The 72,089-nt window shown below is 45.3% G+C and overlaps 1 protein-coding gene and 1 pseudogene across 1 annotated transcript; both read left to right on the forward strand.

Moving 5' to 3' along the window:
- The first annotated feature begins 33,902 nt into the window (after positions 1-33,902).
- LOC136455088 (uncharacterized) lies at positions 33,903-36,191 on the forward strand (annotated as a pseudogene).
- Positions 36,192-42,634: 6,443 nt separating this feature from the next.
- Positions 42,635-53,497, forward strand: LOC136450420 (respiratory burst oxidase homolog protein A-like). Its single transcript, XM_066450843.1, has 14 exons — positions 42,635-43,505; positions 43,594-43,753; positions 43,862-43,910; positions 44,754-44,867; positions 49,129-49,551; positions 50,302-50,685; positions 50,773-50,868; positions 50,950-51,065; positions 51,202-51,369; positions 51,460-51,619; positions 51,767-51,964; positions 52,073-52,201; positions 52,356-52,434; positions 52,829-53,497. The coding sequence occupies exons 1-14, from the start codon at positions 42,857-42,859 to the stop codon at positions 52,936-52,938; spliced, it is 2,835 nt and encodes a 944-aa protein (XP_066306940.1). The 5' UTR covers positions 42,635-42,856; the 3' UTR covers positions 52,939-53,497.
- Positions 53,498-72,089: the final 18,592 nt, after the last annotated feature.

A 72,089-nucleotide genomic window follows, 5' to 3' on the forward strand; every position in this document is an offset into this window, starting at 1 on the left:
AAAACATCCAGTAAATTGTTGTTTCATTCTCAAACATAATGTGTTGTTGTTACCTCGGCCTGGGCGCAGTAGGTTCCAAGTGAGGAGGTAGCGGCTGGAGCCCGTCTGCGGCAGCGGTGCCTCAGGCACGTTCACGAGCTCATGCTGGTTGGCCTCGTAGTCCACCACTCTGCGCTCGGGGATGTAGCCCGCAATGTGAAGAGCCCGGTAGGCCGCAGCTGTGAAGAGCCGGTGCAGTGTGAAGAGCCCGTAGCTGGGCGCCGTAGCCGGCGCGCGCGCCGAGAACCGCGGCCGGGCGGGTTGCGGCGGCGAGAGCGTCCGCCGTGGTCGGTAGGCGGGCGGGGGAGGAGGATGATAAGGGGAGGGGTCGGGGATCTAGGCCGCTACGTCGGGAGAGGTCCGGCGATGGTGCGGAGCGGGGGCGTGGACGTCGGGACAGGTTCGGGAGGAGGCGTCGGCGGGGCGGCGGGGAAAAAAAGGGCAGCCTGACGGCGTCGGAGGAAGAAGAGAGTGCCCTACATTAGGTTTTCACCCGTGCGCCCATATTTATACTGAGGACTATTTCTAGGGGCGGTTCCTGATCCAGCCGCCCCGACAAATATTTTCTGTTTTTTAAAATTATTAATTCTGTATTTTTTATATCACAAAAACACAAAGTAATATAAAAACAATTATATATATATGCACAAATATAATATTTTGTATTATTATATATATGCAGAAATATATATAAAAACAATTGTAGTCAAAACAATATAGAAAACAAAAAAATAAAAATTAAAAATTTGAATTTTAAAACTTCGACTATAATTTTATGATATTAAATGAAATAAAATGAAAATGTTGTAAACATAAAAGTTGTATAACTCATCAACATGTATAACTTTTATTTTCGTCATCTTGTCATGTGACTTTGTTTGAACGATTCAAAATTTGAAATTCAAATAATTTCAACTTGAAATAATATTTTGAAAGTGAAAATAATTTTAGATGAAAACTCATGAATGATAAAGTTGTAGAACTCATCAATATATACAACTTTTATTTTAATCATATTTTCATTTGACCAAATTTGAACAGTTGAAATTTTGAATTTCAATAAATGGCAACTTCAAACAAGATTTTAAAACCTTAAATGATTTCAACAATAAAAGTCGTGAACATAAAAGTTGTTGAACTCATCACTATCTATAACTTTTATTTTGGTTACTTCTTCATATGACAAAGTATTAGTAAACATTGTTCACAAATTCACATATGACTCATAGTTTCGTGAACTATACGAGAAATATGTTGATTTGTAAACAATGTTTACTATCACTTTGTCAGATGAAGAAATGATCAAAATAAAAGTTGTAGATCTTGATGAGTTATACAACTTTGGTATTCATCACTTTTTTAGCTGAAATCATTTAATGGTTGAAAATCTTGTTCGAACTTGTTATTTTTTTAAATTTGAAAATTTGAAATGTTCAAACTTTGTCAAATAAAAAGAATGACCAAATCAACACACTAACTTGATAGGGCAAGATTTTAGAAAATTTTAGAAAAAAAATCATCATATTTGGAGTTAGTATGAGGAAGAAAGACTAGTTACAAATTTTACCCAGAGATTAAAAAGAAAAATCACAACTAATAATCAACGATGAACAAATATAATTTCTCTTTTTAATCTGTGGCTGAAACTTGTAATTAGTTTTTCTTTCTCATACTAACTCCAAATGTGATGGTTTTTTTTCCTAAAATTTTCTAAAATAATGCTCTATCATTTTAGTCTAGTCATCTATCTTTGTCACTAATTTTGAACAATTCAAATTTTAAATTTTAGAAAAATGACAGCTTAAAACCTGATTTTCAAACACTAAATGATTTTAGCCGTAAAGGTGATGAATACCAAAGTTGTATAACTCATCAAGATCTTCTATTTTTATTTTGGTCATTTCTTCATTTCATAAAGTGTTAAGTGATTTCATAAAGTTTTAGTAGTAATAGAGTGGATGTTCAAATAGAGTCATCTAGATGTTGCAAAGGGTAATCTCACACATATGCATAAAATGTAGTCTCATACACATACAAAAATATACAAAAATATATAGTCTTACACACGTACATAAATATATAGTCGCACACGTATGCATAAATAAAGTCTTACAAACACACACTTACACAAACACTCCACGTTCAACAATTAGCTAGCCCGCTATAACGACTTTCTCTTTGACACATTTTCGTTCCCATGGCATTATATCTTTGGGGAGGTTCTTTTTCACAACACTAATCTTCTTAGGAAAGTCTGTGAACAGCGGCATCTCATCGTAGTTATTGTAAGCTTCAACATCATCCACGCCATCAACTCCAATAATGTGTTATTTTCCGGAGGCAACCACGTGCTTTGTCTTCTTCTTCGGGGGATGTTACTTTATGGGTCAGACATATAGAAAACTTATGCGACACGTGAAGCGAGCACCCAAGGGTCATCTTGGTAGCCTAGATTCTCGAGGTCCAGGACTCTCAATCCAATCTCGTTCAGTTGGTGTTGTTTGATCCAGCGGCATCAAAACAGGGCCACCGTTATATCCCTTCCATAGTCAAGTTCCCATATCTCTTCAATGATGCCAAAGTATTAGATCTTTCGCCCTAATCCATCGAGAGCCTCTATTCGAACGTCGTTGTTTTGGTTCACATATTTACTATCCTTTGCGTGGGTATAGTACGTGTACCCATTGATGTCATAAGCATTCCAAGATGTCACTTATCTCGATGGCTCCTCCGTCAACCTACTGATGGTAATAGAGTCTATGGTTTCTCCAAGCGGTATGTTTTGGTCCTTCAACCATGTAGTTAGTTGTTGCTTGTGCTGTTTCATGACCCAATCATCCGAACGGCTATTTCTCTCCGCCATAATGATAGCCAAGTGTTCATCAATATACGGTTGCATCAGTTGTGTACTCTATAAGACACTGTAATGCGCCTGACTCACCTCTTTGTAATCATGGTCGATGAACACTTTTCTACCACTGGTGCCCTTCCCAGCCAGCCTACCCTTGTGACGAGAATCAGGTTTACCAATCCCTTTCTGTACTTTTAGGTACTCTTGACAGCACTCGACGACTTCTTTAGTATAGTAACCCTCTATCATAGAGCCCTCTGGGTATGCTTGATTATGCACGTATCGACTTAAAACCAACATGAACCGCTCATAGGACCACATTTCATGCAAGTAGCAAGGGCCAAGCGCCTGTATCTGATGAACCATGTGAATCATGAGATATGGTATTATATCAAAAAAGCAGGAGGTAAACACATCTCGAGTTGGTTTTGTGTCTCCACCACAAATTCATGTAGGTCACTTAGCTCTTCCTTGCCAATCGTCTTCTATGAGATCTTCGAAAAGAAGTAGCACATGTGGGTGATGGCCATTTTCAAGAACTCTGGCTTTATAGCCCTGATTGCAATAGGTAGAAACACTGTTAGCATCACATGGCAATCGTGAGCCTTACAGTGTGTTATTGATAAGTCCTTCATCGACACTAGCTTCTTCACATTTGCTGAAAACCCAGTCGGGACTTTGATCCCCCTCAGGAAAGTGCATATAGCTCTCTTCTCGTCTGGTGTTAGGTTGAAGCATGCCGCGGGCAAAGTGTATTTTCCATTAGCCTCAGGTACCGGGTGAAGCTATGGCATTACATTTAGCTGCACCATGTCTTTCCGTGCTTTCAGACCATCCTTTGACTTGCCTATGTCCATCAAGGTAGCAGTGAGACTCTCAAAGACATTCTTCTGCACGTGCATAGCATTAATGGCATGGGGGACCTCTAAGTCTAGCCAATAAGGCAGATACTGAAAGAAGATCGATTGTTTCTTGAAAGGTACGCTTTCGATAGGAGGTGTGCTTCTATCTCTGTTCGTCTCATCTGAATTCTTCTTTCCATAGACGACGCGTATATTTTCACCATTCTGTACACATGTTCTCCGTTATGACGTCTCTCTAGAGGGGGTTCAATCTCTGGGGCGTTGTCATAAAATCTAAAGAACAATTTGCTATGGTACTTGTGACTTGTCTTTAAAAAGCATCAGTTCCTTAGGTAAACTATCTTCTTGGATACATCCAGGTACACCCATGTAGTACCATCCAAGCAAACCAAGCATCATGTCTTCCCTTTGATCTGTCCAGACAAAGCAAACAGCGCGGGGTAATCATTGGTAGTAACAAATATTATTGCTCTATATATGAAGTCCTCCTTTCAGAATGCATCGTACATCTGCTCCCCATGCCTCCATAGCCTCTCCATTTCTTGCATCAAGGGCTCGAGGAACATGTCTATATCAATGCCTGGTTGTTTAGGGCCAGAAATAAGAATAGTGAGGAGAAGGAACTTTCTCTTCTGACACAACCATGTTGGGATGTTGTACATGGTCAAGATCACTGGCCATGTGCTGTGGTTGCTCATCCTCTCATTGAAGAGATTCATTCCATCGGTGCTCAGGCCAAACCGTACATTCCTTGGGTCATCGCTGAATTCTTTGTGCTTCTCATCAAACCTTTGCCACTGACTACAATCAACCGGGTGTGCAATCTTATCATCATCCACCTTGCGCTCATCATCCCACCATGTCATAAGTGCGACTTCTTTAGGGTTTAGGAACATACGTCTCAAGCGGTCGGTCACTGGTAGGTACCACATTACCAGGGTAGGAATTCTTCTCTGCTTTGCATCATTGCCTAATGGAGTGTCCTCTGGGGGCTGAGATTCTTGTACCACCTTTTTTATACCCTTCTTATTCCTCTTTTTCCCCATGGAGGGTTCATCCCCACCGTAAAGGTCATTGTTCTTATACCTGCTGGTCCCACACCGGGGACATTTATCTAGTGACTTGAATGTTTCACCACGAAAAAGTATACAATGGTTGGGGCATGCATGTATTTTTTTCAACCCCCATTGTTAATGGACTTATGACCTTCTTCGCTTGGTATGTGTTGGCGGGAACTGAGTTTGGTATTGGCAGCACCCATGACAGGAGATGCAATAGATTATTGAAACTACAGTCTGACCAGCCGTACTTAGCCTTCAGGATGAGCAGCTCAAGCACGAAATGTAGCAATGTCCAATATGTCGGACAACCCTTTTCAACACCATACACAGTCTCCTTCGATGCTTTTGTCACTCTTTCCAAATTTTCTAGACCTTTTGGGCTATTTAGTAAAATCTTTGGTCCAAGGGTTTGAATTATGTCCTCTAAATCATCTTCATCTCCGACACATGCTCCACCATCATTATTGGCACCACCTTCGTCGTTACCATCCAAACCACCAGCATCACCACCTTGTTCATTACCAAACTCGAAATCCATTCGTGCATCAAGCTCTGCTAAATATTGGGACAGGGATTCTATGGTTTCGTCGTCGTATTCCTCCTCATCCTCGTCGTTAACAATAACCGTTTCACTATGATGAATCCACACTGTATAGTCCTCAACAAATCCTTGCATAATCAAATGTGATCTGATGATAGTCACATCTGTCCATACCATACGATTCTTGCAATCTTTACAGGAGCAAATAATTGTATCCTTATTCTCTTTCAATGTCATTGCATGCTTTGTTGCGGCTTCAATAAATTTATCCACCTCTTCACGGAAACCTGCCTTGAACCTTAACGAACCATACATCCAAGAGTTCCTGTACTCCATCTTTTACAACAACAACAAAACAAACATTAAAGGACTACTTATTCAGATATATATAAAAATGAATCAAAGTAATAATTATTTGAGAATAATTGTATATACCTCAGATATATATGAATATAAATCTAATATAATTATATGAAGCATACAAACACACCATGGTAGAGGAAAATTAATTAATGGCCTATTTATCCATAAATAATTAAAATACATATTTATTGATTACAATAAACAATTTCAAAGACAACAATTAGCAATAATTATACTTTACCCAATATCTTTCATACAAACCCTAGTCCAATTTTATCAAACATAAATTTATAAAAATGAAATTAATAAAAAAAACCAAACCCTAGATCTAGATCACATGCACATGAAACATCCATAAAACTAACTAATTGTTCACTAAAATCAAGAAGCATGGACCAAATAAGGGTATGATCTTGTTCTCCTCCCTAATTTACCCTAGTACATTTAAAAATTGGGTCTAATTTGCTCATAAATAGCTCAAGCACCATAGAAGAGAGAGAAAAATAAAACTCTAATTACTCACTAACCAACCATTAAAACTTCAAAAAAGTGTGGAATAGCATTTTCTTACCTTTTACAACCTCTCCACCAAAGGATTTGAGACCAAAATCTTCACCCCTTAGTAGAGCAATTTTTGGGAGGTGCCCAAGGCCTCCCTACCTTTTTTTCACGAGTTGGAGTGAGTGATCCGAGGAGGAAGAAGGTGCTGCTTCTGTTTTATATGAGGGCATTTGTAGGGGCGGCTGGTGATTGAGCCGCCCCTACAAATCGGAGCTATAAATACGGGGCCATTTTTAGGGAGCGGCTCAATCACCAGCCGCCCCTACAAATACCATTTCCAGGGACGGCTGGTGATTGAGCCGCCCCTACAAATCAGACCCCATTTGTAGGGGCGGCTCGTAACACCAATCGCCCATGCTGTTTTATTTGTAGGGGCGGCTGGTGTCTGAGAACCCGAGCACGCCGCTGTAGGGGCGGCTCCATCACCGGCCGCCCCTACAAAAAAATTGAACCGTTGCTAAAAATTGTTTTCTACGTAGTGTTGTATCGGAAGTGACTTTCAGAATGATTCTGCTAAGGTGCTTCTGAAAGCTCGATATTTCATCAGTATATAGATAATAACACCTCTTGCTTTTGCTACAAAAAAATTGTTGGGTTTAATTGTACCGATTAGGTCACAATCACAAAGTTTTGACCGGGACAACATCAGGAGATTAGGTGAATTCCTTGTTAGGATTTAGTCGCATATCGTGTAGCGATGGTGGGGAAGCACAGCATATAAGACGAGAGAACTCTCACCTATCAGGCTAGTCTTTTGGGTTGAGTAAGCCCAAAGCCTTATATGTTGTAGCTCCGGTGGACCTGCTGTGAGAGCGCAGGCTCGTGGTAACGAGCCGAGCCGGCTGTAAGCCAGCTTCAAGATCGTGAACTCGGTGATCACCACCGGTTTCAACAATTGGTATCAAAGGCCATGGTAAAAAAAAGCTAAACCCGATAAAAATCTCGAGCATCACATATGGAAATCAATCTCGAGCGTCACGTATGGAAATCTCGAGCCTCGAGCGTCACATATGGCGGGGGCACCCGATGTGTGACTAAGGGGGAGATTGTTGGGGGATTGTTGGGGTTTAGTCCCACATCGTGTAGCGATGGTGGAGGAGCACAACATATAAGGCGGGAGAACCCTCACCTATCAGACTAGTCTTTTGGGTTAAGTAAGCCCAAGGCCTTATATGTTGTAGCTCCGGTGAACCTGGGACCTGTGGGAGCGTAGGCTCGTGGTAACGAGCTGAGCCGGATGTAAGCCAGCTCCAAGATCGTGAACTCGATGGTCACCACCATCTCCAACATTCCTATGGACCATGCTACGCAGGTTGGCAAGCAACAGAAGCCTCATCTGGGAGAAGTCTTCGCAGAACATTCACGAAGACTCTAGCAGACGAGGACATCTAGCATAATCATGTATTGAGAGGTTTCTGACTGAAGTTCTTGCGAAGCAAAATCGCCACGCTGTTCCATTATTCCACTGAGACTGGTCCATTTTTCTCTCTAGCCTGTAGGCTGTATAGCCACATGTCTCTTTCACTTTTGGATGCATAGTCTAGAGGTCTAGTGAAGGAAACGAATTTTGACACCTACATCAGTTATCTTCAAAAAAGTGGAAAAGGAAGGGCTACCAAAAGCTCAAGTACACTGGCTTCTATTTCAACTCCTGAAACTCGTTGTTGGACGATGATATGGTAATGTAATGTAAAGTTACAGCCATACATGAAAGCAAAGCATGGAAGATTAAGGCTTAATTAAGCTATCTTAATGTTCCTTGGAGCAGGTGGGGTTGTTCATCGCCAGGTCCTAAGATTGGTGGCCATCTCTGGAAAAGTGCTGCACAAGATCACCTGAGCTGAACACGACACTATGCATGCAATGCATGGTAGTCTGACATACGAAAACTAGCAGCTGGTTCTTCCCTGACTGCGTCACGTTGCTTCTAGAGGCACCATTCGAACGCTTAGCATGGCAGGAACTTTGTTCCATAGTTTTGCAACCTGTCTATCCTTGGTACTGTCTTTCTGCACCTTTATATTGTTTCTCTTTCTTTCTTTGCTATTTATGATAGTCGTCCTTAAGATCTTAAGTCTCAGAAACCAAAGGATAATGGGTAAACCCCCACAATATGCCCACCTAACACTTCTCTGCCGAAGTAGCAGCCATTGTTTTGTTCGTCATTCAAGTAGATATATGAATAGGTCAAACTAGATGTTTAAATACAAATCTCATTGTTGATGACTTTTACTTGCCCCTTAGTGATGATAATTACATGTTCAGATTAAGGGTTTCTTCCTGTGCTACACTATTTGACATTGTCCTCTTCTGACTTGCACCATCCTTCCTTGCCATCTCCATCACCAGGGAAACAGCGAGCTCACTAAACATTCTGAGGTTAGTCTAGAGTGTTAGGTGAGCCGATGGCTATCTCAGGAAGTCAGGATCAGGCACCTAGTTATTTACAAATTCTAAGCAGAAAGCACCATTTCAATTTCCTCATTTCACGGTAGTTGATCTCCGTACATTGTTGAATTGCGATCACGTTGCACATGTAAGCCATTCAGGTTAGCTTTAGATATGATACCCTCGTATAAATTAGTGGTAGATAGGTTGTCATGTAATAGCTTTAGATATGATACCCTCGTATTAGTGGTAGATAAGCGTATTCTGAATCCAAATGCGCATGTAAGCCTTTCTGCTTTTAATATTGCACTGAGGTATAAATTAGTGGTACTGTGGTAGATAGGTTCTCAAGGAATTCTTCTTCTTCTTCTTTCCTTTTTTTGTGCATGGTGTGTCCGTGTGTGTTGGCCTGTTGGGGGTATAGTTGATAGTTCTGAGCGCTTCTTCGTGTACAAGGAACCTAGCTGACTTCTGAAGCAATTATACTCTTTTTAGACAAAAGGTTTTCACCCTGCTTATATTGAAAGAAAACGGTACTGCTGGGGATACCAGCTTACAGTGACAGAGATTAAGATTCCAAACATTACAGATGGTTTTAAGCACCTCTCCACCTCTCAGAATCTAGAACATAGAAAGACAAGCTAGCAAAGCTGAAAAAAAAACAAAAGAAAGATGACAAGCATCCATCCTTCAATAGCCATCAGAGCTCGGAGCCCTTGATCACCAGGCTCGGAGCCCCTCCTGAAGCTTCAGAATAGCATCCCCCATCAGCCCTTGGTCCTTCTCCTTGAGCATCTTCTTCCACTGCTTCAAAACGCCCACAATCTTGTAAGCAATGATTTTTGGTGACTTAATCAGCCTTTTGTTAAACACCCAATCATTCTTGGTTTTCCAGGTACACCAAGCAATACCAGCTAAAAGACATAAAGAAACACTATTAGACCTCTCCACCTCACCAGCGTCTAACATATCTTGTAAGTTAGCTAAAGAAACAGGCCTCCGAGCCCATCTCAAACTAATGCGAACCCAAACCCAGATAACCTGAGTAATATGACAACTAAAGAAAAGATGATCTCTTGTCTCTAGACGCCCACATTACTTGCAGAATTCTGAGTGCTTGCTCTTTCTTATCTTAAGCTGTTCTCCTGTTTGCACCCTATCATGCCAAGGCATCCAAAGAAAAATTTTGATTTTCAGCGGCATTTTCACCTCCCATAGGTCCTTCATTCTGGTATCAATCTACAATTATACTCTTCAACAGATATGCCCTTTTTGTTTCATCTCTTTTCCCATCGCAAGGAACTGGACGTTGAGCGAAGTGGAAGCACTGGACGCGCTATTCCCGGCGAGCAATACTACGACTGGTACAAGACTCTTCTCGGATGACGGAGCAGAGTCGCGCGGTCGCTAGCGGAGACGCCCAGCTCCGTAGGTTACTGCGCTGCTCGTAGTTCGGATGTTACTTTTATGTAATATCGAAGTTTGAAACAGTATACTAGGATGGTCCAGTCACAACTGTAAGACCTCCTAGGGTGCTCATTAGAAGCGTGTCGTATGTATAATTAAACTCTCCCTTTTCTTAATTACAATGATACGCAAATCTGTTGTGTATTCGAGAAAAAAGAAAGAGGGAAAAAGGGGCATTTTCATCTCGTGGTAAGGAGCAAGTTGCAGCGTCGTGTTGTACAGCATGCCATCGTATGATTTTTTTATTTTTTTTGTGGGTGGGGGTGGGTGGGGTGGGGGGGGGGGGGGGGGGGGGTGCAGTGACAATTTTTCCCATGACTCCGGACTTCGTCAAGGCACTGTAACCTAATGACCTGCTCTCGGATGATAAGAATTTTTTGGGTGTAACGTGTGTGGGATGTTCGATCCCATGGCAACCGACGAGCACAGTTCCTTGTATTTAGTCTGATTGAAAATGTGATGTAGCTTCATTCCTGGTCTTCCTACTTTGCATTGCACAGTCAGACGCGCGGGGAACACATGCACGGAAACTTAGTCAATTATATATTTTGCTTTCTTAATCACTTCCTTCGGTTAATTGATGATTATCTGATGGCCAACTTGATGTTTTTTCCCTCCTCTTTTCTTGAAAACATCCATTTTGCAGCCACTCCTCTCAGCTGGAATGCAGAACTAGAAAGGTGGCCCACACAAATAATATAGGTAGCTAACCTTTTTCATTATAACATACTCTCTCTGTCTATAAAATAATGCAATTATCGCATTTTGAGAAGTCAAATGGTTCAAATGTTAACTGAATTTATATTAAAAACTATTAATATTTATGATATAAAATAAATAGCATTATATTGGTTGTAGAATATATTTTTATAACAAATTTATTTGGAAACACAAACTTAATTTATTTACTATAAACTTGGTTAAAGTTAAGCTAGTTTGACCGGTACGGATCCTATAATTGTATTCTTTTGTGTATGGAGGGAGTATAGATTTTTTAATATTTTATTATAGTTGTCCTCTCTCCTTGCCTCCTAGTGCATCTGAACTCCATGTAACTATGCCAACCAATTTCTTTGGTTTAAAACTATTAATCAGCCTGTTCGCTTGCTCGTAAACGATCGTAAATTTTTAGTCAGGAACAGTGTTTTTTCTCTCACACCAAACCAGCCAGCAGTAAATAATCCACGATACGATACGGCCTCCCGAACAGGCTGATTGTCTTCTCTTTCACATCTCTCTTTTTTCTACTCATATTTCGTGGTTGTGCAATTTCTCTCAAAGCCAAATCGATAGACTTCGGTTTCCTCACTTTTGTAGTTCGAGTCTCCTCTCATCTCTTTCCTTTTATAATGTGTTAGTGTGTGTATGTACTTTCTGCTCAATCCAGTCGCTCTAGATCCGCCTGAGACAAAGCCTATAAGATCGTTATTAAGTAATGAATTTACAAATAGAGAACTATAGGAATCAATCCAATTCTCGTTCTAACTGGCTGGATGACTTGGATAAGGAAAGGCAATAAGAGAGACTAGAAAGATCGGGACCTATTCCCTCTAAAGTGGATCGCGCTGGAATCACTCCGACTTCATTCCTTCGGACCTAGCCTGTTGGGAATGTGGGTGTCGACGAAATATGGTCGACAGTCTACCTAGGGGTATGCTCAAGGTAGTAGATTATCGGCAGACAGGTGCGCAAGCTACGAACGAGATGGTGACGCAAGACAGACACGATGTTTTATCCAGGTTCGGCCGTCGTGAAGGCGTAATACCTACGTCCTGCGTCTGATTGTATTGCTGTGTGTAAATGAGATGATTTTTTAGAGGGGTCCCTTGCCCGCCTTATATAGTCTGGGGCAGGGTTATAGATCTGAAAACTAATCCCAACCAGTTACAATTGCCATAGGTGGCCGGATAAGGATTCCTATTCTAACCGATCAGGATCTTGCTTAATCTCCAAGTCTGCCTTGATTCCTTGCGCAGGACTTCGAGCAGATCGGCTAAGCCGCGCGTCGTCTTCTAGTGGGCCGGACCCCCTGGTCCGAGCCGGCCCAAACCTAGCCGTAAGGGTATAGGGGTTAATACCCCCACAGCTAGTCCCCGAGCCTGACAGTAGGTGACGTAGTCACGTGGTGCCAAGGTCAGAAAGTAGAAGACCAGTCGAGCAGGCAGCCAGTCCTCGGGCGTAGCCTTGAGATGAGAACAAGCACATTCACCGCAAGGTGAAATGTGCCCACTTAGTCCCTGAGCATGCTGGAAGATGAAGAATGCATCTTGTAGCAGGGTCAAAGAAGTCTGAAAGCTTGCCGGCGTTGTCTGACATGCGCATATTAAGACCCCAGACGTGCTGCTCAAGATTAGCACCCTCATCCGAACAGCATGGAGCAGCTTGATAGCACACCGACGAGACATAGCAAGATCCGAGCACCGAGGAGTCTCCGGCGTCGTTGGCGATGACCGAGCACCGAGGAGCGAGGAGTCCCCGATGTCGCTGGCGATGACCGAGCACCGAGGAGCGAGGAGTCCCTGGCATAGGCGGCGATGTCTGAGCACCGAGGAGCGAGGAGTCCTCGGCGTCGCTGGAGATGACCGAGCACCGAGGAGCGAGGAGTCTCCGGCGTAGGCGGCGATGTCCGAGCACCGAGGAGCGAGGAGTCCCCGACGTCGCTGGCGATGATCGAGCACCGAGAAGTCCCCAGCATAGGCGGCGATGTCCAAGCACCGAGGAGTCCCCGGCGTAGGCGGCGATGTCTGAGCACCGAGGAATGAGGACTAAGGAGTCCCCGGCGTCGCTGGCGATGACCGAGCACCAAGGAGCGAGGAGTCCCCGGCGTCGTTGGCGATGACCGAGCACCGAGGAGCGAGGAGTCCCCGACGTCGCTGGCGATGACCAAGCACTGAGGAGTCCCCAGCATAGGCAGTGATGTTCGAGCACCAAGGAGTCCCCAGCGTAAGTGGCAATGTCCGAGCACCAAGGAGTGAGGAGTCCCCGGCGTAGGCAGTGATGTCAAAGCACCGAGGAGTCCTCGATGTAGGCGGCGAGGTCCGAGCACCGACGTAGCTGACGACGTCCGTGCGGTGAAGTGTGCCCACTTAGTCCTTGAGCACGAAGAATCCGAGCGCCAAGGAGTAATCGGCGTAGCTGGCGATCAGTTCGATCAACTGGTCGGCGACGGAGTCCATGAACCAAGCGGTCCGACCAGTTGATTGGTGGAGAAGTCCGAGCACCAGGTGGACGATGATCCTGCAATACAAACATGTAGAACAGGTAGTACATGATGTAAAAATAAATGAACTTTGGAGAAAAATCAGCAATGGTGATGAAACGGCGTATGTAGTTCAGCGATCAGTTGGCGTGAAAATATATTTATGTTTAATATAAACTGCCCAAACAGTTAGTGTGTAGCTGAGTCTCCAGCCCTAGCTAGCCCATAGTCCATAACGTCAAGCGTGGAGCCCGTGCACGTGTAGGAGGAACAGGCGTGACCAAGGAGCCGCTGCCGACCACCCATAACGCAGAGGGCAGACACTCATGCACGTGTAGGGACGAGCCGGAGATAGGGCCGTCTCTAGAGGCGTCCGAGCATCAACATGACTGTTCAGGGGTTCAGAAAATCATTTGGAAAGCAAATATAGAGAAAACAGCTCGGAGAAACATTGTGGCGATATAAGAAGATTGGAGAATATTTAGAAAAATATTAAAGCATGACTTAGCTTGTACGAGATCAAGCGGAGATGCCGACCGACTAGCCGCTGGGGAATCGCTCCACGGATGATATATGTGCATATGCATGATTTGCATGGAGGTGTAGATCGGACGTAGCCTTCGTGTGCTTGCTTGTGTGGTGATGTAGATGCATACGTATTCCTTCATGCAAATTTTAGATTGGATCTAGCACACGTTGTTGATGTCACCGTGACTCATATTTTTCTGGTATTAATCTCGACGGGGTCCATGGACTTAGAGCTTGAATGATCTGGCTGGCCGGGTCACGCTGCTGAACGGCTACTCTGACTGCGGCAAATCGTCTAGAGGCGTTGAGTCCTTTCGTTGACTGGCGCTCGTGCACGAGACGAGTCCGAGTTAGATCAACTTTGTCTGCACCATTCGTGTAGCCACAGGTCTTGCGTGTGGTCGATCAATGTAAGCCTGAGATCGATTGGATCTTCGGTGGAACCAACGTAACGCCCGATGCTAGGCTTGTGGAAGTAGAGCCCCGTGTAGGAGCTGCGATAGTCGACTCGATCGTTGGTGGAGATCTTGAGCACGATCCGGATCGTGAATGTTGTGAAGCTCCTGTGCAGCGTCTCGAGATTGGATGATGCGACGAGCCTGCTGTTGTTCGAGCACCTCCTCAACGGCAGCCTATACGAGTGGTTGGAAGCACAGACCATCGCCGAGAACGTGTAGATGATCTTGAGGTACGCCATCTAGTTCGCCATGGATCAGTGCGCACACCCCTACCTAGCGCGCCACTATCGATGAAATATGGTCGGTAGTCTACCTAGGGGTATGCTCAAGGTAGTAGATTATCGGCAGACAGGTGCACAAGCTACGAACGAGATGGTGACGCAAGGCAGACACAAGGTTTTATTCAGGTTCGGCCGCCGTGAAGGCGTAATATCTACGTCCTACGTCTGATTGTATTGCTGTGTGTAAATGAGATGATTTTTGAGAGGGGTCCCCTGCCCGCCTTATATAGTCTGGGGGATAGGGTTACAAATCTGGAAACTAATCCCAACCAGTTACAATTGTCATAGGTGGCTGGATAAGGATTCCTATTCTAACCGACCAGGATCTTGCTTGATTTCCAAGTCTGCCTTGATTCCTTACGCGGCACTCTGAGCAGATCGGCTGGGCCGTGCGTTGTCTTCTAGTGGGCCGGACCCCTTGGTCCGGGCTAGCCCAAACCTAGCCATAAGGGTATAGGGGTTAATACCCCCATAGTGGGTGTCCGATAATGGTAAGGGAACAGAATAAGTCTTCGTCCTCATGAAGCAAGGACTCTCCAGAGCTCTTAGTATGGAAACTTTTGCAGGATGAATCTGCCCTCCTTCCCCCATTCCTCGATAAAATCATTATACAAGTCTCTCACAAATTGTTCAATTTCTTGACTGTCGACGAAATATGGTCGGTAGTCTACCTAGGGGTATGCCCAAGGTAGTAGATTGTCGGCAGATAGATGCGCAAGCCACAAACAAGACGGTGACGCAAGATAGACATGAGGTTTTATCTAGGTTCGGCCAGCAAGAAGGCGTAATACATATGTCCTGCGTCTGGTTGTATTGTTGTATGTCAATGAGAGATGTTTTTTAGAGGGGTCCCCTACCCACCTTATATAGTCCAGGGGGCAGGGTTACAGATCTGGAAACTAATCCTAGCCAGTTACAATTACCATAGGTGGCCGGATAAGGACTCCTATTCTAACCGACCAGGATCTTACTTGATCTCCAAATCTGCCTTGACTCCTTACGCAGGACTCCGAACAGGTTGCCCAGGCCATGCATCGTCTTCCAGTGGACCGGACCCCCTGATCCGGGCTAGCCCAAGCCTAGCCATAAGAGTATAGGGGTTAATACCCCCACAGCTAGTCCCCAAGCACCATGTATTATGCTACAACACACCATTGGATCTCCTTCGACTAATGCGATCCGTCTTCATGTCATCTTCAACTGATTGAAACATTGACCAATCAAATGCGCCAGCATTCTGATCAGAACTGAGAGCAGTAGACCACGATTATAGCCAAAGATTTCGGTTGTCTGAAGAATGCATGGTGCTCTTAAAGAAAAAAGAAAAAGATTTCTTTCCTTATCAAGTGTGCCCACTTGTATTTCTGATAAGAAATGTAAGTGACCCTTGGACAGTAGTAATCTTGGCAATCAGTCAAAGCGTAGGGGTCAATAAAATAAACACATTCACTGCAAGGTGAAGTGTGCCTACTTAGTCCTCGAGCCTGGTAGTAGGTGACGTAGGCACATGGTGCCAGGGTCTAAAAAGAATTTCCACTAAAGTTAAGAATCCAGTCATCGTACAATCAATATGAGATGCACCGGCAGGTGCTTCGTACCGATGTAGTCCCCGAGCTTGCTGGAAGGAGAAGTATAAGCCTTGTAGCAAGGTCCAAATAAATGCCTCTCGACTGTATGTGAGTACACGTCACATGTAGCCGAGGAGAGCAATCGCCGAGCATTCTTCGGAACAGTCCTCGAGCATGGTAGTGGTCGGAGCAGTCCCCGAACATGGTAGTGGTCTGGGCAGTCCCCGAGCACGGTAGTGGTCTGGGTAGTCCCCGAGCACGATAGTGGTCCAGGCAGTCCCTAAGCATAGTAGTGGTCGGAGCAGTCCCCGAGCATGATAGTGGTCTGGACCATCCCTGAGCACGAGACATGCAGCGAAGAAACGAATGCCGCTTGTACTATTATTTGGTGTATTCATTTATCTTCTTACTCTGTCAAGTCCAATCTGACATGTCTGGTCAAAAAAGCAGATGGGTATAGCATGTCATACTACCTTCTTGTCCTTTCAAACAAACAGTCGCTTGGCACCTGTAAGGAGGTGCGTCAGTGTGGGCCCTCTCACACTAGCAACAAAGAGGCGCATACACTGATAACGAAGGGGCGTATATATTGGCATAGATCTCGAGGTTGTGAAAACAACCATCTACGGCGTGTGCGCACGTCCCCCAAGAATCTCAGGCAGACAAAATGGCAGAACTCTTGGTTATTTATAATATAGAACTGGTAAGTTACTTTTTACTGATCCCCATTACCATTCGCCGCCACAACCTTCTTCTTCCTCTTGCCAACCCTAATACCTCTGAGATCATCACCAATCACCCCTCCACCGTATCCACCTCCTTAGCAAGGGCGGATTTATGGCGAAGAGTGACGCCTAGAAGAAAGTCGGAGTCATGGCGAAGGAGTGGTGGAAGTCAAGAAGCAACGAGCAGACCATCGAAGACCTTGTCATCATGGGAGTACTCCACAACAAGGCACTCGTAGGATGGCGCGCGTCGGAAGGAGAAGGGTACCACGATCCACAACCAGGTGAGATTGTGGTTTTCAAAGATTTCTTCAAGCGGGGTTTTGGGGTTCTAGTGCACCCTTTCCTTCAGGGGCTCTATTTGTATTACGAGATTGGGATTTGCAATCTGCATCCTAACTCGATTCTTCTTGTCTCCACCTTCATTCATCTTTGCGAAGCATATGGTGGCTTCTAGCCCCATTTCAACTTCTTTTGCCATCTTTTCTGTCTGTGGAAGAAAGGAAGCGGTGGCTCGAAGATAGTCGGAGGTGTGTACCTCAATCTACGTGATGGGATGAAGGCCCAGTACTTGCACTGCCCTTGGAACACATCGCTAGATGACTGGTACAAGAAGTGGTTCTACATCCATGAAGAGCCGAACATGATCACACTGTGCGATGTGGGGTTCATTCTAGAGAAGAAGAACAGCTGGTCAGAGAAGCCCAAGCACTTAGAACAGATCTCAAAACTTCTTGGGATGATCCTGTGGAAGAAACTGGACCATCCGAGCGTGGTCGGGAACTTCATCAGCCGAAGGATCTAGCCTTGCCAGAGGAGGGTACATCCTAGCTACGAGTACCAAGGTAGCGCAGACCCAACGAGGACCAGGCAAGAGGCGCTTGACAAGATAGAAGTCAAAGCTAGGATTGGAGAGCTATTCAACTTAGCTGATCCAAATTATGTCAGGTTGAGCGACATCGAGCATGCTTTCAAGCTGGCCCGACCTCCCCCAAAGGTAAATTATGCTACCTTGTACCCGTAGTGTTATGTTGTAACAGAAACTTACTGTGTTATCACCTTTATGTTTCCCAGATTAATGGTCGTGACAGAGCAGCAGTGTTCATGTCTCTACCCCTAGTGTGGATTGGCCGCAAGTTGCTGGCCCAACCACCCAGACCAGTGCTGGGATTGAAGACGTCAACTAGGCTGTACTCGAAGTTGGGGAGGAGGCAATGGCCAGAGCTGCTGGTAAGCGGCCAGCGGCTAACAAGCATCGTCAGGCCATCTTTACATTGTCAGACGATGAAATAGAGGATGTAGACATCTTTTGACTTGTCCCTCAAAAGAGGAGGAGGCAACTAGAGTCGACGGAGCAAGGTGGCTCCTCTGTGCCAGTGGGACTCGCATCGCCGACCACTGTAGTGCAGAGGACAAGCGGCAAAGGGGTCAAGCATCAAGCCCTGGCGCTGGTACTGGTCATAGAAAGAGACCCAGTGGCACTCGCAGAGCACGTGGAGCAAGCACGGCCGAAGAGACATGCCTTCGCCACATCATTCCGTGCTTCCAAGCTGTAAGTATTTGTAATCTTGATGTAAGCTTACAATTTATATTGAATACTATTGTCTTCTGAACTTATCTCTGATATATTAGGTCACCGTCCACCGAAAATCCCAACCAACTAGCCAGGAGCGACGTGGCTCCGCCAGCAATGTCGGAGATAACTGCCCAGCAGCCGGCTACGGAGGAACCTATAGTAGAAAGTCCGCTGGAGCCTCAGCAGATGAGCGGCCAGACAATAGTCCCTGAGTAGTTGGTCGAGGGGAGAGCCGAACCAAGTACAGGTGCTCCGAGCACTAACCCTGCTGAGGGGGACACTTTAGCGCCAAGGGTAACAGACCAAACCGAGGAGCAACAGTCGGAGGTGGCACAGAGCACGTTTGCCGATGCTACGGCCCATGGGAAAGCCATAGTGATTGCAGAAGCTGCAAACTTTGGACCAGCACCGCTACCAGAAGAAGAGGCCGAAGAGGACGAAGTAGAAGAGGTCCTAGGCCGTCCCTAGGACAAGCGACAACATGTATATGTGTCGCGCTGGCGGAACGACCAATGGATTATGCATGAGGAAATCCCAGAGGTCGAAGAGACCATGAAAGTTGAATGAGTGGCAAAACATCTGGTGATGGAAGTCCAGGTATGTTTTGCTTGACCACTTGATCCTGCTATCCAGTCAAACTGTCTGACTTAGCTTTTTTACATGTAGGACTTGATGAAGACTATAAGGTACCAAAAGAAGTGCTTCAACTAGATTGAGGGGATCACAGCAAGCAATAAAGAACTGGCGGTCGAGGTGGAACGCTTGTGCCACCAACTTGAAGCCACCAACCAGGAGAGGACGGAGCAAGAGGCATAGAACCAGAACCTGGTCGTCTAGCTCAATAACAAAGAGCAGGAAAAAACAAGTAAGTCATCACTTTATCACAACAAGTGCATGACATGTGTTGTTGCATTGTTGGTAGTAACAGCTGTAGTGCATGCTTAGAAGCCGAAGTGGTCCGTCTCCAAGAGAAGAATAGCCATGTGGCCGTAGAGTGTGGTCACCTGAAGGAGGACAACAAGAAACTGGCGCACGACCAGTCGCAACTCTGGGACCGCACAACCAAGATGAAGGAGGAACTGAAAAGTAAGTGTTCCAGACCACCTTGCTCACTCTGTTGCCTGCCTTATCTTGTCGTGGCGTGATATTTTAATGTCTTGTGCGGTTTGCAGTTTTAAAAGTCAGTGCCAAGAAGCATCTAGAAAACGTGATGAAAGATCGTGATGGCTGGAAGGCGCGATGCCTAGAGATCATCGAGGATCGGGACACATGGAAGAACCGGTGCCAGGAAGTGGCAACTGGCATTTTGCCCATCCTCGACCTTATTGACCCAGCACTTACAGAGGAAGTGCCAAGGACGCCGCAGCTCGGACTGGTTGAGAGATGCTGAAAGGCATGGGGATGGTTCCAAGAGTTCGTGAAGGAGGCGGGTGAGTACACAGGCGCACATGTGCTAAGCATGGTACGTGCCCACTACCCCTTGATCGATCTCAAGCGCCTAGAGGCTGGGTACCCGAAGGAGATAGATCTAGACAAGGCTGAGGAGCTTCGGATGACCCAGCTGGACCTGTCTTCAAAGATAATTGGCGACATTTACCTGTGTGGAGGTGGGATAGCACCTGTACAGGGTACACCATCAACAAGTCAGCTAGAAACGCCATCAGTTGTGAGCCAATCGGCGAAGCCTGCGGTCTCAACCAGCCAAGCATCGGCGGGGCCATCCTCTTTAGCTCGACTAGTACAAGAGTCCTCGAGACTCGAGCAGGATGTCGGAAGCAGCAAGCAGCAGGTGCCACATGCCCCGACCAACCAATAGGATAGGCTAGAGCTATAGAAGAAGGACATAGTTGTGTTATTGTAAACTTAGGCCTCTTCAGGCAAGCTTGTAATAACGTAACTGTATATCATCATAAGCTTGTTTATTTTGTATAAAACGTATTTAAGCTTGAAACTCGTGTTGGTGTAACTAAGTGAGAACATGTTAGCGTTCTGTTTAGTTGTACCAGTTTACTCGACATGTCATCCTAAAAAGTTTGTATGACCCTAATTTGCCATGTGGTTGGAGTGTGAGGTGCGTGACCTGTGCACACATAGACACGGACAAGTCAAACCAGGGGGAACCTGCCGATCACCCATAGCGTAGAGAGCGAATCCTATGCACGCGTTGGGAGGAACCGGAGATAGGGCCTGCTCTGAAAACCTGGGAAGGAATGGTGGTCGGCTTTGACTGGCTAAGTTAGAATAACCATAAAATTCGAAGTGACACATCATAGTGGTCGGAGAAATCATAATAGCTTTATTGAATTAAATGGAAAGTATAAGAGGAGTACATATCTCAGTAGTTAAGCATAGAAACGCCTAAGCTTGTCGATGTGCCATGAATTGGGTACGTCCATACCCTCCAGGTGAGCTAACCTGTAAGACGTTGGTCGTGTGACTTCCTTGATCATGAAGGGCCCTTCCCATGGAGTTGCGAGTTTATGGACACCAGCCTGATTTGTCTTCCACTTCAGGACCAAGTCCTCGACCACAAAGAACCGCTCTTTAACGTTCTTGTTGTAGTACCTACGCAAAACAGCAAGGTATTTGGCTGTACGTACGCAAGAATCGAGCCACTTCTCTTCTGCACTATTCACTTCTAGCTCCCGCACTTTGTTGACCTTGCCTTCATCAAAGTTCTCGACCCATGCTGATCTGAAAGCTATATCTGCTGGGAGGACTGCCTCAGCGTCGTAAACCATAAAGTATGGTGAGACGTCGGTGTTACGACTGGGCTGGGTTCTGAGGCCCAAGACCATGGCTGGTAACTCTTTGAGCTATCTTTCAGGAGCTTTGTCATTTTCTCTGTACATCCTCTTCTTCAATGCATCCAAAATCATACCGTTTGCTCGCTCGACCTGTCCATTAGCTCTAGGGTGCACCACCAAGACGTATTTTACTAATATGCTTCTTTCATCGCAGAAGTCCCAAAAAGCGTTCCCGGTAAATTGAGTACTCTGATCAGTGATGATGCTGTTGGGTATGCTGAAGTAGTGGATGACCTGGTCAAGGAACGTGACAGCCTTTTCCAAGGATGCCTATACCAGAGGCATGTACTCTATCCACTTAGAAAATTTATCGATCAGCATAAAGACACATGTAAATTTCCCAGGAGCTGGTTTGAAGGGCCCGATCATATCCAGTCCCCAGCATGCGAAGGGCCAAGAGGCTGGTATTGTCTAGATCTCATGTGCTGGTACGTGGATTCTCTTGGCGAAGAACTGACAACCCTCACAGTGGTGGACTACCTTCTCTACATCGGCTACCGTTGACGGCCAATAGAACCCTGCTCGGAAAGCCTTACCAACCAGCGTTCTCGAGGCCACGTGGTTGCCATAGGAGCCAGAGTGGATTTGGTCTAGGAGATGTTTGCCATCCTCCTAGGTTATACACTTCATCAAGATTTCCTCCTTTGCGTTCTTGCACCATAACTTGCCATCGACGAGCAGATACTGCTTACTGCGACGCATCAGGCGCTTGTTTTCTATCCGATCAATGTAACCGCTGCCATTTGTCAGGTACTTGATGAAAGGTACTCTCTAGTCGGGCTCATGAGTGGTTGGAGGTGGCTCAGTGGTGCTCGACACCGGAACCGTAGCCACCAATTGCTTGTCTAGAGGCTTGTCGACCGTGGGATCTTCCTCTTCGATGGAAGGTGTGAGCAGGTCTTGGACGAATACACCATGTGGGACTTTGGCTCAGGATGATCCTAACTTTGACAGCGCATCTGCTGCTTGATTTTTGTCCCAGACCACGTGTGTGTACTCGATGCCATAAAACCTACCTTCTAGCTTTCTGATCGATTTGCAGTATGCATCCATCTTTTCGCTGGTCGTGTCCCAGTCCTTATTGAGTTGGTTGATGACCAGAGCTGAGTCTCCATAGACATAGAGATGTTTAACACCGAGCTCAACCACAATGCGCAAACCATGTAGGCATGCTTCGTACTCGGCGACATTATTAGATGCTGGGAAATAAATCTTGAGGACATACCGGAGCTGCTCCTTGGATGGTAACATGAAAAGGACTCCTGCTCCTACACCATCGATGTTGAGAGAGCCATCGAAGTACATCTTCCAATACTCATTGGGTCCCTGAGAGGCACGCGTGCTTAAGTCTGTCCACTCGACAATGAAATCGACGAGTGCCTAAGACTTGATTGTAGTATGGCTTGCGAATTCTAAGGAGAAGGGGCATAGCTCCATTGCCCATTTGATGATGCGCCCGTTCGCATCCTTGTTGCTAATGATGTCTTGCTGAGGGTACTCAGTCATGACCACCACACGATATACGTCGAAGTAATGTTTCAACTTTTGGGATGTTATCAGTATGGCGTAGATCAATTTCTGAATCTATGGGTACCTGGTCTTGGATTCATTGAGCACCTCACTGATGAAATAGATTGGTCGTTGTACCTTGTAGACGTGGCCGGGCTCGTTGTGCTCGACCACCATGGCAGTGGAGACCACTCGATTAGTCGCCACAATGTAAAGCATGAGTGTTTCGTCTTCTCTGGGAGCAGTGAGGACCGGAGGTGACGTAAGGTATTGTTTCAGCTGTGTGAAGGAAGCGTCTGCTTCCTCCGACCACTCAAACTTCTCGAATGCTTTGAGCAGTTTAAAGAACGGTAATCCCTTTTCGCCTAATCTTGATATGAAACGGCTGAGAGCGGCCATGCATCCTATAAGCTTCTGAACATCCTTCACCTTTTTGGGCGGCTTCATGTCCAAGATAGCTTTAACTTTCTCCGGGTTAGGGCATATGCCGTCGTGACTGACGATGTTGCCAAGTAGTATGCCAGAAGGAACACCAAAGATGCACTTCTTTGGGTTTAATTTCCATTGGAATGTGTTAAGGGCTGCAAAGGTGCGTTCCAGGTTGTCAACAAGGGTATGTGCTTCCTTGGTTTTGACAACTACATCATCAACATAAGCCTCAACGAGGTCGTCTTTTATCTCGTCTTTGAGGTAGGCCTGTATAGCGCGTTGGTAGGTAGCCTCGATGTTCTTGAGCTCGAACGACACGGTCATGTAGCAGTAGGTGCTGAAAGGCATGATAAAAGATGTCTTGATCTGGTCGTCCTTTTTTAGAGCGATCTAGTGATAACCAGAGTAGCAATCGAGAAAGGAAAGTAGCTCACAACCGGCAGTTGAATCTACGACCTCGTCTATGCGAGGTAAGCCGAAGGAGTCCTTAGGGCAGTGTTTGTTGAGATCAGTGTAATCAACGCGCATTCTCCATTCATTATTCTTTTTGCGTACAAGAACTAGGTTAGCTAACCACTCCGGATGATACACTTCTTTGATAAATCCGGCTGCCAAAAGCCATGTAGCTTCTACCCTAATCGCCTCCTTTTTGTCGTGAGCGAACCGTCGTAGCTTCTGCTTGATAGGTTTGGCCCTGCCGTTGACATTCAAGGAGTGCTCGATCAAGTTTCGAGGTACACCGGGCATGTCAGCAGGTTTCCATGTGAACACATCCACGTTGCTCCTCAAGAACCTAATGAGCGCGTCTTCCTATTTGGGATCCAGGTTGGCCCTGATAAGGGTCATTTTGCTGGGATCACCGTCGACCAGCTGGATCACCTTGTGCTCCTTGGACTTGACGTTCTTGTGTGGAGCCTCAAGCTCTAGGATCTCTAGGTGGTCGGTCGAGGTCTTCTTGGCATCGAGCATGGTCTCGGCCATGCGAATAGAGAGGTCGTGAGCCTCTGCTATTTTAAAGTTGTCGTCTTCATAGGTATAAGCTGTGTATACGTTACCCCTGAGGGTTAGAACTCCTTTCTCGGTAGGTATCTTGAGCACCAGATACCTGTAATGAGGTATGGCCATGAACTCGGTGAGTGATGGTCAACCAAGGATAGCATGGTAGGTGTCGTCGAAGTCAACGACCATGAAGTTGACGTAGTCGGTGCGGAAGTGGTCCGGGGTCCCAAATTGCATAGGTAGCATGATCTGCCCGAGAGGTGTAGAGCTCTGTCCAGGGAGAACACCCTAGAACTATGCCTCATATGGCTTGAGATCCGCCTGGGTTATCTTCAGGGCCGACAGACTGTTCTTGAACAGTATATTGATGGAGCTGCCGCCGTCAATCAGCACTCTGTTGAATTAAACTTTGTTGATACAAGGATCGAGGACCAGGAGAAAATGTCCTGGTTCAGGTATTACGACCCATTGGTCTTTTCTGCTGAAGGAGATCTCGCGATGAGACTAAGGAGGGAGTCGTGGATCGGTGATGAGGTTGTCGGTGTTGGCCACGTTCAAGCAAGCGTAGGCAAGCAGCTTGCGTTCTCGTTTGGTCTCGATGGACACTTTGCCTCCAATGATGGTGTGCACGCGATCAGTTGGCTTAACGTACTTGTGATGGGGATCTGTGTCTTCATCGTTGTTATCCTCGTTGCGCTGTTCCCCTACGTCGTTAGGCTTGTCGGATGTATCCGGAGCCTGTTGACGCGTGTAAATAGACTTGAGAACGCAACAATTCTCCATGGTATGGTTTGACTTGGGATGGAGCTGGTAGGGCCCTTTCAATGCTTTGGCGTAGTCTTCTTCGTAGTTACGACATCCGCCACCTTTCTTAACGGTGTTGACCTCGCCGTCGTCTTCCTAAGCACGCTTGCCCCTGTAATCGTCACGGTAGTTACGCCACTGATTACGTTGGTCGCGGTGATCACGGGAGTCGTTGCGCTGGTTGCGGAGATCAAAATTGTCGTTCCAACCACAGTTGTCGTGGTAGTCGTCACGGTGTGGGGGGTGGTCGGAGTGTGGAACCCTTGCTGCTTCTTCGATAATTATCTTTTTAGCATCGTCGGTGTCCGCATATTTCTTAGCAATGGCCAGGAGCGCTGTGATTGATTCAGGTCTCTTACAGAGGAGCTTATCCCTTAGGGCGTCGTGGAAGCGTAGGCCAGTGATGAAAGCCTCGATTGCCTCGTTGTCGGAGATTGATGGGACCTTGATGCGTATCTCCAAGAAACGCTGGACGTACTCGCGTAGTGGCTCATCCTTCCGATCTTGAATCCACTACAGATCATATTTGTTGCCGGGTTGCTCACAAGTAGCAATGAAGTTGTCGATGAAGGCTTGCTTGAGCTCTTGCCAAGAATCAAAGTAGTTCGCCGGCAAGCTGACCAGCCATTGGTGACCTACATGGCCAACAGCGACTGGGAAGTAGTTAGACATGACATGCTCATCAGCCATGGCTGATCTACACGTAGTTTCATAGAGCATGACCCATAATTCGAGGTTCTCTTTGCCGTCGTACTTCTGAAGTTTTTCGAGCTTGAAGTTCTTGGGCCATATGACTTGGCGAAGGTGCGGAGTAAATTGCTTCAAACCCGGTGGGCCATGGGCAGTATCATATTCCATACAACGATAGCTTTCGTGGGATGCACGATCGTTGGCTCTCTGGTTGATGCGATCGCGCAGATCACGTCCTCCGAGGTAATGGCGGATATCGTTATTGCCATCACGGCGATCTCGGTTGCCATCCAGATTAGCCCTATGACCATGGTTATCATGGTGATTATCGCGGTTGTCTCGACGGTTGTTGTCCCGAACGTCGCGGCGGTTGTCCTCCCGACGGCGGTTGTCATCTCGACCACCATCATGACCATCGTTTCTGCCTTGACGGTTGTCTGATGGGTCGTTGTTGCGCGAGCCACATTGGTTGGGTGGCTGTGAGTGACTTGAGTACTAGCGGCTGTGGCTTGACTCGACTGAGACGGATGGAGCCCAGGCTTGATTTACAATCTCTGTGGTCTGGGCCATAGCAGCCGTCAGGTAAGCTTGTATATCATCGCGAACTGCCTGGGTTTCCAGGGTATTGGGTAGCCGTTGCATTGTCGCCATAGCAACGGCTACGGTGGCGCTTGGAGTCCTAAAGACCTATTTGTCCCCCACCCTGTCGAAGCCATTGTTGAGGTCGCGTGGCTAAACCCTTATGCGTCGTGCCTCCTCTTCTGCTTCGGCTTCAATTTGTCGGCGATTAAACCGGTCAATATTACGTGCTTCGCGTGTAATCCTTTCTTGTTTTGTTTCGCCAACTGCTGATGGTTCGTCATTACTGACAACATTGATCAAATCCCCTCGCCTTGGTGGGAAAGACGGGAATTGTGGGAACCCCAGGGCGTGGTCTGGGATATCCAGATCGTATTCGATGCCTTCATCGTCGTGATGCTGGAGCTCGGTGTGGACGAAGGCATTAAATGCGATGCCAGACAAGGAGTTGGAGTCACCCTCTTGGACTGTGTGGACAAATCCTTCTTGATAATCCTCAATCCGGATCATGTTGACGAAGTTGCGTGGCTTCGGCCGAGGTCGATGTATAAAACACAGATCCGAGCAGCGTTGTATATTATATGCGTAGTTGGAGGCAGTGTTTCGCAGGCCGTAGGGCTGGGCCTGGTAGTTCTCCATCGAGGCTTTGTACTCGGAGAGCCGGAGAACTGTCGCGGAGGCTGGCCGGCGACGAGCGGAGCGCCCTTCAGGAGTAGATATGACCACGAGATTTGTACCAAGTCATGCAGGACGACTGGCCTGAGCTGGTCGGGTAGATCTGTTGTGGAGAGTGGTTACCTGCTCATTAGGTTGACTTTGAATTGCACTTACCAGAGCTAGGGTTTCAGCGAGTTTGGTGCCGACCCGATCGATGGAGTCGAGCAGGTCAGTGTTGTCGATCTGCTTCCCTTTGTAGCGGGGAAGTGGACGACGGGTTGTCGGCGTGGCTGAAGATGATGCGAGCATGGTCGGAGCCGTATCCACCGTGGTCGGAGCCGTATCCACCGTGGTCGGAGCCATAGCCGATGCAGGTGAAGCAGCGGTCGACGCAGATTGAATCCGCGCCTCCTCCGTGGTCATGGCGATGAAGTCATCGGAGCCGGTGGTCTAGGTGATCTGACCGACAGTGAACGTGAGGCCGTTTGGTGTAGCCATAGAGCCGGGGATGATGACCATCTTGTTCGCTTGGAGAGCAGTACGCACACCCCCTACCTGGCGCGCCACTGTCGATGAAATATGGTCGGCAGTCTACCTAGGGGTATGCCCAAGGTAGTAGATTGTCGGTAGACAGATGCGCAAGCCACAAACAAGACGGTGACGCAAGACAGACACGAGGTTTTATCTAGGTTCGGCCACCAAGAAGACGTAATACCTACGTCCTGCGTCTGGTTGTATTGCTGTATGTCAATGAGAGATGTTTTTAGAGGGGTCCCCTGCCCGCCTTATATAGTCCGGGGGCAGGGTTATAGATCTGGAAACTAATCCTAGCCAGTTACAATTGTCATAGGTGGCCGGATAAGGACTCCTATTCTAACCGACCAGGATCTTGCTTGATCTCCAAATCTGCCTTGACTCCTTGCGCGGGACTCCGAACAGGTTGCCCGGGCCGCGCGTCGTCTTCCAGTGGACCGGACCTCCTGATCCGGACCAGCTCAAGCCTAGCCGTAAGGGTATAGGGGTTAATACCCCCACATTGACCCTCTTGTAAATTTAAATTTTGAATCATCTTATATATTCTCTTGTGGGTCTATAGCTGCATTTTTTTTAAAAAAAACATCACCTTCAATACAATGTTTCTCACTTTTGCAGAAGCCACTGCTGCCTCAACTAGCTGGCCCCTTAATTGCGTCAACATTCATCAACACCTTAAGCATTTCCAAACAAACTATAGAACCATCACTATGCTAGCAATTTGTTGATCTCAGGTCTGCTACCCACGCCACTCTATGGTATTATTGTCCGTCATGTTGTGATCACGTTGTTTCTTCTTATGGCTAGCTTCTCATGATTAAAAACCCCAAACTTTTGTCAGTCATGTGTATCATGGAATTGATGCACAAATTGCATGTAAACTATCAAAAGCCTATATCTTTTCATGATTTTATCATAATCTTGTCGCCGAACCTAGTTCTTTCCTAGGCCACTGCCATGAAACTCATAAGATTTTGTCTACGATCTTTGGAATCGAGATCTTTGGTTGTTTCCTCTTTGTCGATGTGAATAGTGATGCCAAAACTTTATGGCCAGGAACATGAGTAAAGAGTGAACCGTGAGCTTACGGCTAGATGAGAGGACAAGCTGAGATGATGAGGTAAAGAGCACAGCGAGAGGAGTGGCAATAAGTGCTTCAATGGTTTTTTATGGGCGCGTGTGCCAAGATATTGGTGTCCGCCATGGATATAGCTTTGTACATGTCTGTAATCCCTCTCATAGATGTTTACTATGGTTTCTTCGATTTTTGTTAACATGTTAAAAGTCTAGTTCTAACGCTGATTAAATTATACACTATTATCTCTTTTTGTACATGTTATGTCTCTATTGAATTCTTTATTTATTGTTTTTATGTGCCTTTTGATAGATCTAGACTGTTATGGTATGATGACCAATGCACTAATTTTTATCCCTTGAGAGTAAAGAAACTTTTTTTTTCTTAATTTCACTTGTAATACACAAACTTTTGATTTAATTTTTTCTAACATATGAAAATCAAACTACTACTTTTTGTAATATTTATTTTTTATTAAGATGTTTCAAATTATGTCTTATTAATTATGTTTGACATGAATTTGTTATTATTTTTTCTTTCCTACTCATATGAAAATCAAGTTTTTTTCTTAACGTATTAGTCTAAAGATATTATTTATTAATTTTGTTAGGTATGGATTGTTTTCTTTAATCTATGATGTTAGATTATCATAAAATTCAATTTTTAGGTTTTTTTTGTCAATGTGGTAATATCTAGACCCTCTCATGAACATGGTGACTTTTTTTTATACATAATAAATATGTTGTTGAAACGTACGCATAGGGGATGAATAGGTTAACTACTAAATTTAATAAGTCACCTTATCATACATCAATCTATCAGCCTGTTCACTGGTTGGTTTATTGTGAGAGAAAAACATTGTACCATGGCTGATAAGTTCTGACTGAAACCAACAAGCAAACAAGTTGTATGGATCAACCAATTACACAAATATCCCTAGTCAAAAGTCGAAAAACTGCATTTTCCCCAATCTTGTGATATGTGAAATAGAGGCATATTTTGGCAATCCGCCAACTTCTCCAGGAAGATTGCTCAGATTGTGAAACTAAAAGCCCAAAGCGGATACAAGTACAGTTCTAGTTCTCTCTTTAGGCCCTGTTTGGCAGGGCTTCTTCACCGGCTTCAGAGCCGTTTGGAGCCGTTTTCTATCAAACGGGGTAAAGTAAAATAGCTTTACTTGTGAAGCCCCTAAAAATATGCTCTCACGGTGATTTGGGGTGGGATGGAGCAAAAAAAAAAGTGGCTTCTCCCGGCTTCTCCTCCAGGTCCCTAAAAACATGCTCTCATAGGGAAGCCATTTTGCCAAACGGTTTACCAAAACCGCTTCAGCTCCACCGGTGGAACTGTTCATAGAGCTGAAGCCAAAAAAATGGTTTCACTAGTGAAGTGAAGTCCTGCCAAACGGGGCCTTAGTCGAACTATCTAAAGTTTAACTAAATTTATAGAAAATGTATTAATATTTAAGGAAAATTGGCTAATGGACACTGAAAGTGAAGGTCGTTTGTTGACGGACACCGAAAATAAAACTATTTACTAAAAGACACTCTCGTTGTTGACAATTATGTCGCTGGACTCTGTACCTCTTATTTTATTCATTTGCACCGGCTGAGGAGAGAGGAAGATGGGAAATATCATTCTTGCTCCTGCATCTTTCTTCTTCCTCTCTCCTGTTCTTCTCCCCCGCTCACCGTTTCAGGCTCGGGCAGGAGCGCGTGGGACACCACCGGCCGCCAGCGCGCACGGGATCTGGCAAAGCAACCACGGTCCACGGAGGATGAGAAGGCAGGAGCACGCAGGACGAGTAGGATCTGGCCGGAGCGCGCAGCAGGATGTAGTCGGTAGTCGAGGCAAGCACGGCTGCGAGCAGGACGAGCACCGTCGAGGTGCGCAGAATGAGCAGGTCGCGGGCGCGGGACTGGCGGCCGTCGAGGCGGGCACCGCCGGCAAGCATGCAGTAAGCACCCAAAATGAGGCGCGGGCGCGGGCCCGCTTGGCCAGCCGCCGCCTCCTCCTCCTTTGCGTGTGCACATTTGAGAGAAGGCAGGGAGGGAGTCCGCACAGCCGGGGACCTGTCCGATGCGGCCTACCGGAGTGGCAGCGCAGGCGCCGGTGCAGCACGGGTCCCGCTCCAACACCGAGGTTGGGCAACTGCGTGTTTGCAGCACGCGTGGAGGCCCGATGTTGTACCTCCAGGGGGTGGCTCCGGCGACGAGGTTAATCCGGAGGGACACGTAGGACCGGGCCTTACGACAACCGGGCCACGCCGGAGGTGATGCCCACACCGATGGCGACGGCGGCGTTTAGGCGCTCAGGAAGTAGGCGCGCGTCGAGCCCGCTCCTCCGAACCTCCCCCGGCGTAGCCGTCCTCGCGCTCGCCTTCCCTAGGGTCTCGCGCGTGTAGCTCTAGCCTTCTCTGACCTCCTCCTCAGTCGCAAGCCATGTGGCCGCTGTGGGCACATGCATCCAGGTCGTTGTGGGCCATCCCAGGCCACGCGTCGGGCACGCACGGGCTCGCCCCTCCCCTGCGGTGCTGCTCTCCTGCCGTTGTTGCTCCCTCCCTCCCCATCGTTGCTCTGCTCTCCAGGGCGGGATCGGGTGCGAAGGTGAAAGAAAAGAGAAAGGAGAGGCGAAGAAGAAAGGGGCAAAAAGGACATTTCATGGCTGTTCTCTCTCCCCGACCAGTAAAAATAAATAAAATAAAGGATGTAGTGTCCAGCGACATAATTGTCAGCAACGAGAGTGTCTTTCAGCAAATGGCTTCATTTTAGGTGTCCGTCGGCAAACGACCTCCACTTTCGGTGTCCGCTAGCCAATTTTCCCTAATATTTATGACACAAATAGATACACCATAAAAACACATTCTATGACGAACCTAACGACACTTGATTCATATGATAATTATTGATTGTTTTATGTAAAATGAGTCAAACCTAAAAAACTAATATGGTTTGAGTAGGTTCTATACAAATTGTATTCTTTTAACTTTTATATAAGGACTAAAAGAGTACTTCCTCCGTTCTTAAAAAAAGGTAACTCTCACTTTAGAAAAAAAAATTAAAGTTTGACAAAAAATATAAAAAAATACGAACATTTATAACAAGATAATATTATTAAATTAATTATAAAATATATTTTTATAGTAAATCTTGTTGGAGACATATATTTTAGTACTATTAAATTTAAGCAAGTTTGACTAACATAAACTCTATAGTTATGTTCTTTTGGGGACGGAGGGGTAGTTGACAGAGTGACATTACTGCTTCCAAGACATGGCTGCAGAGAGTTTTTCGTCGTGTTCGTTTGACTTATAAGTCGTATTTTTTTGACTAATAAATGGTATTTTTTTTCATAATAAATCAATCAACAATACTTTCAGTCATGACTTATGAGCCAAACGAACAGACATTTAACCGGACATTTAACCGACACTTGGCTTAGAAGACACTACAGGCTGCAAGTCAAACGCGCACCGCAGTCTCCTGTTTCAGCGCACCGGCCGCTCAAATCATCTCGCCGCCCTAGTCAACTAGCTCCCGCTCAATCATTCCTCCTCCAGACCCAGAGGCGGCCCTACCCCTACGCTGCCGTCTCCCAAATGCATGCTTGCTGTTGCTGTGGCATCGAAAATTCGAAATCATGTCGCTATGCGCGAGAAAAGATCGCGCGAGGCCTCGCTTTTTTGCGTCGTGGTCCGTGGCCGCCGGAATAAGGTTGCCGAGTGGTAAACAGGTGGTGTTTGCCTTTGCCGGCCCTTCCCAGCCACGAGCGAGCGAGCGCATGCGCGGTCGCCCCGCGGTGCTAGCTGCTGCGTGCCTCCCGCTCCGCGCTCCCGGTGTCAGTCTCGGCGATCACACAAGGTGCGCCGCGCCGTTCAGGGCTGCGAATGCCAAGTACGCGACGCCACGCAACGCCGCAGTACGGGTCGCGAGTCGGCAGCGAGGTTGTTGACGGATAAGCTTGGCGCGTTGAGTTCGGCAAAGTTTGCACCATAGTGCACGATTCTCCACTGTAGCATTTTATTTGTATTTGTGAATTATTGTTCAAACATTGACTAATTAGGCTCAAAAGATTCGTCTCGCAAAGTTAAAGCAAACTATGCAATTAGTTTTTTATTTCGTCTATATTTAGTACTCCATGCATGTACCGCAAGTTTGATGTGACGGAGAATCTTCTTTTTGCATAGTACACTTTTGGAGAACTAAACAAGCTATGCGTCGACGCGACCGGCGGCAATCCGCCTCCGCCTCTATCTGTGCTATGTGCATCTCTGCTGCGCCTGTGTCTACTGGACGGCTACCGGGATCCTAGAAAGGACCTGAAATTACTAGGCCTTGTTTAGTTGCCAAACTTTGGATGTGCAAAGTTGACAAAATGTACTGTAGAGCAACTGTAGCATTTCGTTTGTATTTGATAATAACTGTCCAACCGTTGACTAATTAGGCTCAAAATGTTCGTCTCGCAAAGTACAACTAAACTGTGCAATTAGTTTTTAATTTCGTCTACTTTTAGTATTCCATGCATGTACCGCAAATTTGATGTGACGGGAAATCTTCTTTTTACATAGTGACAAAGTTGGAAGTTTGGGAGGAACTAAACAAGCCCTAACAACACGTGAGACCAGAGTACCAGAGCACCTTACCGGTGACATGTGCGCTTGGCGAGGACGTGATGAAGGATATAGGGCAGAGCACGCCACCACCGTGCGGCATTGCGGAAGCCTCTCCACCCGGCACCCGACGAGAACACACATTTCCAGTCAATCCAAATCACCCTCAGGGGAGAACTGAGGGTGTGCGCTGCGGGTGTGCAGGCCCCCATCTAGGTTCGATGCTTAGCATTGGCATCGGCATAGGGTGTCTTACCGAGAACAGTGTCTTTCTTACTGATTCCAGTTGTCTCGCACGGATGTGTCACTACTATCATATCTTTCAATCGTGTTCTCTTAGTTTTAGATATAGATTATAGGTCTAGCTTACACACTAAAGATATGTGTGGTGAGTTAGTGCGTGAGTTCAGATACTACGGCTTATATCCAAAGGTTGAGGCAATTAAAAAAAACACCCCCAGCCGGCCAAGCCCCAGCTGGATTCATTGGCGCTGCATGCCAAGTGGGCATCGGTCAATTTCAGACTTCCAGTTCTGTACTAGCCATGAGTAGGAATTGTCTTGTCTCGATCAGTGTTCACGTCGTTTGTTAGGCTTTTACCTATGTACCCTTAAAAAAGATGACACACTCCTACGTACCCCTCAAAAATTAGTCGTCACCTACATGCCCTCGCTCGAACTTTTCTTTTCCCTCACGCCATTCCGTCGGCATTCTGTTAGGTTTTGGCCGTTTGGCGGCTCTGACATGTGGGACCGGGCTAGAAAAATATCATTCTTGCCCTTCGGTTACTCTTACTCTTCTCTTCTTACAAAAAGGCAGCTGCTTGCTGTTGCTGCTGCCTCCGGGGCTCGCCTCCCACTCTGCCGCCGCGCGCCGTTGGTTGGTTGCTCGCTCGCTCCGTGCTGCTGCCCACCGGCTGGTGGCCGGCGTCGGTGGTTACGCAGTCTGATCGAGGCCGGCCGGGGAGCGCGCGAGCGGCGATCGAGCAATGCACATTGGGACCTGCGTGTGGCAAGAGAAGGCGGCCGGCGGCATGGGGCGAGGAAGCCACACCTCGGGGCCGACCCCACCCCCAACAAGAAGGCCTCCTGCTTCGGCGGCGGGGGCGACCACCACCCCAAGAAGCCCGGCCCCTCCGCAGCCAAGCTCGCGCTCGCGTCCTTCCTCGCCGTCATCCTCCTCCTCGCCGCCGATGCCTCCCTTACCGGCGCCGGCGCGCACCGCCGCCTGCGGCAGCAGTACCTGCATTACGTCGGCGTCGGCGTCGGCGTTGGTGGCACCGACTCGCTCTCGGGGGCTCCCCGTGCCGGGACGCGCGCACGGCGAACATCTCCGTCGGGGTTCTCGACGACGCCGCGGCGAGGGGGGAGGCCACCACTCTCGGCGCGGGCCAGATCCACGAGGTCACGTTCTGGGCGCTGGACGAGGCCGGGCAGCGCCGCTGCCTCGGCGGGGACTACTTCGAGGTCGACCTCTCCGGGGACGCCTGGAAGTCGCGGCCCCCCATCGTGGACCACGGCGACGGCTCCTACTCCTTCCGCCTCCAGGTTGCGCTGCGCTTCGCCGTGGGGGAGTTCCGCCTCACCGTCGTCCTCCTCTTCCGCAGCTTCGAGGGGCTCAAGTTCTCCTCCTCGAGGTTCAAGTACCGCGCCGAGCTGCGCCGCATCCCCCTCCTGTTCCGACCGGACAAGAACGCTTCCCTGCCGGCGCTGGAGACGTGCCGCGCCGCGGACTTCTCTCGCGATGTCTAGTCGGGACGGTGGACGCGGCTTGCCAAGAACGACAACTGCGAGGACGTCGACGCCGCGGGGCGGTACCGGTGCTTGGAGCCGGACCACCCGTGCGAGGCACCGTGGTGCGATGGGCCGCTCGGCGCGCTGGAGAGCAACGGCTGGGTGTACTCGGCGCACTGCTCCTTCAAGCTCTTTGCGGCCGATGTGGCGTGGCGGTGCCTTGACGGCAAGTGGATCTTCTTCTGGGGCGACTCCAACCACGTCGACACCATCCGGAACCTCCTCACCTTCGTCCTCGGCATCACGGATACGTCTGCCGTGAAGCGCCGGTTCGATGCAGTGTTCACCAATCCCAGTGGCGGGGCAGAGACTGTGAGGATCACGAGCATCTTCAACGGCCACTGGAACATGAGCATGAACTATCTCGGCTTGCATTCCCTCCGGAACAGAGGGTTCCGGCAGCTCATCCGGTCCTACTTCAAGTCGGGTGATCGTGTCCCAGACGTCGTGGTTCTGAACTCTGGCCTGCACGATGGCTGCTACTGGACCAGCGTCCGCGCCTACGCCCAGGGTGCGGATTTTGCAGCACAGTTCTGGTCCGGAGTCATGGACAAAGTCCGGGCTCGTGGGCATGCAGTGCCTAGGGTGTTCTACCGGACGACGATTGCCACTGGGGGCTATGCTAGGGACCTGGCATTCAATCCAAACAAGATGGAGGCGTTCAATGGTGTGCTCGTTGAGAAGATGAGGCAGTACGGGGTGCTCACTGGTGGAGTGATCGACAATTTTGACATGACATTCCCATGGCACTACGACAACCGTTGCAATGACGGTGTGCACTACGGGCGTGCACCAGCGAGGCTAGTGTGGCGGGATGGCAAGATCGGGCACCAGTACTTCCTGGACCTGATGCTGGGGCATGTGCTCCTCAATGCCATCTGCAATGGATGAGAATTGCTGGTTACATGTTCTGTAAGTTTCTGGTGCTCCAATTGTGTAAACTGAAATAGGATGGTTAGGGGACTCAATTTGTGGTGATGAGATATCGACACTTGGGTAGTGCAGTACGCGTGTAAATCTGATGGAGGCAGAGGGCGTGGTTTAGCTGGAGCAATTTGTATGGTAAAACATTTGATCTCTCAGCTAAGTGTATTGGCCTGATCTTGCTCAAGCAAGGAAGATCGAGTCCGGTCAGAGCTAGTGATGAGTGAAAATCAGGCGCATGTAAATATATATAGCATGACTATTTGAGAACATTTAGTGCTGCACAAAATTATGTAGGTCCAGTTATATTGTTCAGTGCTAGTTTGCTTCCTTATTAATGTTCAGTTCTGTTCATGACTATTTGAGAAGGTTTGGTCTGGCAATGGCATAGGGGAAACGAAAAAGTTCAGACGCCCATACAAGCACAAGGGCAATTGAGTCATTCTCCAGAGCCGTTAGCCACCGTTAGGAGCAAATGCCGACGGAATGGCGTGAGGGAAAAGAAAAGTTCAAGCGAGGGCATGTAGGTGACGACCAACTTTTGAGGGGTACGCAGGAGTGTGACATCTTTTTTAAGGGTACACAGATAAAAACCTCTCGTTTGTTTGGTACACACGCTTCCGTTCTTGGAAAAAGTCTCGTGGCTCTGAGCCAATAGCAAAACAGACACATCTATGTTTTGAGAAAACAGGAGGCCTTACTAAAAAGGAATACAATATTTTATATTCTTGTAAAGTAAAATCCCATTAGCTATTTTTCTTAACATACAAGCTATTTAATTAGACCATGCACTATCACATACAATTAACATCTACTAAGTAAAACTCCACTAACTATTTATTATCTTAACATGCACTATCACATACAATTAAAATTCACTAGCACATGCAACTGTAATGTATGTCAGCAAAACACATAAATATTTTATTGTCTACGTCATCATATCACGTAATCCACTAATCCATAATTCCCTTAGCAATGCGCGGGGTAGTCCTCTAGTTACTTAAAAAATAAAAAATATAAGATAAGGTCTATCCATTCTATAATTCGGAGGACCTTTTTTGTTTTTTCTTTGTTCTATGGATAACCATGAGAAAATTTATACTTAAAAATACTTATGCACGCATATATTGCAAGAGCAAACTGTCTTAGCAAGTTATACCACAGTCAGCCTCACTAAATCACGCGTGATAGGAAACGGGCGCGAGATGGGACCACCACCGCGACTTTTTTTTTTGGAATAATATTTTCCACAACTTTCCTTTTTTGAAAAGTTTTCCATTTTGGCTCAAAATTTAAACTTTCTTTTTTTTTGGAAAGTTACAACGTTATACTTACAACTTTTATGTATAACTTTTATAACAAACTTCAACGTATAACTTATACACATGACTTCAACATATACCTTCAACGTAACAAAGTTACACACATAACTTATACATATACGTGACAAAGTTATACGCATAAATTTTATGTATAATATTTTACAGAACAAACTTATCAACATAATTTCATAAAAAACTACAAAAATTATACACAAAACGTTTATGTATAACTTGTTTGTATAACTTAAATATATAACTTGATAAATGACTTAGATGTAAAGTTGGACGTATAAGGTATATTCAAGAACTTAAATATATAAATTAATATCATAACATATTAGTAGAAATATGAAAACTTTATAGGAAAATAACTATGTAGCATAACTTATAATATATATAACAAAAAGAAACAAAATAGTAGAAAAAATCAAAAAAGGAAGAAAAAAGGAATGTACGTGCAGTGTAGAGATGCCACCGAACGAATCTGACCAGTAAAAAGTTATTCAATACAACTTGTGTGCATAAGTTGTAAATTATAAGTTATATGTCATAAGTTAATATACATAAATTGCTACTAGAAAAAATTCTTCAAAACATATGAAAGTGGGGTCTAGTTTTATTCGGCTCGTCGCGTAGAATACACGGTTCAAAACATACAACATTTTTAATATTGCACTTTTAATAACAGCTCAAAAGATATAATAGTTTTGTTCGGCTCGTCGCGTAGAAGGAACTGAAAACAGATACACCGTTCAAAAGATATAACAATTTTAATATTACATTTTTAGGCGACTCAGACTATCTCCAATAAGAAGACCCAAACTTAAAATGGATAGTGAGAGACAAAAAATCAGCCTCCAACAGAGTACCTATATGGAAGACATATTTTGGATTGTCTGAGAGACACAACCCAAATATGGGTATCCTCTCTCTTGTAAACCCATTTACAGAAATGATTCTCTTTTAAATTTTGTTGTTGGAGAAAATGTCGAATATGTATTGAACTTTTTGCCTATAACGCTACCTAAAGTACGAATGAATCTTATATTTTAGATAGTATCGTTGGAGATAACCTCATGAACATTAAAAAGCGTACAGGGGAGGAGAGTGGGCGGTCAGCAGCTGCGCCCGATTTCAATTGAGCGCCCGCCAGCCGAAATGGAACCAGGTCCGTAGAACATAAATGGTGGGTTTCCTAAAAAAAAAGACATAAATGGATTTTCTCGGCTTTGCGTCCCGGATTGTCTTCGTCCGTGGAAGGGTTAAGTGTTCGGCTGGACTAAAGTTTGGTTTATTCGCCTTATTTTTCGAGCTGAAACAATATTTTTTTTCTCACCATAAATTAGCATGAACAGTATTTCTAGTAACGAGCCGAACACTGCCCTGGTCTCTCTTTGGATTGTCTTCATGTTCAAGGTTGTCATTTGCATTCGGATTTTTCTAGTATGGAGCTGATTTTAAGGTTTGGATTAGGTTGTAATTCGATTATTCCTTCCTTTTTCCCCCTTTGCGAATCAGTTAGGATTGTCCCAGATTACGGTCAGGTCAACATTCCTCACATCAGCTGGATTTGAATCAACAAGTATAGCTAGCTAGAGGACCTAATGGGAGTTGAATCCGGGGGATCGATGGTTTTCCACCCGCTGATTTGAGCCAGCTTGTCGTTAATTTATCCATCCACCCACTCTTTTGCTAGTACAAAATTCTCTAGGACGCCGATTGGCGGTTGGATCTGATGCTAGCGAATTCTGGAGTGCACGCTTATGCATCAGCTTAACCCAGCCCAAGTGCCGGTGTCTAGATGGCAATAGCGATGGGAGTATACATACAGCCTGTTCGGTTGGCTGGTTCGTATCGTTGCTGGTTTGTGAGGAAGTACTGTTGACTGGTTTGTGTGAGAGAAAAATACTGTTCCGGCTAAAAATTTACGATCGTTTACGATAAGCCACAGTCAAACAAACAGACTTTATCTATATTATATTAGTTATTTATCAAAAAAATTGTATTATTAGTCTATATTCAGTTTGTTTGGTCCAATTTGTAAATTGGAACGAAGTGAGTACTGCTGAACGGAACGTGAAAGCAGCGTCGTCGTTGTTACACTTCATATCTCGTATAATATACAGTACGTCTTAAATCGCGCAGCTTGTCGTCGTAGTGGTGTTCTTAGTTTATTGACACGTCAACACCTGCATGTGGTCAATACTCTACACTACTTCTTGACGTACGCATCATGCAAAACACAATTTGGGAGCGCGCTCGTATACACTTGTGCGGCTAGGCAGAGGTGCCTTGCTGCGATCGCAAACGTACACGTACGCGCAGACCGGTCTTCCCTAGCTACGACGAACTAGCCGGAAGAAACATGCGAAATTGCTTAATGCGATGGCTGCAGCTGCAACCGGTGCTGCTGCTGGCTAGTGGCTATACCTTACGAACTGAGCAACCGGCAGTACACCGGATAAACACAAAGGAGGACACTATTAGCCAGTAGCTATCTATTATTACTCCAACGTACTCCAATATACATGTCAAAAATCATGTCAACTGTACGCGTCATATTATTATGTGCGCTAATTAATACGGAGTATGATGAACTGCAAATACTAGCTAGCACTTACTACTACCCGTATCCATTAATCAACATGTCGCGTGGCGCATGCATGTGCCTCGTTTACAATGTACAAATTCAATTATACCAACCGTGCCGTATTCGTGCAGTATATTATATCAAAGGCCTCTTCCCCGCCCCCTTTCTAAAACGTTTTGTACATGTGACAAAATATATGACTCAAGATCGAGTCTTTTTCTCTCTACACGTCTAAAAGGGAAAAAAAAATATCTCTATCTAGAAGGATGATGCTGCAGCCTGCATGTATATGAAGTTAAAACACGCGCCTTGTTTCTTGGCTTTGGAGCCAATGAACTCCCGAGACACGATGGCTTCGTCTCCGCGACAATGCTTTTAACAATCCAAGGCATGCATGAACACGAAGGAATCCATGCTAACCATACGTGCACCTCTCCTTAATTTTGTGTGCGTAGGAAAACATGCATGGCCACCTACTACTAGTCACCAAGCAGTAGGTAAAATAGCACGCGTCAAGAATACGCTACAACCTTACGAAAGGCATTCATTTAAAAAAAAATTGGCATACAAGTATATACTAGTCATCTGAATATCTGATCTATTTTCCCCTGTTTCCAGCACCTTTTAGCTGATTCTCTCTGCTAAGTTATCTTGCGTAGTACAGACTTGCAGAGAGACATTCCGTATGCAGTGGGTACCTGCTAAAGTTTACTTCTTATTACATCAGAGGTTTGATGTAGTATTAAATATAAACTAAAAAATAACTAATTACACAGATTACGATTAATTTGTGAGATAAATTTTTTAAACCTAATTAGACCATGATTTGATAATATGGTGCTACAGTAACATATGCTAATGACAGATTAATTAGGCTTAATAAATTCGCCTCGCGGATTATACTTCTGTAATTTATTTTATTATTACTATCAAACACTCCTATTTAACATCCCGATGTGATATTCGATGTAACATCCCTAAACTTTACTCACTGGATTTAAACACCATCTAAACTCGATTATATTGGCTACCTACAATGATACTGCTGGCCCTAGGGCATGTTCTACAGCATCGTGTAGTTCAATAGTTGCAGCAGCTGCCGCCGCCGAAACTACAACGAACAAACTTTTCATACCAAACTACAGCACTACGTCCCTTGACGCGCTATATATCCCTTCCAAGCAGTGGCGAAGAGGGGGCCAACAATATTCATGTTATCTCTAGTGTGCAAATCTCTAAGACTCCCTAAGAGTTAACCATAAACATCATTAAGCAAAATCAATTGCCCAGGGGGGGCCATGACCCACTTTGGCCTCCATGTAGCTCCACCAGTGTTTCCAAGATCGCTGGAAGCGCAGAAGCAGCAGCCGTGACTTTTTCCTTCTCTCTCGAATCACTATAGTGACAACAATTGCTGCTTATTTCTGTGGCCGAACACCTTGATTAGAGTAGAGCTATAGATTTTCTCAAATATATTCTACTTAAAACTTTTGCCGTCCATTAAAAAAGGTTCTATGCTTACAAAGTGAATGGACACGTCGGCTGAAGTGTTTCAGCCAAAAAATAAAATTATACTTGGGTCATGCTAAATTTCTATAAAATCCACATGATTTAAATATCATATAGAGCAAGTATAATGAGTGGTTATAGCCACGCTACATACATATTTTTCCTACATGGAGGAAAGAGCCAACAAAAAAGAGAGAACCCTGCTCTCTGTATTCAGAAATATAACACATATATTGAGTAGGAGAAAGTTAAATTTTATACATTTTAACCAAGAAATAGTCAAATTTTATGCAAAGGACACAATAACTTGCACTAATAGAATTATATTTAAAGTGTCTTTTACTTTTTGTTTTTTTATCGATTAACAAGATAAATTAATGGTCAATTTTATTTTGTACAACTTTTTTCTAGTCAAAATACATCTTTGCATTCCTAGATACACAGAGTAATAATAGGCAAGTCATTATATGAGTGACAATTAATGCTAGCTCTAGATGGCATGTCCACATTAATCAAAAGTTGGCTAATACAATAATGCTCAGATGGTCAACTGGTTTCAGCATAAAAAAATCATAAGTAATCGTATGGCCTCATTTTACGACAGGGGATTATTCGTTTCCTACAAGAATTTAAGGTTTCGATGAATTTCCACTGTTCTAAACACGTTCCACTGAAGATAAGAAACAAATCATGGTTATATCTGAAGGCAAGTTTGGTAGACCTACACACTTCTTTATTTTGGAACTCCACTCTTTGATTTTGCTGATGCAGTATTTTTGGTTGAAAAACAGGAGCGATGAAAAGTTATTATGAGTGTTTCTGATGGTAGTTGAACTGAGTAGTGGGAAGCACATTTTCTTTAGTTTTTACTGGAAATAGAGAAGTGATTGGGATTCTTGTTGAGCTTTTTGGCCCTGCTAGTTTTGCTGAAAAGCCATAGGCTAAAAATATTATTCATTGATTTATTATAAAATAAAAATACTGTTCGTTCGCTGAAATAGAACGATTCATAAGACAAGCGAACAGGTCTTCATCAAAATCTAATTACATTTTAACCATTTAGTTGGGCTCTATATAATTCGCTTCAGATAAGCCGAGGGTAGAGCTATCGTCCTATTTTATAGCACTACTTTAACAATACTTTTTAGTAATAAATAATATTTTTCTCTCGAACGAACCAGCGTAAGCATCCACCTCAACCAAATTTGTTCACGTCACTTCCTGAGGCAACGAATAGGCTGCCCTTTTACCCCCACGAATTTGTGCTGGGCTAATCGGCAGAAGTGTACTACTACGTGCTAGTAGAACTTAGGCTGGTCGTACGACAGTGAGTCCAGTGCTCGCCTCCTCCCTCCTCATCCTCATATATTGCTCTCTCGTTGCGCCTTCCTCTCTCGTCGGCTCGGCTCCCGCTCGGACGCGTTGCGGGCGCCTTTCCCCAGAGTTTCCAAAGCCAGCCCCAAAAATCCATCCAGCCAGCAGTCGATCGCGTTTCCTCTGCGAGCATTGGACTGTTCCGGGAGCCGCGCTGGAAAGCGGCTTCTGATTGGGTCGGCGATGAGGGGCGGCGCCGCCCCGGGCCACCATCGATGGAGCGCCTCGGCGGGGACGACGCCGCGGTCGCTCAGCACGGGCTCCTCGCCGCGGGGCTTCGAGCGCAGCTCCGACGACGGGGAGGAGCTGGTCGAGGTCACGCTCGACCTGCAGGAGGACGACACCATCATTCTGCGGAGCGTCGAGCCGGCCGCGGCGGGGGCCGCCACCGGGCTGCCGCTGGGCGCGCGCGGGGACCATGCGGGCGGCGCGTCGTCGTCGTCGCGGTCCCGGTCGCCGTCGATCAGGCGGACCTCGTCGCACCGGCTGCTGCAGTTCTCGCAGGAGATCAAGGCGGAGGCCATGTCCATCGCGCGCCAGTTCTCGCAGGATCTCACCAAGCGCTTCGGCCGCACCCAGAGCCGCGCGGAAGGGCAGGGGCATCAGCAGCAGCAGCCGTCGTCAGGCATCGAGTCGGCCCTCGCTGCCCGCGCCGCGCGGCGGCAGCGCGCGCAGCTCGACCGCACGCGCTCCGGCGCGCACAAGGCGCTCCGCGGCCTCCGCTTCATCAGCAGCAACAAGGCCAACAACGCCTGGATGGAGGTGCAGGCCAACTTCGACCGCCTCGCCTGCGACGGTTTCCTCTCCCGCTCCGACTTCGCGGAATGCATTGGTACCACCACGCCGCGCTGCCTCCCCTCGACTTTCTCCCCCATTTCCCTTCGCCGTTGAAACATTGGGAGCTGCACGTGCACGTGCAGGGATGACGGAATCGAAAGAGTTCGCGCTCGAGCTGTTTGACACATTGAGCCGCCGCCGTCAGATGCAGGTCGACAAAATCAACAAGGAGGAGCTGCGCGAGATCTGGCAGCAGATCACGGACAACAGCTTCGATTCCCGCCTCCAGATCTTCTTCGACATGTATACCACCCCGCTACCATGCCCACTATTACGCCACTCTTAGCTAGCTACTTTGAGACTCGTCTATTGTTTTCAATGACCGTATTGATTTTGCCATTTTTTAATTAGGGTGGATAAGAACGCGGACGGCCGGATTGGGGAGGAGGAGGTGAAAGAGGTAAGCAACAAACACCCATGCCCATGGCTGTGCTTGGAGAGTTGGAGTTGGTGGTGCTGCACTACAAGCAGTTTCTTTCCCTTTTCTTTCGTCCTTTCTTTTTCTGATTTGCTATTTGGGGATGTCAAAATCGGATCGTTTAGGCGTCCTTTGACGGCGAGAGTTTTATATTTGGTCCATTGAGCTGTCTAATTTCTCGGCACTGCCGCCACAGCAATATCTGTTTTTGTTCTCCGAATAGGTAGCGCATCCATATCGCAGACCTTACGGATTACTAGTTTCTTAATTATGTTTGAGTGGTAGAGAAATCTTAGTTAACCTGTGATAATCCGACAAGAGGAGGGTTTTGGAGGAAATCTTCGCAGGGTCGAAGGGTGTACGAGAAAAGTATTTGCGTCTAATCGTAGTCGGTGAGCGGAACCGCGGCGTGGAAAGCATCACGCCATTACCCACTCCTACCTGCTAGTTTTGGGACACTCGTTTTTTTTTTCTTAAGCCTTCAGGAAAGGGGCACCCTTCTTTCTAGAACGTGTGAGGGCATTCCAGTAAATTTTCAGTGGATGGCAGTCTGCAGTCTAGGGGCGGTAGGTAAGGGGCATTTCCGACAGGCCAGCTTATCTTTTTTTTTCTTGCATCCGCTGAAGCAATGCGTTGAAAGGTGGCTTGGTGAGCTACGTAGCTTTTGAAAGGCATGTGGGTGCCTTTCGACGATGTCACTGTTAAGAACTGAATCAGCCATATGCTGTTATGGGTTACTTTCTAATGGTTTGGTAAAATATGAGATCACGCTGAGTTTGCGCTCCAACACTGTACTAACTCGTGTTTATCTTTGTACTGTTCCAGATTATCATGTTAAGTGCATCTGCCAACAAGCTGTCCAGGCTTAAGGAGCAAGCTGAAGAGTATGCCGCCCTGATCATGGAGGAGCTTGATCCTGAAGGACTTGGCTACATTGAGGTAAGCTAACATTGTTAGCAATCAATCACACGATTATGCAGTGAAACAGTTTGGCTCTCGATCACATGTTTATTGCCAGCAACAGTGATGACAATAGTTAGGTGAAAGAAGTGTCAGTATTTGGTTAGCCTCATAGAGGATTTTGGCAGATAGTTCACGTACATGTTGATCAGTGCACACTGCACCGTGAGAAGTAGTTGACTGCGGCTTTGTCTCTTATGACATGATAGTGGATTAGTACCAAACATTATAAGACTTGTCTTTGATTATCTAAACTTCATTTTCTATCGCATTACTAGGCGCTACCGCACTATAACCAGCCAAAGAGGTTGCCCATTACTGTGGTAACAATAAAATTTTGCCCCTGGAAATGTTACTCTGAGTACATGCAGTTAATCTACTGTTCGATACAAAAAACAAATGGGAAGTGGTACCCAATAAAATCCTTTTTCCCATCATCATTTATGTCGAAGTTGGTGAGCAGCTATGGATCAGCTTGCATGCATTTCTTATGTTTCATTCATTTGCCGTGTTCAATGTCATCCTTGCTGCTCACAGTTCACAGCTCGTTGCCCCAACCACGTTCTCATGGCCATTGACCTCCTTTTCTTTTAAAGAGTGCTGTAATCTGTCTGTACTTCCTCAGTCCCCAAAAGACTTCAACTCTCTTGAGGAGTCAAACAATTTTAATTAACATTTAAGCTACCAAAAAAGTATCATTATATTAATTATAGAATATATTTTTATAGAAAACCTGTTTAGAGGCATAAATGTTGATACTATTTTCCATGCATAAACTTAATTAGACTTAAGAAAATTTGACTTGTTCTAAACCTAGAATTGCATTGTTTTTGGAACAGTGGGAGTATAGTAAAAATAATAGTACTGCTCCAAAGGAAGCGGTCAAAACAATTCATCAGTGCTCCATGATTGTTTCATGTATTGAAAGGCACAAGGTTTGGCATGCTGATTTCAGCAGATTAGCAGCCACAACAGGTTAATTAACACAAGGGCCTTGCTGTGGTACCCTCAAGTAACTGTAAGCCGTTCATTTAATTAGATCGGAGGGTTGATATCATCTATTACTTCCTGAGAGGTAATATATGAAATATATATTTATTTAATTTTAAATTTTATAAAATAGAATAAATAAGGAAAGTTTTAGATATATAAATATTTTCTAGATCTACTTGATGCATGCTGATCTATTAGATATGACATACTAACTTGATTAGCATTATTTTGTATTATTTGGCCTTGGCATCTGTGGTGACTTCCTTTTTAACATTTCTTAATGTGAACAAAGCCGAACCTGTATTGACAAGAAAAAAACATGCACGTAACATATTTGTCAAAAGAAATAAATATGAAACCCTGTCATTATAGTTATTTATATATAAAAATGTTGTAACGTGACAGGTGTATATGTATCACAACTGTATATACCCTAACAAAACATGTTATGAAAAAATATACGTGATATAGTTGCATTATATATAATATACTATAATGAGTTAATGACATGTGACAACTATTTTGTCTACATAGTGATTAGTTAAACATAGCCAGAAGCATGTAGTATTACGCGAGATAATCATACAGATACACACATGAATCTTGTACATACGTGCCATAACTATCGTGCATGCTCCTATATCAGATATGGCAAGGAAATCAGCGCACAGATATAGCCAACATTTTTTCCTTGATTATTTGGTTATTTAATTGTCTAGTATGTTCTAAAATTCAACGGTTGTGATTTATTCAAAACTCTTACCTCCTAAGAGGTAATAGTTGTACAGTAGCAAAACCCTTAACACAATTATGAGAGTCAATTGTGGTGTTTCTATCCTTCTTCCCCCTTTACTCTTGACATAGTATGGGAGTGTACTGTCTGCTGGGCCATGATGCTCTCATTGGGCATTGGCCTTTTTGGTTTCTATGGTGCGTGTCATGTTAGACCACATTCATAGTGGGCAGGGGTAGACCAGCCCAGGTCATCCTTTGCACCAGGTGATTCAAGTCCAATCCACACTCTCTCTAGACATAATTATTTAAACGGGCATCACAAAAAACTTTGGATATCGTGGTCACATGAGCCATGTGCAGCACCAGGTACTGCTAGTGTAAACGTTACAACCAAAGAGGGCTACAGTGATATAATTGCTTTTATGTTCTGTAGAAGAAAAAGAGAATGAGTACAACACGTACACCCCCTCCCTAGAAGAACTAGAATGTATGCGCCACTGCTCAAGAGTGGATGGCCTCAACACACAGGTCCACACGAACTTTGTTTACTAGACTTGTTAGGTTTCGTCCCACATTCGTAATTGATGGTGGGCAACCCTCACATGTCTTTTGGGTTGAGGTAGCTCTCAGAGCTTGGGTTTCTTGTGGGCTTCGGTGGCCTAGGCCTGAAGAGGCGTCGGCTCGTGGGTATAGCGAGCTAGGTCAGATTTGTTGCGCACTCTAACAAGTGGTATCATAGCCCATGGTTGAAAAACCTAAAAAATCTTAGGGGTCATATGGTGACAGGGGAGCCCGTTAACGTATCCGAGGGTCACATGGGTTTGTGTGACATGGAGTGTTGGACTAAGGGGCCTGGAGCTCCTTGGCCTTGCAGCACACCACAAAACACCATCTTTCTCGACTGCCAAAACATTCAGAGAGATGCTATTAAAAACACACTCATCGTGATGTTTTGCTAGTTCCCAAGCAATAAGAATAATAGGTGAATTAGAGCCTTGTTTGTTTCAGCTAAAGATTCTGGAATGCAGCTTGTATAACTTGGATTGTGAAAACCTAGATTATGGAAAGCTGAGGGTCCAAAAAGCAAAAGCTAATGGCTTATTGGCAACCGAGATCCTAGGCGAGTTGGATTGCTTTTTGTGGATGCCAAAAGTATGTAATGTCCTCAATTTTTTAGGTGGCGTGTTTGTCCTTTTGTGAAAAGTTTGCAGCTCATTTATGAAAAAAATTATTGGAATCCATAATTGATAATGTGCAATCAAAATACATTATTCATACAAACTTGAACTTTTGTCCATACAAACTTGCATCAGCTGAGTGGGACGTGGTGAGTGAGCGACCTGGATAAAGAGGCAAATTGTGAGGGCATGCCGCATACAGGAGGTGTGTGGGGGTTGGGGTGAGGTCCGGTGGGAAAGGTGGGAAAAACACTTGTGAAGTCTAGATAAGTGCATGAATGTTTTATTTCACAAGGCAACTTACTCTGAATGACTATACCATGTCCTCCTCTTGGCATTTTATAGGTGTTCCTGAATATTTGAGCATATTTTTCTTAGCCCAGAAGCATCTCCATGAATCTAAAGTATTTGCTGGATCAAATTCAATTCCTCCTCCCTTGGCAGAAGGAAGAAAATTACATCATTAGCATACAGAGATACCCTAAGTTGCACACCTCGCACTGGTAGTCGCTGTAATAATCCTGCCGCACTGGCTGAGTTAAACAAGGAATTCAATACGATACATCCATGAATAGGATGAACTACATAGGTGAAAGGGAGTCACCCTTCCAGTGGCCAATGCGATGTTCGATTTCTTCATCTATTTCCCCATTGGATTTCTTTGTATTATACTTTAGTACACTCACTTTATAGTATGCCTTTTATAAATCCTAGTGGTGTGCGTTGGTGTGCTTTGTATGTTGTATGGGATCTTTTCCCAATTTTTTCTCTTAATATAATGATACCAGTTCTCCTGTTTGAGGAAAAAATACTTCTTTTGTAAATGCCATTTTTTTATTGACGTGATATGCTGACATATTCATACAGTACAGTAAGGCCACTTCAATTTTTGGTGTCTTTGAAGGGAAAAGTCCCTCAATAACTCGCGTAGATGTTTTTTTTCCATAATTGTGTGTTTACTTCCTTTTGAAGAATTATTTTAATTCTATGTACACATAATCTTTTGGGATACATTATGGATTTGCTTTTATGCATATAAATCTTGTTTCTCTAGATCACGAGTTGTTCAGCTGATGAGGGCATTTTTCTGTTTTATAATATAAAACACTGTATTTAACTTGTACTCTTGTAGTAGTTACGTCAGCCTTAGTTGTCTCCAGATGTGCGCTTATCAGCTTTTTATTACAAATGCATGATGTTCCTTCTTGACCACTTGTATGAAACAATGGCCTATTATTTGTTAATAGAGTATTATTTTTATTAATCTAACCCGTTACTATTAAAGTAGCCTTTATTTTTTCCTAAAGAATGCGTGGGTTTTATTGGTATTGCAGTTGTGGCAGTTGGAGACCCTTCTGTTGCAGAAGGATACCTACATGAACTACAGTCAGGCGCTAAGTTACACAAGCCAAGCACTAAGTCAGAACCTAGCAGGCTTAAGGAAAAAGAGTCCAATTCGCAAGATAAGTACTACGTTGAGTTACTACTTGGAGGATAATTGGAAACGCCTATGGGTGCTTGCATTATGGATTGGAATAATGGCCGGACTATTCACTTGGAAGTTCATGCAGTATCGCAACAGGTATGTCTTTAATGTGATGGGCTACTGCGTGACCACTGCAAAAGGCGCTGCTGAAACCCTGAAGCTGAACATGGCAATTATCCTCCTCCCAGTATGCCGTAACACCATTACTTGGTTGAGAAATACAAGGGCTGCACGGGCATTACCATTTGATGATAATATAAACTTCCACAAGGTTAGTCATTAGTTTGTCGGTGCCTCTTTTTATCCTGCCAATATAGTTTCAGAGTTTCATGTTAATGGGTTAATTTGTACCTAAATCAGTTAATTTAGGACTGAAAGGATGTAAATGGGCATTTGCATCATCTGTTCATGTTGATGCAGGATATTCAACTTTATTTTCACGTGCTTAACCTTATTTTTCTAAAAAAGGGTCATGTACTTAGTGAGTCTGAATATAGTTTTTTTTAGCAGAAAATACAGCAGGGGAGGCCCCCACTGTAGAAGTCTGAATATAGGTGTTTGCCCTTCTTGTACCTTTTATTCTATGTGTGTACTTATTGTACCAATTCATTGTGAACCAAATAAATTTATTCAGTTTATCTTAAAAAAAGTATGTTCAGTTACTCATGTCCAGTGGGATGCTTAATTCTGTAACAGTTTATTTATGAATTATATGCAGAGCATAACAATTACGCAAAACACAAAATGTATTCTGGTTGATGAAGTGATCCATCCTGTCTGTACAGAAACACATCTAGTATTTCCTTCTTCTTTTTTGCCTTCAATGATAAAATTTGCTTGCTCGTCTCCCACTACCAAACAATAGCTTTATCATATTAGCTGTAGTAGAAGATGGCCTATATTTAGTGGCTACAGGGATTTGAGTTACATGGAAAGCTACTCACTAGATGCAACATATGAAATATGAGACTTTGACTAAGGAAACTAATAAAAGAATTTGTTTTGTTGTTTTAATGGGCAGACTATTGCAGCAGCAATCGTTGTTGGTATAATCCTCCATGCAGGGAACCACCTTGTGTGTGATTTTCCACGGCTTATACATTCATCAAATGAGAAGTATGCTCCTCTGGGCCAGTACTTCGGTGAAACAAAGCCAACATATTTTACATTGGTCAAAGGAGTGGAAGGCATCACTGGTGTAATTATGGTTATCTGTATGATTATTGCTTTCACTTTAGCAACACGGTGGTTCCGTCGTAGCCTAGTGAAGCTTCCAAAACCATTTGACAAACTGACTGGCTTCAATGCCTTCTGGTACTCTCATCACTTATTCATAATTGTGTATTTGGCTCTCATTGTTCATGGCCAGTTCCTGTACCTCATTCATGTCTGGTACCGAAAAACGGTGAGTTTTTTTATTTGTTTTCATTCCTTGCACATGAAATAATCAAAGTTTGAGCCCTAAGGTTCTTGTATTTTGTTACTGATGCAGACATGGATGTATCTGGCAGTGCCTGTTTGCTTGTATGTAGGGGAGAGGGTGCTGAGGTTCTTCAGGTCTGGCAGTTATTCTGTCAGGCTATTGAAGGTCAATCAAAAAGACATGAGAAACTTGAGCATTCATTTTCTGTGGACCTACTAATCTAGTTATTGTTATTTTTCCTTTCAGGTGGCCATATATCCTGGTAATGTGTTGACACTGCAAATGTCCAAGCCTCCTGCTTTCCGGTACAAGAGTGGGCAATATATGTTTGTTCAATGTCCAGCAGTGTCACCCTTTGAGTGGTAATTTGTACTTGTAGCAATAAATTTTGATTCAATTATGCCCTTGCTTGGATAGAAACTACCAACTTTCATAAACGCTTCATAAATAGTCTCGATGAAGCCCATTGCGCACTGAGCATTTCCATTCTCTTCATAGGCATCCGTTCTCAATTACTTCAGCGCCTGGGGATGATTATCTCAGCATTCATGTTCGACAACTTGGTGACTGGACACGAGAACTCAAGAGGGTTTTCGCAGCAGCTTGTGAACCCCCAGTGGGTGGTAAAAGTGGCCTTCTTAGAGCAGATGAGACAACCAAGAAAGCGTATGAGCCCTCAATCATAAAGGCTTGATTTTGTGTGTAATAGGTCTTTAATAAATTACATGTTATAATGTTTGTCTTTTGATAATGCAGCTTACCAAAACTTCTGATTGATGGACCTTATGGTTCTCCTGCTCAGGATTACAGCAAGTATGATGTTCTTCTACTTGTTGGATTAGGAATTGGTGCAACTCCTTTTATCAGCATACTGAAAGATCTTCTTAACAATATCATAAGGATGGAGGAAGAGGAGGTAATTTACTATCTTCTGTATCTTCACTTTGTCACCATCGGACCTTCCTAATCCCATTAGTGAAATAACAGATCACATATAAAAAATATTCTTTCGGCATTTTGCTAACAACAATTCTGTTTTATGTGTGTGTGCGTGTGTTGGCAGGATACTTCCACTGATCTTTATCCTCCAGTTGGTCCGAATAATCCGCACATTGATCTGAGCACACTTATGACGGTCACATCAAGACCAAAGAGGGTTCTAAGGACCACAAATGCCTACTTTTATTGGGTTACACGTGAGCAAGGTTCTTTTGATTGGTTCAAGGGAGTCATGAATGAGATTGCTGAACTGGACCAAAGGGTACACCAATTGACCACTTGTTTTGTTCAAATTGCATTTTTTAATTGTCAGAATTAATATGTTCCCTTAAGTGGGTTTTACTTACAGTTTGCCTTTGCTCCATTCTAGAATATCATTGAGATGCACAACTACCTCACGAGTGTTTATGAGGAAGGGGATGCTCGGTCAGCGCTCATCACCATGCTTCAAGCTTTGAACCATGCAAAGAATGGCGTTGACATTGTCTCTGGAACTAAAGTAAGTGCTGATAGAGCAATTAACAGCTCCACTCCCAGTTAAGTCAGTAATGTTAGAATGCTGAGTTTTGTACCTGTCATCTATTAGCATAAATGATTAAAATAGTGTACAATCACCTTTTACTCACATCATCATCTGTATGCTGATTATGCAGGTCCGGACACACTTTGCAAGACCAAATTGGAAAAAAGTCCTATCTAAAGTTGCCTCCAAGCATCCATATGCCAAGATAGGTTAGTGTACATACTACATTGCCACATATTCTGGTTAAGCTTCTCAGTTTTTTTTTATAGTCATGCACATATTTGTGAATGACTTGTGTGTCCTTTATCAAAACTTCATCTATGTTAAACACACCGCTGCATAAAGATGCAGAACAATTTATAGCAATTAAGCTTTGGCCTGCATGATTGAGCGAAACAGTGTGAATAACCAGCTCAGTTTTATTTAGAATTCCATTTCCATGAACAAACTGGTGTGGGGTGCATTGTAATCAAGCTATTTCTATATTAATTAATGGCAATATTAGTATAATGGCACAGTTATCGTGTGTGTTCCAGAAAAGAAAATAAATTATGCACCGCCTATACATTTTTTATTTTTTAAAAATGATTTGGTTGCACGCAGGTGTATTCTACTGTGGAGCTCCAGTTCTTGCACAAGAACTAAACAAACTGTGCCACGAATTCAATGGGGAAAACACAACGAAATTTGAGTTTCACAAGGAGCATTTCTGAATTCCAGTATATACTTGGTGGGCAGAAAGGATATATTATGTATGTGTACAGCATTTTTGTCTTGGTATATTCATCTGGAGTTCTGGACGAAGGACATGAGAGAGCAAAGTGGAGAAGCTACCATCAAAATAAATGCTTAACAGCTGATGACCTGCACTTTTTGCTAACTGCTCCTAAATGAGCCAGAGCACAAAGAAGGGGGATTTTTGTGTACATATACATGTGATGTCCAATCGTCGATCTGCAGATTGGATCCCCGATGCCCAGTGGAACTGTGAAGAGATTCCTCCCAGGTGGTCACCAATGTACAGAGCACATACGAAGAGGTTTGAGTAGTTGGGATTGTCGGTAGCATGGTATTCGTATAGGACATAGGACGGATACCACTAGTCACAACTCACAAGGCTATTTAATTGTATATTTTTCATGCAGCTGATGCCCTGCACTTTCTGCTGGTGGCCAAGGCGGCAAGGCCAGAAGCATTTTTTTTATATATTTGTACCCGCATACAGAAAAGGCAAAACAAAAAGAGGTGAAAGGGAAAATAGCATTTAACACACTTCTGCGTCTCTCGGTTTATTTGCCCCTGCGGTGCTATGAGGGAGGAGATGAAAAAGTGGAATAAAATTGTCCTTCCGCCAGAGAATTCTAACACACTTGTATGGTATAATAAACTAATAGTATTTTGAGGGTTTGCTAAACTTTAGACAATATTTTAGACTATCTATTTAGAGCTTCAAGAGCTCAAATTTAATGGCTAAACTTAAGATTATATAAGGATAAAATAAATTTACTGACATCAGCGTCAAATGAAATCTTTTGAAAAATTAAATTAAAAATATGTAGTTGCCAAACTAAACATTTAAATTAAATTTCAATTGCACCATTGTGTTTCTTACTATAACTCTTTCAAAATAAGACTTCCACTTGGATATATTTAGATAAAATTTTATTGAAGATCATTTTTCTCATTGTTAAGTTGGACAATTTTCTAGATTCAAGAAATAACGTTCTACCTTCATAAGAAAAATGTTATAGGTTAAAAAAAACAATATTCTAGATTTAGAAGAAGACTATTCCATAATACTCGTGTCTAGTATTTGAAAATGAGAAGATTTCATGCATAATGAGAATATTTAAATTATACCATCAAAGATCCCATAGATACTAGGCAAACGTTTTAAAATATCCTAGTATAGAACATCTCATAGGGATCGTGTGAACAATTGAAAATACAATGTGGAACATCCCATATATAGTAACCAACAACAAAACATACACCATAGAAAATCTCAAGGTACTCTTGGAATATTGAAAATACACCACATACGGAACATGATATACTACGAAAAATCAAATACATCATGGAACATCTCAAAACCCTAAGTGAACAATCCAGAATACATCACTAAACATATCAAGAATGCTATAATGATAATTTAGAATATTGTCAGATAAATAATATGAGAATAATCTTATTATGCCTATAAAAAATTCATCCAGTGAATATCACCACAAGACCATGGAGAGGAAAAAATAGTGCAATAAAATATATAGGGAAAATAGAAAAAATAAACAACATCAAAAAATACATGTAGCAGAGGAAACAAAATACAATATGAAATAAAATGGAAAATTATAAGAAAGAAAAATAAAATTTAAAGATAATGATAAAAGGTGAATAAGTAAAAGAAAAAAAATACCACAGAACATGTTATGGGTACCGATGATACCATGTGAACAGTAAAAAGTATATCATGGACAACTTAAACTATATTATAAAATATCTCATGGGCATTGGGCAGTATGTGAAAGATAAACAAAAAATATATTGTAAAACATCCTATGGATGCTATGTAAAAGATGCAAAATATACTATGGAACATTTCATGCGTCCTATCCTATGGATACTACATAAAGAACAAAAATATTCATGAAACATCTTACAAATACAACAAGTACATAAATAAAAAATAAAAAATGTAAGGAAAATAAAAAATAAAAACACATGCCAAAGGAGGAATAGAAACAAAGAGAGGATAAAAGAAATAGATAAAAAAGGAAATTCTTGTAATGGCCTAAAACACACACTTGAGACAGCCTTTTTAACTACACAATTCAGGCCTGTTTCCGTAGAAGAAATAAACTCGATCCAACAGTTAGGTCAAATTAAGGATCTTTTTAGCATGGCTCTAGCTCAAGATCTATGGTGGATTGTAGCTTCTAGATTATATATACTTATATTTTATCTAAACTATAAAAGGAATAAATTATATAAATGCACTTAATATATCTACATCTCCATATCAAGGAGTTCGGTAGAGCTCCAAATATCCAATTCTAGGAAATCGGGCTAAAGCTTTGCTAAATAGGGCTTAACATAGGAGAAATCGAGCACCAGCCCATGACCAACACGTTCTTCTCATCATGGGCTGACAATTTTGTGGATGGTTTTTTTTATGTTTTTTTGGATTTAGGTCATTACAATTTTTCAAGTTTATAATATGCCATTACAATTTCTTTATTTAAAAAACTGTCATTATAATTCTATCTCTCCCTCGTTGTCATTCGTGCCATTTTGTACACCTCCCACGTACATGGCCCACCTTCAGATATAGGTACACGAACACATACGGACGTCGCCTCCTTCGTTAGATTGAGCCAGCCCACAGCGGCCACGCGCGAGATGGAGCGGCGGCGCTAGCCCGTGGCGGCCTGCGCGTGAGCGCACGGGGCAGAGACCGCGACGAGCGGCGCACAGGTAACCGTGGTCAGTTTCTCCTTGCATCTTTGTTGCGGCCGTAGGCAAGGCCGCAAGGCAGTCATCGTTGCTCCGTGCCTGGCTGGCAAGCAGCAAACATACGTGCTGCTGGTATGGTGATTTGGTCGTCGCCGTACGGCCTGCGCGCGAGGCACGCGCTCATTGCCTCTCTTCCTCCTCACCGCGACCAAGACCGCGGCGAAGTTGGTTCCCAACTACTACAGCAAGACGTGGTCTGAGCACGGAGCAGATCATTACGGACGTGGTGTCGCAGGAGCAGCTGTCGCACCCGACCACCACAGCGAGCGTGACTCCGTGTCTTCTTCCACGACTACATCGTCAGCGGGTGTGACGCGTCGGACCCCAACGCGTTCGCGTGGTCCGAGCGTCATTGCCGCACAGAGACAGTTGCTCCCGGGGGACGCCTTCCAGGCCGTCACGCACGCCAAGACTGCACTGGAGCTCGAGTGCCCCAGCGCCATGTCCTGCGCCGACGTGCTGGCCCTTGCCGCGCTCTCTCCTCCTCGCGTGCTCGCCGCCACTCCGCTCGCGCGCTCTCTGCCTCGTTCGCTCGCGCGCTCTCCGCCTCGTGCCCTCGCACGCAGGCCGCCGCAGGCGAGCGACGCCACTCCGTCGTGCGCTGGCTGCCACGGGCGGGCCCAATCTAACGGACGAGGCGAAGTCCGTATGTGTTTGTGTACGTATACGTGTCTGACAGTGCGTCATGTACACGAGAGATGCGCCTGCACAAAATGGCATGAATGAGGGAGAAATAGAATTATAATGATAGTTTTTCAAATAGATAAATTATAATGACGTATCTCTAATCTCAAAAAATTATAATGGCCTCGATCCAAAAATCCCTTAAAAAAAGACGCACAATACATTCGTATATAAATGAAACAAAAGGAATACCAAAGGAGTGTAACTATTTTTCAACAGCATTGTAGACTCTTGCACCAAATAGGCAAATACATACACCTCAACTCATAAGAGCTGAATGTTGATACAAGAAAGTAGAATTCATGGAGATTGAAAATTAGGTTGAGCATTTGGGGAAAAATCAACGATTAACATTGAATTTTTGGCAAAATAGATCGAGAAATAAAACCTTTTGGCTCGAGTGTGTAAACGAGTCAAGTTTGAGCAAGCCTACCTCAAGCTCGAGCACAACTCAAGCCTGAGATCTAGCCATGCTTATGGATGGACTCAATCTTGACTCAACTAACTATAATAGTCCCGTTCGTTGGTCTGAAAGCTAAAAACACTGTTCTGGCTAAATTATTATGAAAGAAAAATACTGTTCCGGCTGACTATGAATGTCTATGCCGCGCCATGCATAGTGGCACGACAGAGGGCTAACGTGGCGTGGGTCGGCCTGGGGAGCCGATGACGTGGCGGGTCCTGCCGCGCCACCGACCTTGGCGCGGCAGTGCCGCGTCCTGATCCGTGGCGCGGCTGGACCAGATATATACCGCGTGCGAGCCCGCCCACCCGCACGCACCCCTGCCATGCCCGCCCGCCCGAACGTCGCCGCCGCCAGCCGCACGCGCCCCGCCGCCAGCGCCTTGCCTGCGGCCGCACGAGCCCGCATGCGCTCGCCTGGCCTCGCCTCGCCCTACCCGCGCCCGCACGGCCCGACCTCGGCCGCTTGTCCACGCCGCGCCCGGCCACTCCCGCCGCTCAGCGCCTTAGCCGGCCGCGCCACGAACGCAGACGCGTCAAGGCCGCCTGCTCCTAAGGTACCTCCTTCTCGATTTCATATTTTTTATTATCTAGTATAGTTAGTATTTTTTATATCCCTACGGTACCCCCACGTGCCCTCGCAATCCTCGAGCGGCCGGCACAGAAGCAAAAGAGTTGATGCGGTCTGCTAGTGCTAGCATTTCTAGGAGCATGTAGGGGCATAGAGGCTATTTTCATTGAGTATTGGTGTCTTTGTGATATCTTAGAACGACTATTGTTATGTGACGGAGAAAGTACCCCTTCGGTCCTAAATAAATACACATCTCGCTTCCTGAAGTTAATTTTTTTAAAAAAATTGACCAAATTTATATAATAGTGTACTAATATTTATGATACATAATAGGTACTATTACATTAAGCATGGAGTATACTTTTGTAATAAACTTATTAGGAGATACAAATATTGATACCGTGTTTTTTAGTTTTGATCAAACTTAAACATATTTGACTACTAGAGAAGCAAGATGTGTATTTATTTTGAGACGGAGGGATTACTTGTAATTTTGGAATCAAAGTTTTATATGGATTGATTATGTATTTATTATCTAGTATAGTTAGGATTTTGGGTTTAGGGATTTAGGCTAGTTTGCTTAGTGAATTTGTTTGTGAACTTACTAATGTTAACTTGAATTTTGTTAATTTGAATACTCTAACGCTTTGTTTATCAATTTGTAACAGGATGACCCCTCCCACGCAGCACTCGTTGTACCCCATTTTTGAGGTGGAGTACGACGATCAGCACCGAGCACACATCTTGAGTGACAACAACGCAGAGGTGTCTTTGCCTCCTTTGAGGCCCTGCACTCACACCAGGGCGCATCAGTGGGACGAGCGTTATACGCCATACATATGACGTGCCGGCTTCCTCGAGCTTGTCTGTGTTGTCAACCACGGTCTTCCGCCCATTGACCCAACACTACTTACTGTAGCTGTAGACATGTGCGAGTGCATTCTTTGTACGTAAACTTTCTTGTAATAAATTGGAGGCAACTAACAGTTGTTCTATTCTTGTAACAGGTGGAGGCCTAAGACCCACATGTTCCACCTACCTTGTGACGAGATGACCTTGACGTTGCAGGACGTGAAGGCTATTTTAGGCCTTCGGATGGAGGGACTTCCAGTGACAGGGATAGTTGACAACGATCACTAGAGGGAGCTGGTGGCTCAGTTTACTAGCTTTCTTCCACCGGACGACGATGCTTCCAAGAAAAATAAGTGAGTAATTCAAGCCTATTTAATACTTTCATTGCTTTATAGCTAGCATCGGGTCTTATTTTCTTTAATCAATTATAGAAAAAGTTCCGGTGTTTCGTCGTCCTAGATCATAGAGCGCTTTGAGTATATGGACCCACAAGCTGAGGAGGCACAGATCGACAGGTTCGCTCGAGTGTGGCTCTGACACTTTTTTGGTGCTTTCCTCTTCCTAGACGCCTCGGGTAACACCATCAGCTGGATCTTCCTTGACATACTTCGTCAGCCATGGGAGAACATAGCGGGGTACAGCTGGGGCAGCGCAGTCCTGGCATGGATGTATCGACAGCTATGCGTTGCTTGCCATCGCACCTCAGGACATGCGAACCTTGGGGGTTGCTCCTACCTACTTCAGGTTTGGTGTTGGGAACGATTGTCCGTTGGGAGGCCCCTTAATAATGGTTTACCGGTAAGTACTTCGGTTTATTATATTCTTCCAGGCAGTTAGATATGATGAGATTATTTGTTGTTAATTCATTATCGTGTTCAATGCAGCGATGGAACGGGCATGATATATTCCCTATAGCTCTGTATATCTGGACGGAAGCATAGTTAGTTAGAGGGAATGCGTGGCGCAAGTACAGGGAGTATACAGACGATCTCGACGTCCTGACATAGCACCAGGTTACGCTCTATATACTATCGTAGCAGTGTCTTCTTCGATGTATACTATATCACAACCTAACACAATTATGAAATTTTAGGTGTTTTGGTGTCCTTGGGATTCTCTAGAGCTCTAGGGCTATTTGAGTCCTGTCACTAGGGACGAGTCATACGAGTATCGCTGCGATGTCCCTCTTATTTTCTTCCATGAGGTCGAGATTCACTTGCCCATCTGTGTCTACAGACAGTTTGGAAGAATGACATGGTGCCCACCACCGCTTTACTCCACCAATCAGGAATTGCACGGGTGCGTTATTGATTAATAACAATGCTACAATTCAGAGGTGTGTTTGGTACAACTAACATCGTTTTGTTGCAGGTTTGATCGCAGGAAGAGGTACAAGATCAAGGATTGGCGCGTGACATATAGCTCATACATCCATTTGTGGCAGACTAGGGTATCACATGCGGTCCTTGCGGGTCCTCCACATGACCAGCACACCTTCGATGAGTACCTGCGGTGGCTTTACAGGTCTATGAGGACACATATCAAGCCCCCATACACTGACGTGGCGATTGACGAGGACTCGAAGGAAGATGTCATCGAAGATGTGTACGATGTTACCACTAGGGAGAACACACATCTACAGAGAGGCCCGCTTCAAAGATACATGGTAAGATACTTGAATGGTACAATTTGTTATCCTTTTTGTATTATGTGTACTAAAACTGTTCAACCACGTTTCTATACCCAGGTGACACAATTGTCAAGGCTGTCCAACGAAGCAGCGTTCTGGCTTCACGAGTCTAGAGGGCAGGGGCCAGGCGTTCTCGCGGCTTTTGTGGAGGAAAACATAAACTTGTCCGTTTCGAAAATGTTTCTTTAGTGTATATGTGTTTGGGTAATGCACTAACTTTAACGTCTATTTATGCAGAAGGTGAAGAAGAGCTGCAGGAAGCTAGCTCAGAAGCTGAGCTGCATGGACACTCTGTATGAGGAACTGCCACTCCCGGTACGGTCGGGTGGCACGTCTTCAGCCTCTTTGAGGACACTAGCCGGCTCTTCTCAGCCGATGACTTCGGCGCGGTCGGGTGCCACTTCCACGGTATGTACACCACCACATCATAGCGCTGGGAAGGACCCTACAACCAAGGACGATGATGACGATGACCCCCTAGGCTTCCACAGACAGCACAACCAGTGCGACGATTGGCCACAGCACGAGATCGGCATGTCTCAGCTAGGTGGTGCCCCGCTTGGTACCTAAGGAGCCTCACAGGTACTATCAAAGATAGTTTATTTAAATATGTACGCTCCATGAACTAACGATCATAAAGAATTATAAGTAATTATACGTATCATATACCTGCAGGGTACGAGCCATACGCACCGTCGACGCAACCATACCGACGTTGGCTACACTCCCAATGTGTTGCCAACAAATCCGAAGAGACAGAGGCGTCTAAGGGATCCTTACACTCCTGGGTCTTAGTTTGTTAGGTCAAACGAATATTGGCATCCAAAACTTGCAGGGTTATTTGGTTATGTTATCTCAAAGTTATGTCAAAACAATAAATATGTTATGTGGCAGCTTGTCAACTTGCTTCTTATTCGTTTCTTTGAGTCACGGCAGCACTGTCGGCGAGATTAAGTACCCTGCGTTTGGGAACCGGCAGTTCCGGCGTATCTGGACGCCGGTGGCAATTTTTCGTAATTGATTAGTTAAAATGGTGCATAACCATATTATGAAAGACGAAAAACTAATCATTGACTTATCAAATTCTCTATTCAGCCGTGAAAAAAACTCAACAAAATATGGGCGCGATGCATTTCAATTCAACCATCCAGGTAGCCTGGGCGGGCGGCAGGCGAAGCGGTCAGGTGGTGTGGCTGCTCGGGCGGTATATTTGGTCCAACCACACCACACAACAGGGCGCGGCACTGCCACGCCAAGGTCAGTGGCGCAGCAGGACCTGCCATGTCATCAGTCCCCTAGGCCGGCCCACGCCACGTCAGCCCTCTACCGCGCCACCATGCATGGCGCGACAGAGGCATTTGGCCGTGCCAGGACAATAGACGTGGCCAAAAGTGTTAGTTTTTTTAAAAAATTGATAGTGTTAGATTTAAAATTATATTAAAAAGGGTTAAAATTAAAAAAAATCTGAGTCGTCCAACGATGAACAAGAAGAGCGTGCTTCTATACCCGGGCCTCAGCGTCGGCCACCTGACGCCGATGGTCGTCTAATTCTAAACTGGGCCCAACGGTCCAGTTGGGCCTTTGATCCATGTCCTAATTGGAGGCGCCCAGCCCACTATGACTGGAGAGCCCCTGTCACACTACGCAATAAATAGAGGTGGAGGCCGGTGGCTCAAGTCACGAGGTTCGCCTGAGCCGAGCTCCCCACCGACAAACCTTAAACCCGATCTAGTGAGGGGCGCAGCCAGTGACGGGAAGCACCTCCACCATAGCACTGCGCCGCCTTCGGACTGCATCACCGGACTCCACTGCCTTCACCGCCGGTCGGCACCATGCATCACCAACGCTGTCTTCACCGACCGTCGCTGCCCTAGCGCAGACACCGATTTCATGGCGGACGCGAGTGGATCGAAAGCCTACGATGGTCGGTAATCTAGCACTACCTCTCTCTAATTACTACACTAGTAGATGTTCTAGGCTTCATGATTCTATTCAACAGCAAGTACCCGGCTAGTTCTATGCTCCTAGTGATTCTACATGTTTCAACAATGGTACCAGAGACACGGTTTCTAGGGTCTTTAGATCTAGAATGGGTAAACAGACAAGAAAGCAGAGAACCAATCAGATCCAGCTCGGATCTGAGAAGAAAGAGGGTTTTCCTAACCCTAACCCTAACTGGGTAAAAGAAAGAAGAGAAGGAGGGCTCGGTTTCAAGTCTACTCGAAATCGAACCCTAAACCCATAATCAATTCAGGAAGAAGAAGAACAGAACAGAAAAACCTAACCCTAAATTGATTTAACCCTAACCCTAATCCCCAATCAGATGAAATCCGAGAAGAAAATCTAAAATAGATGAAGAAAATCAAAAGGGGAAAAAGGGGAAGGGGAGGCTTGCCTCGACCGCTGCTGACACCGCCATAGTGCAGCGGCGCGCGGGGAGAAGAAGGCTGAGCCGGGGGCACTGCTCGCCGGGCTCTGTCCAAGGGGGCGCCGCAGCGAGACCGCTCGACGGCGGCGTGCTCACCCGCTGGGGAGCGCGCTCATTGGCGAGGGGGCTGGTGATGGCACCGAGGCTCTACTCGCCCTCCATCGTCTGCTCGCTCAGACTCACCTCGCTATGACCACGCTGCGGGGAGGAGAGAGGAGCATGGCGTAGAGAGAGAAGAGTGAAAGGAATGGGTTAGGGTTTTTAGGGGAGGCGCTGTCGTCGCTGTTTTGTTCGACCAACACGCGCGCAGTCGTTCGATGCAGACAAGCGGCCGAGATCGATCAGACCGTTTCGCGGCCCAGGTGGGCGCACGCGGCCATGACACTTTACCGGCCCAGTGTAACACCCCGGTGTTACGATCTTATTTAGCGCCGCGATTTAGGTCTAAGTCAATTTTTCAAAACAAGTTTCTCGGAATTTTTGATTTAAAACGTACTTGCCGTGATGAGGGAATCGTGTGTGACTTAGTTTCATGGACTCAAATCAACGCTCAAGTTAAATTATGTAGTACGTAGAAATATTTAGGAGTGTCCGATAACGATTCTAGCAAATAAGTATCGAACGGCTTGTTTAATTGATTAAGCATGAAAATTAACTTTTATAAATAAAATAAAATCAATTAATAAATAGAACGATATACATATATATATATAGTGTTTGAATCGAATTTAAATTTGAGCTTTGCTAAAAATTTTCTATGCCTAAACATCACGTAAAGTAGTAAACCGTTATATATATATATATATATATATATATATATATATATATATATATATATATATATATATATACATATGTGTATATATATATACATACATATATACATGTTTCGGCAATAACTTTAAATTAAGAACATGTGACTATGCTAGTTGACCTGCTCCTCTACGACCTTGTCTACATCTGTATGGTCTCTGTCTGCTCTCTGCACCGCAGCAGTTTTGCTTTGTAGCGAAGGAGCGAGCGGAGGTCTGGCCGGAGGGAGAACGAGCATTTATGACAGCAGTATTTCGCTGCTTTCTTGCTGCCCCCAGGCCCTCTTCCGTGCAAGGCACATGGTGCACTGCGTTATCATTCATCACTCATCTGGTAAAAAAAAGAAAGGCACCACTGTTCCTATCACGTCACTCCTATAGCACCGCGGTAAACATACGTACGTTTACCCGCTGCTGGCTCATTTCTTTTCCTCTATTCGCCCTGGCAGCCCATGCCCATGCCCTACCCTCATGCGCCTATTTACCTCTATCTGCCCTGGTCTTATCTCTATCTGTCCTATGCGACTTTCTCTTCTCTCTTGATAGCGAAGCAGGTAGTCTTGTCCGAATTTTTAATGGGGCACCAGCAGCTGTGCAGTGCATGTGCTTAGAGAGTGATCAGGAAAGCTAACATCTCATCCTTGTTTGCTTTGGATTTTCTCTGCACTACCGTGTCTCCCATGGTCTTCCCCTCCTTTTTTCTGCTACCATGGGTAGAGACGCCACTGCTCCTTGGTGCCCGCGCTGTCTCCACCTCGCGCCCTGCGGCTCCTCGCCACCGCAGCACCACGCCTGAGCCTCCTTCGGCTCCTCGCTCTGCACCTCGCGTGTGGGCTCGTGAAGCTCTAGCGCCCCCTCGTCTGCTTGCCTCACGTGAGCTCCCACTAAGGCTGCCCACCGCCGTCGCCCGGTCACTGCGCGTGCCCTCGGTTAGCGCTGCGTCTTCGTCGTGGCCGTGGCTCTGCTCGCGGACAGCTTGACCAGCCGTGTCTTGCGCACTGTCGCTCTCCTTCTCCTCCGCAGTCAACCGCCATGGCCGCACACAGCTTTCGCCCGCCATGGTCGCGTGCCTCAGGTGCGAGTATCGCCGCTGGCCGTCATGTGCCCGCGTGCGCGAGTTTCCATGGCCGCGTTGGACCGTTCCACCTCCGCGTCTGGCGTCGCCATGGCCTTGCGCCGAATTGCAACATCGGCGTCCCTCCTCGTTTCTCTCTCGCGCTGTTCGCGCACGCTCTAGCCATGGTCGCCCGGACCTGGTTCGCCCATGATTGGTCCGACTCGAGAAGAGCAACAGTCATGGCCATCGCTCGTGGAGCCTTGAGCAGAGTCACCCGACGTTCCTGGCTCACACTCTGTTCTCTCGGCGGCTCTACCACCCGGCTAGCGCCGTTGCATGACGACGCCGCCATCCGAGCACAACCCTGGCCCGCGCTGGTCTTCTGCTCCGACGTTTGCTCTCTAGCACAGCTTCGCTGCCGGGCCGTAGCGCATCGCCCGGAGCTAGCCGCGCCGCGACAGCTGTTCTCCAGGCGCCATCGCCGCCCGCCGTCGTCCACGCGGTCCTGCCTGCTGACCGTGCCGGTGATGCGCCCCGTCGCCATGGCCGTTGTCGTCGCCGTCCTGGAGCCGTCCATGTCGTCCCACCCTCGTGCGAGCTCCACGCTGCGCCTGGTAAGCCGAGCCACGGACCTCCTCGGCCGCTGCCCAGTCCGGCCTCGCCAGCCGTAGCCGCAGCGCCACGGGCTGTCATGGGCCACGCTACGGGTGTCCACAGGTGCGCCTTGCCGCCGCGCAGCTCCCACGCCACTCCTCCGCCGCCGCCGGGCCACTGGCAGCTGGCCGGCGGAACCGGCCCGATGCCCCCTCCCACTCCTCTGCTCCCGGTGTCCAGATGAAGAAGATGACCCTGCTCTCTCTTTCACTATGACAGGTGGACCCATTTGGGCAGTGGGTCCCGCATGTCAGTGCAACCAGTGGCCAAGTTGGGTACGTGTTTGGGTGCATCTAGCATTTTACTTAGGTTGTAGTTGTTTGCTGTGTAGATTTTTCAGATTAGGTGCTAATCCTCTAAATTCCATATCTCATGCTAGGAGTATCAAAAATTAGTGAGACTAGTTTTGTTAGCTTCTTTATGAGATGCTCTACATGATAGATCTATAAAATATGCTGGTCCATAAAAGTTTGTATGATGTGTTAATTAGTCACTAAAAGTGCTTTTAGAAATGCTTTTAATTGACCAGAGCCATATCTTGAGTTATAGAAGTACATAAATAGTGAAACTAGTTTTGTTGAGCTCCTAAAATCCTGCCCTGCCTGCTAGTATATTTTGTTCACGTAGTTGGATAATATTCTTAGGAAGCTATATAATTAATTAGAGATAATTAATATTACGAAAAGGTAAACTTGTAGGAATTGGTATGGTAAATTGGTAATAGCGTTAACTCTGAAAATTCAACAGTGGATTTCTAGCAATAATTAGTTGCTAGATAGGCAATGATGTCCTAATCCGAATATAGTAAATCAGATAGAAGGAATAAAGGAACAACGTTGGTTTGTATAACTAAAAACAATTGTGGGGAAATAATGCCTTGTTCGACAACATGGATACATAGCTAAGTACGGTCATCGTTAGAACTAGCCTGTTAACTCGAGAGGCGTACGTCGTATTTTATGAGTCACGATTTCAGTTGATTAATTACATCTTTGCATTGCATCGCATGCATATCATATAGGTACGATGATGGATCAATGGATCGATCGAAGGATGATTGGGAATCCGAAGATGATGCAATGGGCCTTCTATCCAGTTGATGGTGGATGATCTAAAGATGCAGATACTAACTTTTAATATATCTTACCCAGGCAAGCCCCGATGCATAACCCCTACTTTCTACAGTTTAAATTATATTTGTGCATTAAGTTTTAAGGAGTTGAATGAAACCCACTTGCATATATATCTTTATCCTATGAGTCTTACTAGTATGACATGATCATGTAGATTGCTATGCTACAGGACTCCAGTAGAAGTCGAGTGATTGCTTGTCACTCATGAGATATAGGAAATATGTTACTATATGATTATCACTTGGAATATATAAAATGGTGGAAAGGAAAAATGGTGACCGGGCAGGGATATGGTTTGGGTATTGGTGGGTGTAAGAAGTTGTGTCGCCGCGAAGGCGGGTCATAGCTTGGTTACACCGTTTTCCCCTGTCTGGTCGGTTAAGGACCGATTGTTGCATATGACTCTAGGCAGGTCACAGACTTTTTATCCTGAGCATATACTTGTGTATGGGCGCTTGAAAGACTTGTTGCTCTCTTATCGCGGATCCAGCTCTTTTCGGACTGACTATCAGGGTTTGTTTTTGGTGGAGGAGGTCCTTGCACCGCGCTGAGTTTGGGACTTAGGGGCGGGGGCTTGGAGTCCTAGTTTGGATGGGGACCTGGACACCCGGGACAGGAGAGTGATGGGTTGGTCCTGCTTGTGCCCGGGGTACAAGCGGGGCATGTGTTTTCGGGGTACCCAGCTGGGGGCATTGATTCACGAATCGTCAGGCTATCCGGTACGGCTTGTCTGCGGTTTAGCATCGTAGTAAGAACTGAAAGATAAAAGATGGAAGATGGACAAAGGAAATCTAATTGCTTACCACCTGCTTGAAAGTAGCACAGGTGCTTACATAGAATGGTTAGTAAATGAACCAATGCGGCTATTAATAAAAATCGAACATAAGGACGCACGCTTAGTAATGCTTTCTACAAATGCAATAAACCCACGAGCCAGATAGCCTTGTATATCCTTGGAGTCTTTTCTTTTCTCCTGTCGGGTAAGTCTTGCTGAGTACAATTGAGTACTTAGGGTTTTATTCCCCCTGTTGTAGGTGACAGGTGGATGCTAGAGCTGACCTTTGTGTGTGGATTCCTCCTGGTGGGCTCAGCGAGGATTTCCTTTACGTTGCGATCGTAGTTGTTATTTATAACTCTCACCAAATGCTTTTATAAATGGAAGTTTAATAATCTATTGTCATAGTTTATATATCAATACTTCATCATGTCATTAATAGAGGTTTATTTCCGCTATAACTCTGATCACATGTTTATATTCCGCTGTTCGATTAAATTGTTTACAACTCTGATAATATGATTTCATTCTGCTATTATGTTAATAATTATTATACTCTGATGTTGTATTAAAAGTGATGTAAGAAATGGTTCTGAATGATGTGAGCTTTATTCTCTCATTTGTGATCCTGATGGCAAAAATGTGAATTTTCGGGTTCTCCCCTAGGGTGTGCCCGACGGAACCGAGTAATTTAGTGTTCTCCCTCGAGTGCTTAGTGTCTAATGGAAGGCAAGCACTTCTATGAGACATTAAATTAGGCGGTTCTGCCACAGGTGGTATCAGAGCGCAAATGAGGAAATAAGGCTTCGAATACCTTTTCTAAGCTAAAATTTGACAACCTGTTTTTGCAAAAAGTTAGGACGTTTATATGCGAAGTTATATAAGTAGCCCTATTACTATGGTTACGTATCCAGGATAGATGACACTCTGCTAACTTAGATAGGCTTGATCAAGTTTTCTGCAGGTACACTGACTCGAGCATAGTTTGATAGTATCGACTAGTCACAGGGAGAGAACGATGTGCCAAAAATCTGAGAACGGTTGCCCTATATGTGGCAACAGTGCAAGGACGTATAGGACGTGCATTTATGCATATCCCGTTTGTGCATTGTAGCATCCGTATTGCTTCTAGATACGCCATCCTTAGGTGTCACGCGTGTCGTATTATGCACGTCTAACTCGTTCATATTCTAGAGTTAGGTTTGCACTATGGCTTCGTGTTTCGCATTCGCCTGTGGTTCACGCCGATCGTGACCCACGTCTCTCTGTATCCCTTATTTGTGCTCTTGTTAGACCCTTGCCCTATAGTCGTACTAGTCAGTAATGGCATCGCACGTCGCTCGCCTCCAACGCGTGGAATTTGGTCGATCCGTCGTAGTGATCTCGCGCGGGAACCCTGGTGAACCACGCCATGACCACTGAACGCTCCGCCTTTATAAGTAGAGCTTGGCTTAGCCATTGGTACCACCACTCGGCACACTTTAGCTTGCTTAGCTTTTCCTTTGGGCCAGCTTTTCGCTCAGCCTTCCTTGCAACCACCGCCAAAGATGGCAGGAGCCTGGGTTAGTACCTACTGCCTGAACATTGAGGGTTTTCCTAAAATCCTACATGCCACCCTATAAAAGCTCAGAGTTAATGATCACCCCGAGTATGAGGGCCATGAGTATGAGGAGCATGGCACCGAGCGGTGTGAGGTTACCGTCTACATCGGGAAGAGTGAAGAGTTCCCTGACCTCATCAAAGCCTGGAGTGTGACCGCAATCGGGTTTCGCTTTGTCGACACCTACCAGGTTGTGGCCCGCAAAGCCTTGTGGTACCTCTACCAGATCTATGAGGAGCCCATTGCTCGTACCCCCATGCGGTTCTTTCCTCCTTTGGACAAGAATCGGCGGGCATGGAGGGCCCGCATGGAGGCTTTGCAAGGACGAGATGTGCAAGAGGACAGTCCCACCGTGGTGCACTTGGCCACGTACCTACTCACTCTGGATGAGTAGTATGACCATCAAGCCTTAGAGCTGAGGGCGTGCCTTCGACGCACCGAGGAAGCCGAGATCTTCAACCGGATGCTCCAGGTGCAGCTTGCCGAAGCGCATGCTAGCGCTGCAGCTGCTGAGAGCCAAGAGGCTGTCATGGAGGAAACTCTAAAGGAGGCCGAAGATTGGCATGTCCATCAGCTGCGGGTGGCCTATCTTGTCACCAGGGCCGAACGAAGGACGTTGGCTGCTGGAAGGCAGGATGCCCCGATTTTGGAAGGGATCCCTATCCACCTACCAGAAAGAAGAAGAACAAGTGTTGCAGCACCGCCCGCACCTCCACCCTCGGAAGTGTCCAAAGAAGAACCCTTGATTCCTCTCGCTCAGCCGTTGCCCTATGAGGATGTAGACTAGTTGCCTTGGGACGTTGTGCCCATAGTAGTAGTGTTTTTGTTGCTGTCCCCGGTATTGTACTCTTGCCGTTGTTGTCGTCCGTAGTTGTTGAGATCGTCTGACCATAGGTGAATGCTAGGCCATGAATGTGAGCCTAAATGCCTGTATGTTGTACCCATATAAGACCGTTGGAACATGCATTTTATTTATTTTGTTGTGTTTATTGCGTTCATCTACCTTAAGTTCGTTAGGTGTGCTTAAGAGTTTTCATGGCCGATATTAACCGGGATACAAGAGAAGTTGCCATTCAGATATCAGCAAAGCAGTCATGATTGGAATACATTGGATACTATATTGACTAATTGTGGATGTCCCAACAGAATACTTGAATCGCTTTAAACCAAATCCACCATTGGATTTGAATTCCTTGTCCCTTGTTGTGAAGGGAACCTTTGTTGTTGAATTTTTCCCTTGCAATACTCCTCTTATTCTATGGTCTATGACCCCACTGCCTTCATGGCGTGTAAGTTGGTAATAGTTGCATGGTTAAAAGCTTATAGTGCCACGATGAAACCAAAGGCTCCCTGTGGAACAACTACCACATATGACGCTGTTCGGCACATGCTAGTATCAAGGTTTTTGACCAAATACCTTTACCAAGTTACACCGCCGTACCATTTTGTTTTAAAGTTTTCTCCGTGAAAATGTTTAGGTGTTCAAACGGGAAATCCACCACGGGTTGATGCAGAAGTGTTCTCTCAAGGTAAACAAGAGATGGTTTTGAAGGAAGAAAGTATGACATGGTCACAGTCTACATTGAAAGACGGATGTGGTCGAGTAAAGGAAAGAGAAAGAAGAGTAGTAGGGAAGGTTAGCTATGGGTAGTCATAAAAAGCCTGAGTGGACGTCATGTCACCAACCCTATGTTTAGTTGACCGTGCTACGCATGCTAGGTCACTTCGCTGCGTGCCCTGCGAACGCTGTCTGTATCAGGCGTGTAGCACTCTATTTTTGCGTGGTCACAACATCGTGCCGCACTCGCTGTCCTTGAGCACTGTGCGCTTTTCTTTTTTCTAGCATTCGGTCGGCTCTCGGCTCTCATGCCTTGTCCTTCATACCGGACCCCCTTTCCCTCTCCTTTCCTTCTTCTTTTGGTGACACGACCACCCGCATGCCTGCCTCATCAAGTGGACCCCCTCTCCTCTCCTTTATTTCCCCCTCTACCGCTCACGCAGGAAGCGCACCATGTCTCCGACCTTATCTCCACAACATGCACCGTCTGTGTACCCCAGCCCCACCGCATCCACCGTCGGTGTGTTGCTTTCCCCTCTCCGTTCGCCGCTATAAATACCCTTGGTCCTTGCACTTCTTATTCATCCCCATTCCCCCATATTCAGAGCATAGCTACGAGATCCAGTCGACGTTGTAAAGCTAGGTTTGTCAGTTTGAGGTGATGATGTGATCTGAGAAGAAGAAGAAAGGATCCGGTTCGTCAAAGAAGTTCAAGTTCCCTTTTGGGTAGTCAATCTTAGGGTTCACGATGTTTTACTTCTCAGTCGACTGTTTCTGGATCTGTTGGACCTACACCATATTTTGGAAACTCATTATCCTGTTGTTCCTCCATTGCCCTCGTCTATCTCGACTCCTGGAGTAGGTCTCGGTTGTACCAGGTTGCTCTTAACCATGTATCCCTAGATCCCCGTGTGGTTTAGTATTCGAAGTCGTGTAATCTTTCGTGTAATCCCTGATCTATGAAATGTAATCGCGTTTTCCCCTTTTGGTTCTTGCTTTGAATCTCGGGACGAGATTCTTTTTAAGGGGGGTTGGTTGTAACACCCCGGTGTTATGATCTTATTTAGCACCGCGATTTAGGTCTAAGTCAATTTTTCAAAACAAGTTTCTCGGAATTTTTGAATTAAAACGTACTTGTCGTGATGAGGGAATCGTGTGTGACTTAGTTTCATGGACTCAAATCAACGCTCAAGTTAAATTATGTAGTATGTAGAAATATTTAGGAGTGTCCGATAACGATTCTAGCAAATAAGTATCGAACGGCTTGTTTAATTGATTAAGCATGAAAATTAACTTTTATAAATAAAATAAAATCCATTAATAAATAGAACGATATACATATATATATAGTGTTTGAATCGAATTTAAATTTGAGCTTTGCTAAAAATTTTCTATGCCTAAACATCACGTAAAGTAGTAAACTGTTATATATATATGTATATATATATACATATGTATATATATATATACATGTTCTAGCAATAACTTTAAATTAAGAACATGTGACTATGCTAGTTGACCTGCTCCTCTACGACCTTGTCTACATCTGTATGGTCTCTGTCTGCTCTCTGCACCGCAGCAGTTTTGCTTTGTAGCGAAGGAGCGAGCGGAGGTCCGGCCGGAGGGAGAACGAGCATTTATGACAGCAGTATTTCGCTGCTTTCCTGCTGCCCCCAGGCCCTCTTCCGTGCAAGGCACATGGTGCACTGCGTTATCATTCATCACTCATCTGGTAAAAAAAAGAAAGGCAACACTGTTCCTGTCACGTCACTCCTATAGCACCGTAGTAAACATACGTACGTTTACCCGCTGCTGGCTCATTTCTTTTCCTCTGTTTGCCCTGGCAGCCCATGCCCCTGCCCTGGCCTCATGCGCCTGTTTACCTCTATCTGCCCCGGTCTTATATCTGTCTATCCTCTGTGACTTTCTCTTCTCTATTGATAGCGAAGCAGGTAGTCTTGTCCGAATTTTTAATGGGGCACCAGCAGCTGTGCAGTGCATGTGCTTAGAGAGTGATCAGGAAAGCTAGCGTCTCATCCTTGTTTGCTTTGGGTTTTCTCTGCACTACCGTGTCT

Source organism: Miscanthus floridulus, chromosome 5 (assembly GCF_019320115.1).
Source record: "Miscanthus floridulus cultivar M001 chromosome 5, ASM1932011v1, whole genome shotgun sequence".
NCBI classification, from domain to species: Eukaryota; Viridiplantae; Streptophyta; class Magnoliopsida; order Poales; family Poaceae; genus Miscanthus; species Miscanthus floridulus.

What these genes read in the sequence shown, in the direction of transcription:
- LOC136450420 (XM_066450843.1), top strand. Translation starts at nt 42,857, where the DNA reads ATGAGGGGCGGCGCCGCCCCGGGCCACCATCGATGGAGCGCCTCGGCG. An exon ending in ATGTCTGGTACCGAAAAACG is followed by an intron (nt 50,686 to 50,772) that starts GTGAGTTTTTTT and finishes TTACTGATGCAG; the next exon opens with ACATGGATGTATCTGGCAGT. An exon ending in TAAGGATGGAGGAAGAGGAG is followed by an intron (nt 51,620 to 51,766) that starts GTAATTTACTAT and finishes GTGTGTTGGCAG; the next exon opens with GATACTTCCACTGATCTTTA.